Here is a 54376-nt window from a genome sequence, read left to right as displayed (position 1 = left end):
TATGTATGTACAGTAACTCATCACTTAAAGTCGTCCCGGTTAACATTGTTTCATTGTTATGTTGCTGATCAGTTAGAGAACATGCTCGTTTAAAGTTGTGCAATACTCCCTTCTAATGTCGTTTGGCAGCTGCCTGCTTTGTCCACTGCTTGCAGGAAGAGCAGCCCATTGTAGCTAGCTGGTGGGGACTTGGAACCATGGTGGACCAGCAGCCCCACATCAGCTCCCCCTATCAGCTCCCCGCTCCCCTAAGTTCCCTGTGCAGCAGCTGCCCAGCAGGCTAGCAATTGCAGCTGTCCCCTCCCCTCACTGCCATGTGCTGCTATTACCCTCTGCCTTGGAGCTGCTCCCCGAGACTCCTGCTTGCTGTGCTGGGAGGGCAGGGGGGAGAGAGGAAAACAGGCTAATGTCAGGGTGTCCCCCTCCCCCTCCTGCACCCCACTTACCCCATCTTCCATAGAGCAGGGGGGACACACGACAGGGCTCAGGACAGAGGGAGCTTGCTGGCAGCAGCTGCAGTCTCAGCAAGCTGATCTAATTAACAAGGCAGCGTGCTTAAAGGGGAAATGTGCATCTCTCTCTCACACACACAGGGTGTCTCTGTCCGTGATGTTGTCTTCTCTCCCTCCATTGCTGCTGTCTTGTAGAGTGTGAGAGTTAACCCTTAAGGGCTCAGCCAATTGCTACTTCATCATTTAGCAGTAAGGCATTCCCTGGGAAATATCCCACACTCTGACTTCTCCGCCTCAACCAAGCTTCACAATCATCATCACTGTGTACCAGTATTAAATTGTCTGTTTAAAACTTATACTCTTATACTCTGTGTGTGTGTGTGTGTGTATATATATATATATATTCTTTTGTCTGGTGAAAAAAAATTCCCTGGAACCTAACCCTGTCATTTACATTAATTCTTATGGGGAAATTGGATTCGCTTAACATCGTTTCGCTTTAAGTCGCATTTTTCAGGAACATGACTACAACGTTAAGTGAGGAGTTAATGTATCTGTATTTAAAATGTGCTTAATCTGAGTAACACCCACAGGTAGCCTTTCAGGTACAACAATGAAGATGCTGGACAGTGTTGATGGCCCATCAGCAAAGACAATGGGCTATGGAAGTGTTTAGCCTTCCTGTAAACAGTTCAGCCAGCCTGTAAGTAATGGCTGCTACGACTCAGCATGAGCATGTGACCAGACCACATAATACTGAACTCCATTTTGGGTACCTCTATTTTTTCACAAATTGGGCTGGGAACTGTTTTTGGAAAAGACGGTTACTCACCGTTGTAACTGTTGTTCTTCGAGATGTGTTGCTCATATCCATTCCATTAGGTGTGCGCGCGCCGCGTGCACGATCGTCGGAAGATTTTCTACCCTAGCAACACCGGCGGGTCGGCTGTGGAGCCCCCTAGAGTGGCGCCTTCATGGCGCTGAATATATACCCCAGCCGACCCGGCGCCCCCTCAGTTCCTTCTTGCCGGCTACTCCGACAGTGGGGACGGGGGGCGGGTTTGGAATGGATATGAGCAACACATCTCGAAGAACAACAGTTACAACGGTGAGTAACCGTCTTTTCTTCTTCGAGTGCTTGCTCATATCCATTCCATTAGGTGACTCCCAAGCCCAACTTAGGTGGTGGGGTCGGAGTGAGACATTGCTGTGTGCAAAACCGCTGATCCGAAAGCAGCATCGTCTCTGGACTGCTGCACTAGTGCATAGTGAGCTGCAAATGTGTGGACTGATGACCAAACCGCCGCTCTACAAATGTCCTGGATCGGAACATGTGCCAGGAAAGCAGTCGAGGAGGCTTGGGCCCTCGTGGAGTGAGCGGTGAGGTGCGGTGCTGAGACACCTGCCAGGTCATAGCAAGTCCGGATGCAAGACGTAATCCAGGAGGATAGGCGTTGTGAGGAGACCGGTGAGCCTTTCATTCGGTCGGCCACTGCGACGAAGAGTTGCGTCGTCTTTCTAAAGTGCTTTGTGCGGTCAATATAGAAGGCCAGGGCCCTGCGTACGTCCAGGGAATGCAAACGTTGGTCCTGGCGAGTGGCATGTGGTTTAGGATGAAAGACCGGGAGAAATATATCCTGGTTGATATGAAAAGGAGAAACCACCTTAGGGAGAAAGGCAGGGTGTGGACGAAGTTGCACTTTATCCTTGTGAAAAACTGTGTAAGGGGGCTCAGATGTAAGCGCCCTGAGTTCAGAAACACGCCTTGCTGAGGTGATGGCTACAAGGAAGGCTGTCTTCCAGGATAGGTACAAAAGTGAACAGGTGGCCAGTGGCTCGAATGGAGGACCTGTGAGCTTGGAGAGAACCAGGTTGAGGTCCCACGTCTGAACGGGCTGACGTTGTTGTGGGTACATCCGGTCTAAGCCCTTGAGGAATCTAACGACCATCGGGTTAGAGAATACCGAGGACGCGAGTTCCCCTGGGTGAAAGGCCGATATAGCGGCCAGGTGAACTCTAATTGAAGATATCGCCAACCCCTGCTGTTTTAGGGAGAGGAGATATTCCAAAATGAGAGGAATGGGTGCCTGCAACGGGGACATGGCTCGTTGTTCGCACCAACAGGAGAACCGCTTCCACTTGGCCAGGTACGTGGTGCGTGTTGAGGGCTTCCTACTGCTCAGCAGAATCTGTTGGACAGAGTGCGAGCATTGCTGCTCTGCCTGGGTGAACCATGGAGCAGCCACGCCGTGAGGTGGAGTGATTGCAGGTCGGGGTGACGCAGCCGGCCGTGGTCCTGAGAGATGAGATCCGGACACAACGGAAGCGGGATCGGTGTCTGAACCGAGAGTTCCAACAGTGTGGTGTACCAATGTTGTCTCGGCCACGCTGGAGCGACCAGAATTACCTGTGCCTGGTCTCTGCGCAATTTGAGCAGTACCTTGTGGACCAGAGGAAACGGAGGGAATGCATAAAACAGGTGGTCTTTCCAGGGAAGGAGAAACGCATCCGAGAGGGAGCCCTGAGCTCGACCCTGTAGGGAGCAGAACATATGGCACTTCCTGTTGTCTCGAGATGCAAACAGGTCTATCTGGGGAAACCCCCACCTCTGGAAGATGGAATGTATGATGTCCGGACGGATAGACCACTCGTGCGTCTGGAAGGACCTGCTGAGTCGGTCCGCTAGAGTGTTCTGGACTCCAGGGAGGAACGATGCCGTGAGATGGATTGAGTGGGCGATGCAGAAGTCCCACAGGCGAATGGCCTCTTGGCATAGAATTGACGAACGTGCTCCTCCTTGCTTGTTGATGTAAAACATGGCCGTGGTGTTGTCGATGAGAACTAACACACAGCGGCCACGTAGGAGATTGAGGAATGCCTGGCACGCCAGGCGCACCGCCATCAGTTCCCGAACATTGATGTGCAGGGCTAACTGGGGTGCAGTCCACAGGCCCTGGGTATGGTGTTCGTTGAGATGGGCGCCCCAACCCAGAGATGACGCGTCTGTGACCAGGTGCAGAGAGGGTTGTGGGGCGTGAAATGGCATCCCCTCGCAGACCACATTGCGATCTAGCCACCAGGTGAGGGAGGCCAGGACCGAGTTCGGGACCGTGACCACCATGTTCAGGCTGTCTCGATGTGGACGGTATATTGATGACACCCAGGTTTGAAGTGGGCGAAGCCGAAGTCTGGCATGCCTGGTTACGTACGTGCAGGAAGCCATGTGACCCAGCAGGGTGAGGCACGACCTCACCGTGGTAGTTGGGAAGGTCTTGAGCCCTTGAATGAGGTTCTTGATGGTGCCAAAGCGGTTGTCTGGCAGGATGGCTTGTGCACGTCTGGAGTCTAGAACTGCGCCGATGAATTCTATTCTCTGGGTAGGTTCTAGAGTGGATTTGTCCTTGTTGAGTAGGATGCCCAACTCGTTGAATATGTGCACTATTCTGTGGACGTGAGCTTGAACTTGCTCCCTGGTGCGACCGCGTACCAGCCAGTCGTCTAGGTACGGGAACACCTGTATCCCTTGCCGACGAAGGTACGCTGCCACGACAGCCATACATTTCGTGAACACTCTTGGGGCCGAAGATAGGCCGAAGGGAAGGACTGTAAATTGGTAGTGCACCGTGTTTACCACGAATCGCAGGAAGCGTCTGTGAGGTGGGTAAATTGCAATATGAAAGTATGCGTCTTTCATGTCGAGGGCGGCGAACCAGTCTCCAGGATCGAGGGAAGGGATAATGGCCCCCAAAGAGACCATGCGGAACTTCAACTTTACTACGAATTTGTTGAGTCCGCGCAAGTCCAAGATGGGCCGCAGACCTCCCTTGGACTTGGGAATCAGGAAGTAACGGGAATAAAATCCCCTGCCCCTTAACTCTATCGGAACCTCCTCTATGGCCCCCATGGCAAGGAGTGTAGAAACCTCCTGTGTAAGAAGTTGCTCGTGAGAAGGGTCCCTGAAGAGGGACGGGGAAGGGGGGTGGGAGGAGGGGATAGAAGAAAACTGGATAGCGTATCCCCTCTCCACCGTGCGGAGGACCCAACGGTCTGAAGTTATAATGGACCAAGCACGGTGGAAGTGGGAGAGGCGATCCCGAAAGGAGGGAGCTGGATCCTGGGGGATGACTGGGGCGCCGTCCTCGACCGCACCTTCAAAAGTTCTGTCTAGGACCTGAAGGTGGTCTTGGTGGCCCCTGGTTCTGACCGGGTTGAGGGCCAACCCATCTTCTCCTACCACCTCGCCCTCGCCTTCTGGCAGGGTCCTGTCTCTGACGAGGTGGAGGGGGGTAAAAACGTTGAGGCTGGGGTCTAAATGGTCTGTGCTGGGGACCCGCAACATGCATCCCCAAAGAGCTCATAATTGTCCTGGAGTCCTTGAGGCTCTGCAATCGAGAGTCCGTCTTCTCCGAGAACAACCCCTGTCCTTCAAAGGGCAAATCCTGTAGGGTCTGCTGTAATTCAGGGGGTAAACCCGAAACTTGGAGCCAGGAGGTCCTGCGCATAGCGATACCTGCGGCTAGGGTTCTCGCGGCCGAGTCCGCTATGTCCAGGGAGGCCTGTAAGGAGGTCCGAGCCACCTTCTTACCTTCCTCAACCAAGGCCCCAAACTCTTCCCTGGACTCTTGGGGAACCAATTCCTTGAACTTCCCCATAGAGTTCCAGGAATTAAAGTTATAGCGGCTCAGGAGCGCCTGCTGGTTAGCCGCTCTAAGTTGCAGCCCTCCAGCTGAATAAACTTTACGGCCAAACAAATCGAGACGCTTAGCCTCCTTTGATTTGGGCGCTGCAGCTTGTTGACCGTGTCGCTCCCTTGCATTCACTGATGACACCACCAGTGAACACGGTTGGGGATGGGTGTACAAGTACTCGTAGTCTTTGGAAGGGACAAAGTACTTTCTTTCCACCCCTCTCGCTGTAGGTGGGATAGAGGCAGGGGTCTGCCATATCGTAGTTGCGTTCGCCTGGATCGTGCGGATCAGAGGCAACGCCACTCTTGATGGGACATCCGCCGCGAGGATATTTACAATGGGGTCCTGCAACTCCACTATCTCCTCCGTCTGTAGGTCCATGTTACGGCCCATCCTACATAACAGGTCCTGATGAGCCCGAAGATCTATCGGGGGTGGACCTGTGCACGACGTGCCCGCCACTGCCTCATCCGGAGAGGAAGAGGAGGATGCCTCTGGTGGTAAGGGATCCAGGGGAGGATCCTGGTCTCCCTGTTCCTGGGTCGGAGCGTCACCTGTCCTTGGGTCCGGGACGTCAGGTGGTGCGGATACAGAGGCCTCCATGCCCCCTGGAGGAGGGCGAGAGATGGTGGACTCTGGTGCCCTTGTATCGGAGTGACCCGAGCGAGAGGTTGTTGGAGCCCCTTGCGCCTGGTGGTATGCCCACGGGGTCCAGAACGACCAGTGAGATGGGCCCTGGTCAGGGTCCTCTGCTCCCTCTTGCCAATGGCCTAAATCTTGTTCCCCGGCTTGCCCCTGAGGGGGGTATGCCGATCTTGGTAGGTCCTCAGAGAAGCGAGACACCGATCTCGATGGCCATGGCGGTGCCGACTGCGCCGAGACGAATCCCGTGGGATACGGTGTCGTCCGGTGCCGATCTAGAGATGTTCCATCTCTACGCGGTGCCGGCGATCGGTGCCGAGATCGCGATCGGTACCGATGGCCTCGCCGGTGCCGGGAGTCGGACCTGGATCGAGACGATGACCTAGAGTAGGCCCGGTGCCGGGAGCGGCCTCTTGAAATCGAACGTCGATCGTATCGGTGCCGAGAGCTACATCTCGACGTTGATCGGTGCCGACGATCATAACGGTGCCGAGATGTAGAGCGGTGCCGCGATGATCTTGGCCGCGAGTACGACCGGTGCCGAGGTGATATCCGGCGCCGGGACTGCGAGCGGCGAGGGGACCTGCTTCGGGACCTGGATCGGTGCCGCGGTTCCAGCCCTTGTGATGGAGGGCGCATCAAGGCAGGTTTTCCCCTAGATTGGACCGTGCAAGTCAACGGTGCCGACGGTGCCGGTGGTTGTGGCGGTGCCGGCTCCGTGAGAGCGATCAAGTCTCTCGCCGTCGCGAAAGTCTCCGGTGTCGACGGGAGGCACTGTATCACCGCCGGTCTCGGTGGTGACTCTGTCTGCACCGGACTCAACGGCCTTGGAGCCGGAGTCGACGGTGCTGGAGGCACCTGTTTCCGGTGCTCCACAGGTGGACGCGGCTCTACCCCCGGCACCGGGGGAGCCGGCGTCTTCGGCACTGAGGTCCCCGCCTTATGGGATTTTTTATGTCCCGGGGATGATGAACGGTGCCGAGGCACTTGTTGTGAGTGCGGTGCCGATGAGGTCCGGTGCCGTGGAGGCTTGTCTGCCGTGGTCGGCATGGTCGGTGCCGCTGGGGCACTGCGCACCGAGGTGCTAGGTGCCGGGGCCTGGCGCGCCGATGGAGCGTCCGGGCTAAGTGCTGCCTCCATAAGGATTTGCCGGAGTCGAAAGTCCCGCTCCTTCTTGGTCCTCGGTTTGAAGGCCTTACAGATCTTGCACTTATCTGTTTGATGGGACTCTCCCAGGCACTTCAGACACGAGTCGTGCGGGTCGCTCGTTGGCATATGCTTAGCGCAGGAGGCGCACTGCTTGAAGCCGGGAGCCTTGGGCATGAGCCCGACCACGCGGCCGGGGAAAAAAGGGGGGAGACAACCCCCTTAATCCCCCTTTTTTTAACTATATAACAACTATAACAAGTGAATAACCAACTATATAACTATAAACCACTAAAACTACAACTATAACTGTGAATAACTGGATAAGCTAGGGAGAGTGGAGAACAGCTACGCCGCGCTCCACAGTTCCAACGACCGTCAGGGGCGGTAAGAAGGAACTGAGGGGGCGCCGGGTCGGCTGGGGTATATATTCAGCGCCATGAAGGCGCCACTCTAGGGGGCTCCACAGCCGACCCGCCGGTGTTGCTAGGGTAGAAAATCTTCCGACGATCGTGCACGCGGCGCGCGCACACCTAATGGAATGGATATGAGCAAGCACTCGAAGAAGAATAAAGGGTTCCCGCCCTATGTTAAAACTATATAAGGTAGGGTGTGAAATCATCTAGGGCAGTGGTTCTCAAACTGTGGGTCAGGATACCAAAGGGGGATCAGGACCCTAAAGTGGGCTGACTTAGGCCTTGGCTACACTTGCAGATGTACAGCGCTGTGAGTTAAACCTGACTTCGTGCAGCTGAGTAGGGAAAGCGCTGCAGTCTGTCCACACTGACAGCTGCCCAGCGCACTGTCGTGGCCACATTTGCGGCAATTGCAGCGCTATTGGGAGCGGTGCATTATGGGCAGCTATCCCACAGAGCACCTTTTCCCATTCTGGCGCCATGGGTTGTGGGAAGGGGGCGTGGGTGTGGGGGATTCTGGGTCCTGTCCCAATGCCCCGTGATGCATCGCTTCGCATCCCAGAAATCCCTTTGTTTCCGTCCACCTTTGGCGCCATCTTTCAACGGTTTCTGTGCAGCGCGATCTGTCTGCGGGAAATGGAGTCCGAACTGCTGAGGCATATGCTGACGAGTCTCGCCAGCACGTCATGTTTGGCTGTCCAACTATTCCTTAAGATCCAAAGTGACAGTGAGAGTGAGGGTGAGGAGTCCGACGATGCTATCGAGCCGCGTAATGCGTACGACACGAAATTGCTTGTGGCATTCACGGACATGCTCAGCACCGTGGAACGCCACTTTTGGGCTTGGGAAACAAGCACCGAGTGGTGGGATCACATCGTCATGGATGTCTGGGATGATGAGCAGTGGCTGCAGAACTTTCGGATGAGAAAAGCCACTTTCATGGGACTGTGTGAGGAGCTCGCCCCCACCCTGCGGCACAAGGACACGAGATTGAGAGCTGCCCTGCCAGTGGAGAAGCGGGTGGCTATTGCAATCTGGAAGCTGGCAACTCCAGACAGCTACCAGTCGGTCGCAAACTAGTTTGGAGTGGGAACATCGACTGTTGGAATCGTGTTGATGCAAGTTTGCAAGGCCATTAATCGCATCCTACCCAGAATAATTGTGACTCTGGGTAACGTGCAGGAAATAGTGGATAGCTTTGCACAAATGGGGTTCCCTAACCGTGGAGGGGCAATAGATGGGACGCACATTCCTATTCTGGCACCACCCCACCTAGGATCTGAGTTTGTTAATTGGAAGGCGTATTTCTCTATGGTTCTCCAGGCGCTTGTGGATCACCGTGGGCGTTTCATTGACATTAACACAGGTTGGCCCAGAAAGGTGCATGACGCACGCATCTTTCGGAACACTTGGCTGTTCACGAAGATGCAGGCCGGGACTTTTTTCCCAGCGCGGAAGATCACGGTAGAGGAAGTTGAAATGCCCATTGTGATCCTTGGAGATCCCGCTTACCCGTTAATGCCGTGGCTCATGAAACCCTACACAGGGAGCCTTGACAGCAGCAAGGAACAGTTCAACTATAGGCTGAGCCGGTGCCGAATGACTGTGGAGTGTGCCTTTGGCCGTTTAAAGGGCCGCTGGCGATCTCTGTATGGGAAGCTGGACTTGGCTGAAAACAGCATCCCCGCGGTTATATCCGCGTGCTGTGCCCTCCATAATATTTGTGAAGGGAAGGGTGAAAGCTTCACTCAGGCATGGACCTCCAAGGTTCAACACCTGGAGGCTGAATTTGCACAGCCAGAGAGCAGAGCTATTACAGGGGCCCAGCGCGGGGCTGCAAGAATTAGGGATGCCTTGAGGGAGCAATTTGAGGCTGAAAACCAGCAGTGATATCTGGTGCCCTGCACAGGAGTGAAGTGCAGTAGTTCCAATCTTTAGGAATCAGTGTCTGCTTAGCAGACAAGCAGATTTGCAGTGCCTGTTTATTTTCTGGGCTAAGGAGTCTTTTACTTTATGCAATAATAAAGAATGTTTTCAAAGCCAAAGAATCCATTTATTGAAAAGAAACAATGGGGTGGAGTGAGGAACAGTACAATCACAGATTCGCGTATGTCCTGTCTGGTGTGCTGTGCAGTGAGTGCTGCACTTCAGGACAGCTATACTGCCTGGTGATGGGGGTTGAGTGCGGAGGGTAAGGGTCGTGGTTTTCAGGGCTCGGTGGTGAAGATACTGGTGTTGGAGGCAGTGGGTGGTGTGAAGAACACGGAAGTTGGGGAAAGTGGGTTGGAGGTGACAGTGGGGCACAACGGAAAGAGTTTTGGGACAAGGGTTGTAAGGGGGGGTGGCGTTTGCGGTACTGCTCCTCTTTCTGCATGGCTACCAGCTCCTGGATAGCATCTGCTTGGCGCTCCAGGATGCTGATGAGCCTATCAGTGCTTTGCTGCTGGTGCGCTGTGTTTTCCTGGCGAATCCTGCTTTCTCTCTCCCTCCAGTCCTGTGCTTTCTCATTCTCTTTAATAGATTGCCACATCACTTCTTGCAGCATGTCTTCTTTGCTTTTTCATGGTCTCTTCCTGAGTTTTTGCAGTCTCTGAGCCGGCGATAAGAGGGAGGGCTGAGGTCTCAAGGTTGATGCAGCTGTATAGGCAAAATGCAACAGTTAACAGAGGCAGCATTGTTTATACCAGACAAAGTAATGATTCCCCCCACAGTAGGAGTAGAAAACACACAGGGTCTACACAATAGCATAATTTTCCCATCCGAAACAGAGCACACACACCCCATGGGCGCCTCAAAATGGTGAGTAAGGGGGACTGATTGTTTCAGGGCTGCACTGTCCTCTGGGTTTCTGTGTCTTGGGGATAGCCAACAGCTTCAGGGGGCACCTACACTGAACACTGTCCCAACATTTTCCACAGGAGTTCATCCTGGACGATATCTCGCTGCTGAGGGTGACCTGGGAAGCAAGGGAGGGTCTTCTACTGCAATGCGGCTTCCGCCCTGGCCCATATGCAGCTTGCCTGTGTGCAGCAATGGTCCCCCCCCACCCCTCGTGGCACAGTGGCCCGGACATGTTAGCCTGGCTGGGACAAGGACCACAGTGGCTCTCCCGATAAACCTGCGCAAGCGCATTGCACACATTCTGGATGAGACATTTGAGGAGATTACCAAGGCCGATTACCGCGATGTGATAAATCACATCAATGTACTATTCCACATCTAAGCATGCATGCCTAACCCTCCTCTCCCAAAGAGCCTGCACCGAAAAAATTCCTTCCCGAAAAAAAAAAAAAAAAAAAAAAGCTTACTGGGAACCTGCTCTTCTGTTTGTCCTCCACCAAGTACCGGCCGCTGCGACTGGCTACCTTCCTCCTGGCTCGAGAAGAGCTCCTGGCTGCATGGCTCCAGGGATTCCGGGGTGTCTCCATCCGTCCCACCACCATCACTCCCATTTTCCTCTTCCTCCTCCCCCCCTGCCCCCACCGGCTCTGAAGTGTCCATGGTGGTGCTCGCAGTGGAGGTGGGGTTAACCCCAAGTATCGCATCCAGCTCTTTGTAGAATCGGCAGGTTGTGGGGGGAGCACCCGAGCGCCCGTTTGCGTCGCGGGCTTTGCGGTAGGCACTCCGCAGCTCCTTCACTTTAATCTTGCACTGCAGGGCGTCCCGGTCGTGGCCCCTTTCCATCATGTCCTTTGATACCTTCCCGAAGGTATTGTAATTCCTACGGCTGCAGCGCAGCTGGGACTGTACAGCTTCCTCCCCCCAAACACTGATGAGGTCCAGCAACTCGCCATTGCTCCATGCTGGGGCTCGCTTGGCGCGTGGAGGCATGGTCACCTGGAAAGATTCGCTGATAGCACTCCACACCACGCCTAGCTGAGCAAACAGGAAGGGGATTTTTAAAATTCCCGGGGAATGTAAAGGGTCGGTCACATGGTTAATTACCTGAGGCCGGGGCAGTAGAGTTTGAACAGATGACCAGAGTGACTAGAACAGGCATTGTGGGATACTGCCAAATAATTCTGGAGGCCATTCACAGCTCATTGGGCAGCCACACTGGCGCCGCAGTGCTGCAGCGGCAGCGCAATACTTGCTATTCCTCTCGGAGGGGTGGCATACATGCAGCGCTGCAACCACGGAGATACAGCGCTGCAAATGCCTTGCCAGTGTGGATGGGGAGTGAGTTACAGTGCTGGGGGAGCCTTTACAGTGCTGGAACTCACAAGTGTAGCCAAGGCCTTAGACTTGTTAGGGCACAGGGCTGACACCCAAGCTCCACTGCCTGAGGCTGAAGCAGAAGCCCAAGGGCTTCAACCTTGGGTGACGGGGCTCTAAACCAGTGTGCCTTTGTGTGAAGGGTCTGGGGGAAAACCTCAACTCTGTGAGCAAAGGCTGTTGCATATTCCTCTCCACATCAAGGGTGGGGTGAACTGAGTAATAAATTCATCTAGGTTGGGGTTTTGACCAGGGCAGGACGGTACAGCTTTGGGACCTTAGGCTGGGGAACTGGGTGTTATGTTGGCTGTAGCCTCTCTCTTGTTGGTTCATGCAGTGGCTGACCAGAGCCTGCATGCAAGTGCAGCTGGGTGTGTCCCTCAGAGTGTAAAACTGGGAGCGGTCTGCAGTTTGTCACAGCAACACAGTGTGAGAGGAAACCCATGCTGGTAAGTTGGAGAGCTCAGTGGTGTCCTAGTTCCAGGTGGAATCCTAGGAGGAACCCGTCACACATGTAAAAAGGGACTTTGTAAGACCGTAAATCTTAATCTTGTTCAAGAAAAAGAAAACAAAGTTTGCAGGGTGGTAAATTCCATGATCTGGGAACATATGGCTAGTCAGAAGCAGATAACCGTCTCTCGTTCACCTACAGAGGGGGCAGGACAGAGACCACCTTGAAATCTCAGAAATAGCAATTTAGGTTCATCAAACCAAAGACTGTAACCATCTACCCTGAATCAACTCTGGGTTCTTTGTTCCTCCCAGTAGCCACAATCCTCTGATGGAGGAAGGTGGGGTGAGAAGGTACACCTCTACCCCGACATCACACTGTCCTCATGAGCCAAAAAATCTTACCGCATTATAGGTGAAACTGTTATATCGAACTTGCTTTGATCCGCCGGAGTGCGCCCTCCACCCCCCCCGGAGCACTGCTTTTCCGCGTTATATCCGAATTTGTGTTTTATCGGGTCGCGTTATATCGTAGTAGAGGTGTAGTTTGCTAATTTTTTACCTGCTGCACTTTCTCAGTGATTTCTGAAGTAGTATGCTGTTTGTTAGTGGCCATATCTATTATACCTCAGGAGAGGCACTTTCAGTTTTATGTAACTCAAACACGCCATACAAGCGAGGGTTCTGCAGGGCATGTGTCACTTTCAATCTGTTTATACTAGGTTAGCTAGTTCAGTCAACAGAATTTAGGTTCTGTTTTTACTATACCATTTTATAATCTGTAAAAGTGCTACTAATTGATATATTTTCCTTTGCAATCTCCTAATTTTTAATAGAAAATATATAAATAGCTTTAGAAGGGCAACAATTTAATCATTACTTGTAATGCCATGATCGTGTGTCCCACCCTTCCCGACTGCAGCAGCTAATGTCATAGATTCTCCATTGCAATAAATCCTGTGTGTGTGATGCTTTAGCATTTGAAAGCTGGTTTAAATTTAAACAGGGAATATGTGTATAAGATTCTTGGCAATTATATAAAATAATAAATGAAGGCTTACTATTTGCTTTGATATGCTAGTAAATGACACAGCAGATTCACTTGTAAAGCTGAAATACTGGGCAAGTTACCTGGTCACGTAGCTTTGTTCCAGAGTATCTGTCTCCCTCTTTATTTTGAAATATTGGCTTCATATGCCGTTACTATATATTGGACAGGAATCAACAATGCGCCCTTCTTGCCAAGAAGGCTAACAGCTTTTGGGCTGTATAAGTAGGGGTATTGCCATCAGATTGAGGGACAGGCTCATTTCCCTTTATTCAACATTAGTGAAGCCTCATCTGGAGTACTGTGTCCAGTTTTGGGCCCCACACTACAAGGAGGATGTGGAAAAATTGGAAAGAGTCCAGCGGAGGGCAACAAAAATGATTAGGGGGCTGGAGCACATGATTTATGAGGAGAGGCTGAGGGAACTGGGATTGTTTAGTCTGCGGAAGAGAAGAATGAGGGAAGATTTGATAGCTGCTTTCAACTACCTGAAAGGGGGTTCCAAAGAGGATGGATCTAGACTGTTCTCAGTGGTACAGAACAAGGAGTAATGGTCTCAAGTTGCAGTGGGGGAGGTTTAGGTTCGATATTAGAAAAAACTTCTTCACTAGGAGGGCAGTGAAGCACTGGAATGGGTTACCTAGGGAGGTGGTGGAATCTCCTTCCTTAGAGGTTTTTACGGTCAGGCTTGACAAAGCCCTGACTCGGCTGATTTAGTTGGGGATTGGTCCTGTTTTGAGCAGGGGGTTGGACTAGATGACCTTCTGAGGTCCCTTCCAACCCTGATATTCTATGATTATTTATTTTAAAAGATTATTTTATGCCCATTCCAAAGAGGTTAAGAGCTGAGCACAATAAATAAGCAAGTATGGTGAAAACAATATGTTTTATGAAAGATTTAAGAAAATAGCTGGAAATAGGTATATTATTTAAATTTGATAGAAAGCCAATGTTAAAGTTTAATGAAAACCTGCATTGAAATATCAGTGTAGTCAAGAATTACAGTATACTTATGTTAGTACCTGTTAGTAAATATTAATACTTAGTTTTCTTTCTGTATTTGATTTTATATTTATATATAAAAATAAACAAACTATTCTTTAGAATCTTTATCCTCAACAAAGAGTATGTCTGAATTCTAGGGCCCAGACCACTGGTCCTTGACCGATAACTAACCCTATTCAGGAATTTATCTATATTTTAACAATGTTGAACACCTTCATGTCTATACAACTCCAGATACTCTTGGAAATCTTCTCCTTAACTTATATAAGCATTATGTATGTATGTAAGTAAGTATATATAGACTAATAAGGGATGATTGTTATAGCAGATGTTTCCTGTTGGGGAATCACCATGGAAGAATGATGGTGGGGTAAGAAGGACTCATTGAGAGATACTATATTGAATTGTTTGTTCTCCCAGCTGTTCTCTCATACCCTCACACATAAATCAGATAAACTGAGAATGTATAGAAATGACATCATAACGTGTTTCTGGGTGAATATTCTTGGCAACAAGATTTCCTTTGTCTGAAATCCTATATAATGATACTGATATGGGAACTTAGCTGAGGGCATGAAAACTGCACAGCCCTTCCAGATGCAGGAAAACACCTATCCAGCTCTTAGTCTGACAACAAAGGGTGGTAATGTATCTTACTTTCTGTATGATGCTGTACTAATCTGATTGATAATCTTAGATTAAATAATTCTAATTGAGTCTGTTATTTCAACAATCTTGAGTCATTAACTCAGATGCACAACACTTAATACATCACTAAACTTTAAGTATCAAATACAACAAAAACAGGAAGCGAGCACTGTGGCAAGTTGAAGACAGCTGAGCACTTGGGTCCATGAGATTTTCAAAACTTTTTAAAAATAGACTAAATTTTTGCTAATTTAGCCACAATTTCATATCCATCTATATTTTTAGTTGAAAGTCCAATATCCAATACTATACATGTATAACCTTTATTCTATAACTAACCTGGATCTATCTTTCTTAGTAACTGATACACATTTCTGGTATGATAGATTAACATTTCCCCTACATAGACTACATTGAGGATGTCAGGGTTTAGAATCCTATTCAACTGACAAGTGATGCTTCTGTACTGCTTTTTTTTTTTTTTATAAGAACCCAAAACTAAGTGTTTCATCAATCTCAAGCTGCAGGTTTTTTTTTTTTTTTTTTTTTTGCCATTACTAGAAATATAGTATACCTACTCACATTTTTACAGAAGTGGCATGATCACCCACTTCTGAAGTATCATCCACTGTCCAATTTACAGTAAGTTTAAGCCACATCTCTTCTCAAAGAAGGAATAGGCATATTGTCCAAGGAATTTTCCAAATGAACACTTTTTTTAGCTCAAGGAGACTCAGCAAGTCAATTTTTAAGGTAGAACTAATAGTTTTATCCCTGCCCCTCTTTACTTTTTCTTTTGTAACTGAATGACATCTCAACCATTTTTTTTGGATAATTAAGTACTCTAAAATTAGCTGACAGCTAACATTTGAAGGCTTAAAAAAAGAATTTCATGTCAGAGATCATCGTCAGGGATTAGCCTTGCCTTTGAATGTTACCCAAGGCAGTATTGCCTTTAGGAATAGAGAAGATTTTGGGTCTCATTCAATAGCTTTTTTAGATTTATCCTTAAATAGGAAGCTGAAAGACTGTTTTAAGCAGCAATTTAGTACTGAATGCTGGAAGGGGGTGTAACATCCATTACGTACCCAAGTAGTGCTTTAAGCACAGTATTTGCATTCAATACACTAGAGATCAGCACTTAGATATAAGTGTTGTAATTTGAGTATAGATTGCTTACACACACTTTTTTTTAAAGTTAAAAAATGTTTAAACACACATACTACTGTATTGTCACTGTTAGCCTCTACTGGGTATTTGAGTCCAAAAAGGCAGATTTGTCACATCCTAATGCTGAATGCTCCAAACAAAACAAAAAAAATTCCATACATTTTGAACTTTTTTTTTCTTTTCCTTTTTTCAGTTTGTCTCATCACAGCCTCCCTCCCTATGACTACCCGACTTTCCTTCATGTAATGTCTCACGATATAGTAATAATATGGTATTTACATCACTGAACAGTCAAAGAACGGAGCCAGCTGCTAGGATCACATACAACCTCTTACTTTGCAGTTTTCTATTATTTTTTTTAAGCGAAAATACTAATTGTAACTTTAAGGATGTTGAAAACTGTATTACGGAAAAAATGCCTGCCCTAAAGCAGAGAAGTGCCTGGAGAAAGCTGTGCCAATGCAGCAGGTTGAGGAAGACTGAAGTTCTTGTTTGCTAGTCAAAAACCAGGCAGATAAGCAATATAATTCTCATGGCATTTAAAAAAGTTCGTTTGTTTCATTTTCTTTCAGTTTCCTTCCTGGGAGTGTCAAGATGAAAAAGTTAAATTATACCTCAGAACTAAGGTGACAAATATATAAGTTGTTGCTGACTGACAGTTTTTCCCTTCCAAGTAGAGGGAAACAGCAAATCCTTTGTCTGATGGGGAGTGCAAATTATACTTAAAAAAAAAAAAATTTAAAAAAAAATCCCCCACATCCTTGAAGTGACTGCTGTTACACACTGTTAATGAAAGCTGGCTTTCTAAAGACTATTACCACACAACTGTTATCTGAAAGTATTTTTTCCAAAAACTGACTGTTTGAAGTTTATTTCACAATTATAATTATAGAAAAAAAGTTTTTTTTTTTTTTTTTTTTTTTTTTTTTTTTACACTTTCCCACTATAGAAATCATTTCAACAAAGCTCAAGGTTTATTACCATAAATAAATGAATAAACTAAATGACATCTTGATTTTTTATATTAAATAACATCCGCTCATATTCTTCAACATAAAGGAAAGCGAAGCGTTAAAATGATTGTTTATAAAATTTAAGATACCCAGGCCTTACACATATGGCTTCATTATCAACATCCTATACAGTACATTCTTAAAATTATATCCATTATGCATCAAGTAGCGCCTATATATAAAGATGCATTTTAACAGTTTAATGAAGTGCAATACACTTCATAGAGAGAACACATTTAACAACTCTAATATAGTAGTTACAGTATATAGTATTTTTCAGCAACCCACTGTGTTGTAAATTATATAAAAATACTTACAAGGTGGGAGGTAAAGACCAAATCTTCCAGCCCTCACTATGGCAATGTTCCCAGTGACACCAATAATTTTGCCTCAGTAACGGATGTAGGATTTGGCCAAAAATGCACAACCCAATTTGTTTTAGAGTAGCAGCCGTGTTAGTCTGTATCCGCAAAAAGAACAGGAGTACTTGTGGCACCTTAGAGACTAACAAATTTATTTGAGCATAAGCTTTCGTGGGCTACAGCCCACTTCTTCGGATGCATAGAATGGAACATACAGCAAGACAATATTTATACATACAGAGAACATGAAAAGGTGGAAGTAGCCATACCAACTGTAAGAGGCCAATCAATTGAGATGAGCTATCATCAGCAGGAGAAAAAAAACCACCACCACTTCAAAAGTTTTTTTTCTCCTGCTACTTCCACCTTTTCATGTTCTCTGTAGTCCACGAAAGCTTATGCTCAAATAAATTTGTTAGTATTTAAGGTGCCACAACCCAATTTGTGTTTATGAACAAACTGAATGTATTCAAATAGCAGGTCCAAGGCTTCCAACTGAACAAATCAAATTTTTTGGTTTGGACAAAAAAATTAGGCATGTGTTTGAAATTAATTTGTGTCTGGAAACTACATAACTAAAGTCACAGCAAAAATGTAGGTCTCTATTTCTTGGGGGTATAATGCAGACAAGAAAAAACAAATTTTGTTTTCAGTAGCTTAACAGTGTTTGTAGATGTCTTTCCTCTGTCTGGGTGAGAAAAATAAAATCTAAGTAAACAAAATGAATTCTAGGAACGTGCAGTACAGATTTCAAATGTGCAATCTTGATATTTACTATCCCATAGGTCTAACGTCTATCCCCTAGTAAAATAATGGAACAAATATTGAAAAAAATCACTTGTCTGGGCTCATATTCAACCTAGCACATATGCTAATCCTGGCAGGAATTCTCAGTAGCCATGTCTGCCAGTGAAGAGGCTCTGGCTGCAAAAGCATCCACACAATCCCTTCAATCTGAGAGGGTACAAAGGTCCGGCACAGCCCAAGAAGCATGTTGTACAAACTGGGGAGATGTGTTGATTCAAAGGTATCCTTGAAGTAATTTCAAGCATCAAGCTTCTATTGATCCCCATTGCAACTTAGCAGTCCTCCTTGGTGGAAAAACCTGAAGGAAGGTTCTCTTCCTGGAACACAGTGGGCCAGACTGATGCAAGGTATAGTAGTTCACATTTTTTTTGCACCAGTCTTGGTGAATCTAGCCCCTAAAGCAGTGGTCGCCAATCTTTTTATGCACAAGATCACTTTTTGAATTTAAGTGCAACCCAGGATCTACCCCGTCCCTTTCCCAAAGTCCCTCTCATTCCATCCCCCCTTCCCTCCGTTGCTTGCTCTCCTGCACCCTCACTTACTTTCACCAGGTTGGGGCAGGGGGTTGGGGAGGGGGTGTGGCTCTGGGCTGGGCCTGAGGGGTTCAGAGTGTAGGAGGGGGCTTTGGTCTGAGCCTGGGGCAGGGGGTTGGGGTACAGGAAGGGGTGAGGAGTGCAGGAGGGAATATGGGGTGCTGGCTCCGGGAGGGGGATCAGGGCTGGGGCAGGAGCTTTGGATGCAGGATGGGTATGGGGTGCTGACTCCAGAAGGTTGCTTAGGGCTGGGGTGTGGGCTCCTAACAGGCGGCACTTACCTCAGGCGGCTCCTGGTTGGTGGCGCAGTGGGGCTAAGGCAGGCTCCCTGTATGCCCCAGCCCCATACTGCTCCCGGAACATGCCCCTGCAGCCCCTGGGGAAGGGGAGGCACATGGCTCCATGCACTGCCCTTCTCTGCAGGCACCGCCCTTGCAGCTCCCATTGGCCGCAGTTCCCTGTTCCCGGACAATGGGAGCTACGGGAGCAGTGCTTACAGGCAGGAGCAGCGCACGGAGACCCCTGCCCTCCCCTCAACTGCGGGGGCAAGCTGGCTGCTTCTGGGAGCGGCATGGAGCCTGCCTTAGCGGCAGCCCCACTGGACTTTTAGTGGCCGGAGATCACGATCGACTGGGAGATTCTCCAGGATCGACCAGTTGATTGTGATCTATGGGTTGGTGACCACTGCTCTAAAGGGTAACAAGCAGCAGCATAGCATTACTGTATAAAGATAAATCTAGTAAGATATGACTTGATATTTGGACAAACTTAGCACACAATGCAGTAGATCCAGTATTAGTATTCATTTTTAGTAGAGCATTTGATAGTGACAATGTGTTTTAATGGAAAATTAATTCAAGCTGACTTGTGCAGGAACACTTGAGGACAACAAACTGGCTAACATTGTAAAAAAAAGTTAACAGTGGACTGTAATGTATAAAGTTGGGGAACACACTGTGGGATATAACAGGGAACAGAGCTAAAACTAGTCTAATTTTAATATCTTTGTTAATTAAGTTAACAGATACTAAACTGAAGGCACTGCAAGTGGTACAGGAAATAACAGGAAAGGATTTGGAGATTAGAAATGTGCACAGATAATTTTGGAAGTGACAAGTTTATATTGAGAAGAAATCATTCAACACACACGACAGAAAAAGAGCCAAGAAGCAGTAATAATGGAAGAACTAGGGATTTCCGCGGTAAGCAAGCTAAATATGAGTTTGCAAAGTGAAATGATTGTAAAAGGAGCCAATGCAGTTTTGGGATCATGTTTCTGAGCTAGGAAGTACAATACTTCTCAGTACAATTTTGGGGTGATCAAAACGGGAATATTGTACTCTTCTGGGCACCACACTACCAGAAAGATGAATTGGAGGCTGTCTAGAGAAGAATAGTCAGGGGCAGGAGGAGTGACTTATGAGTAAGCATTAAAGTTAAAATATGTATATATTGGCTAAGAAGGGGGCATGAGAGTCTCCAAATAGCTGAAGTATGCAAACATCAAATGGAGAAATATCCTATTTAGTTTGATATACTGAGATGTATGTAGTTACTGGGGTAATAGCCTGAATTTTCCTTTTAATTTCATCCCATCTGGAAATAATTTCCCAAAATAAGATGTACTAGGTATCCTGCAACATCAGACACTTAAAACTTGATTGAACAAAATACTATAAAGTAAGCTAGGAAGGAATCCTATATTGATCATCCATTTAATCTTTCTGCCAAACAGATCACTTTCATCTCTAGTTTTCTATTAGCAGGACACCATTTCAACACAGTTAATCTATTGCTGAACTTGTATCATCAGTTTCTATTATACCATGAATTCTCAAAATTGTAACTTCCATGAGATATAGAATTTCTTCTGTTTCAAAGGTTTGACAGGACCCATTTTCATATTCCTAGAATATTCTAGGGCATTGGATGAAAATGGAGCACACCTACGTGTGGAAAGTCATACATAGCTTTTGTCTAAAAAGAAAATATGACGACGTCCCATGGTGAACATGCAATCAAAGTAAAGAAAAAACAGCTGGCAGTTTCTCACTATAATGACTAAGTTATTACATTCATACTGCAGCACTTAGGAAATAAAAAGTAGTTAATACCAGTGTTGTAGATGAGTCTGTTCAACAATACCCATAATTTGTGTGCAACATTTGCATTGCTTTTCCAGTTGATTATTCTGGAGCAAAGCAAAAAAATAAAACAAGACACTTGAATTGCAAATGAAAAATACATTGTCAATACTTCTAAAAAATTTAGTAAGCTACACAAGACAAAACCCATGAGGGTTCCAGTGTGGGAAAAATATGCAACATGAAAACAAGAATCTTAAAATGGAAATGTTTTATGTATTTTTTTTAAACCTCAGTTTCATGAGTCAGCATCTGAGATCAATTAACACTAATAAATTTGGGCTATTGCCAAATTGTGATGAGTGGTAAACACATGTCTAGTGACAAACAGCTGAGTCCCCTTAGTTTCTGTGATGTCAACCCATTTTTGGGGGGAGAGGATGTATGAGATAGCAAGTATTTTCTTTCCTGACACTATTTTTAAGGTTAAAAAGTAGACTGGAATAAATGCTATAATTAGAATCACTGGTATGTATTCATTTGTAGGTAAGAGAACAGTTCTCTTCACATGCAGTAGCAATGTTTAAATCATTAATATTTGAAGCTTTATCCTCACTAATATTCATTCCACCATCACATGCCTCTTGTGTTTTACATGTTACATATTTTATATACAAGATATATATCAGGATATCTTAATATACTTTCAACGAGTATTAGGAATACATCATATCCCAAGCATACCAATCTAGTCATGTTTAAACAGCTCATTTAACCAAAATGAGTTTAATTAGCCATATGACTGCTTTAAAAATGGTGCAATCAAAAAATCAGAAACATCTTACAATTGTATTCTCAGTTACATTCTGACATGCTATCTAGCTGTCTCATTCCCTATAATCCCACCAATTTATGATTTACTTGAAAGATTACCATTTCTTGTGAAATATACTACTTAGTCCTTGTTCTTGGTATACATTTGCAACACAGCAGGTGTAGAAATAATGCTTTTGAATTGGACATGTGAAATTATTAACACATTCTACCAAAGTTGATGCTGGTGTTTTTATACAGAAGGCATCTCAAATCTTGTCAATCAACTGGTGGTAGGTGTTTGTCAACAAACTGCTTTACATCCATCATCTCCTGTTCAAGAATAAAATTATGCATTAGACCAGTGTTCAACTAAGATATTTTTCAGCAATTAGCTATCTCACTAAATTAGTATTTCAATACTGCAGTTACTACAAGCAACTGAGCTACAAATTGAGCTTATAATTAGATTCCTTATACCTCAATGTAATACTTATCCCTCTGCAGAATTCAACTAACTGAGACAGATTAGTTCATCAAGAGCATAATACTCTTTGAATTACTTTACTCAGAGGAGGTAAATAAAGAGTCAAGGACGAAAGAAAGCTCCTCTCTCCATAAAGTGCTGAGAGAATCTAGCTAACCAGTGTGGTTATAGAGAGCCATGTGATCTGAAGAATGCCACACACTGTTACTCATTAATCAATCTACCATAACAAAGAGGACCTCGATTAGTGAAAGTTTCCATCATCGAGAGCTGAAATAATTAATATTGCGCTCCCCACTGGCCTGTTGGGGAGCACATCACCACACTGGTACTCAATATGTCCCTGGAACAGGGTTAAGGCCATATTAATAACTGGCTGAGTAAGTTTCTGTTGCTGGGAAATGGGGCAGACTCTGACCTTGTGGCAGCTCTGCTTCTGCCACTGAATAAAAAGAATTAGTAGTAGCATGAGCAGAGCAGTGAAGCCTTTAGAAAGATTGCCTCTTTTCTGCTTTTTTCATTTTTGTTTTGTAGTTAACATCCTTTGATTTATTACTTTTTCCTTCTATCCCTCCCATGCCAACTCCCTGAATGGAGGCCAGCAAGGTTTTTTCTCCCAGAATAATTAATACATAGTGTTTACATTGTGAGAATTCAAATCCCCCTTCCAATTCACTTGAAACAATGTAAACAAATATTCTGAAATCATTCTGGGAAGAAAAATCCTGCTCACCTGCAGGAAAGGAGAAGGAGGTAGAAGAAAAAAAGGCTCATGAGGTTTTTAAAAAAAACTTGATTGTAGGGAATTTAACAACTCATTTTGTTTCCTGTAGTTTTCATTTTTTCCATTAAATGAAAAACAAGAGTATTTTAAAAATTCATTATAACAACTGACTAATGTGGACAATATTTTTGAAAGAAATTTATGTTAGCTAACGAACAATCCTGGCCTCTTGATTTGTTCAGCCCAGGGTAATTATTAATTGAAGCAGCATTCTCAAATAATTAGTCACTCAAAAACATTTGTTTTCCTTGAAGATTAACGTTGAGGTTCACCTTTTTTTCCTGCTTTGAGGGAACATTTAAAGGAAGAATTCTCTGAAAACAATTCCTGTTTTCATTTAGAAGATTACCTCAATACATGAGCTATGCATCATGCCCGAATAAGTCTTGAAGGTTACAGTGACTGGATTTATCAGACTCTTTAGCTTCTCAAAAGTGAGGGAACCAAACATCAGAGGAACCAAAGGGTCACAGTCCCCATGGCACTGAAGAATAGGAATATCTTTGTTTACACCACTGATAGCACCCTGTCCAAAAAAAAAAAAAGGGGGGGGGGGGGAGAGGTAATGAAATTACATAAGATTAGTTCATTCAAGGTAAAATTAGGCTATAGAACAAACAATATAATGATAGTGAGCAGAGTTTGGACAGAAAAAGAAACACAATGGTTTGCAAGTTCATGTTATTCTAGATTTTATATCTAATTATCTACTATGTAATAAAATAGAATAATTAGAAATGTGTTAGTACTATTTTTAAATAATCATTTAACTGATTACAGAATTAGAATTCTTTTAAAGCACAATTTCTGGGAAAGTAAATCATCTTTTACAACTCAAAGGCAGAAATTGTGTCCAGATTAAGGTAGGGGACTGCAGGAAGAGAACGGGTGGTAAGGCAGTTCATTTCCTAGAAGAACTAGGTTCTATCCTACAGGCTTGTCTTATGACACTGGGAAAGTCATTTAAAATCAGAATTTTTGTAGGTGGCCTAACTGTGCATTCCTTATTTCCCGAGTGCCCACTTAGAGACAACCAAGGACCAATTTTTAGAATTATAGAGTAGTTAACTGCCACTGAAATCGACAGCCACTGAGGATGCTCAGCAACTCTAGCAGCAATGTAGTATTGTCTGGAGGAATGAACACGGGAGTTGGGAGTCAGGAGGTCCTCAGTTGTGATTCTGAATCTGCTGATTAGCCACTTATGCAAGACCACACACAGTGAGTATCTTCCTGTCGCAGTTTCCCATCTGTAAAATGGGGATAATACAGTATCTCAAAGGAATTAAGATATATTTATGAGGCACTCCGATACTACCAGGAGATAATGGAAACTACTGAGTGCTCAGCTTCCCCCTATCCTATTGTTTAAGATGGGTATTGTATGCGCTCACACTGATAACACTATGATAACACTGAACTTCCCAGTATATCTTTGAATTAATGTAATTACAACAGGGATAATGTATTCCATTTACACACTGCTTCTTCCATGCCCCCAAAATATTCTGTACTAGAAGGAATTCAGACAAAATACATACCACTTGAAATGTTTGTACAAAACTATTTTAGGCTATAAATACTGTTATTTCAAATGTAAATTAAGTAACAACTTTAAAAAGAATATTTAGCAAAAATGTTTAACATAAGCAAAACTACATTGTTCTCAAATGCTGACATAGGGTAAGCATCTTCTGGATTGATACCAATATATCTAACGTGTTATTACTCATTACCAATGCAATTTTGGCTCTTGAAGCTTAAACTAGTAGCCACCTCATCTGGTAAAGGTTATTTAAACATACACATGCCATTCAATTTTTATAGACTAGAAGCATACTAAAGAGAATCTCTCCTCTCCTGCCTGCCCCCATTCCTCTATTCCAAGACTGCTACTGAGGTGACAGGAGGTGGTAGTGGTATTTTGAATCCCCGAAAGCTGCAAGAGTTAGGGGAGGTGACCAGATAAGTCAGCCATCAAACAGACAAAAAATTAAGGACGGAGTAAAGGAAAGGGCTGCTGCTAAACAAAAGGACCCCTGAGGAATCATGTTAAATTTAACCCTCTGCTGGAATGAATGTTGGGTTAGCATGTTTGATCTACCAACAACTTCAGGGAAATGGAATCTCCCATATATCGGCTCCACAGCCATCTGGAGGACTGGAGCAGACGAGCACTTGTTAGCTTCAATAACAGAGCAAAGGCACCAGCGCCTAACAATAGCTTTGACAAAGGACTGACTTCACATGATGCCTCAGTTGTCTGACAGCACCACTTTCTTTAGCTATGTCTATACAGTAACTCAGCATGGATTCACCAAGGGCAAGACATGCCTGACTAACCTAATTGCCTTCTATGATGAAATAACTGGCTCTGTGGAGGAGGGGAAAGCAGTGGATGTGTTATTCTTTGACTTTAGCAAAGCTTTTGATAAGGTCTCCCACAGTATTCTTGCCAGCAAGTTACAGAGTTATGGGCTGGATGAATGGACTATAAGGTGCATAGAAAGCTGGCTAGATCGCTGGGCTCAATGGGTAGTGATCAATGGCCCCATGTCTAGTTGGCAGCCGGTATCAAGCGGAGTGCCCCAAGGTTCAGTCCTGGAGCCGGTTTTGTTCAATATCTTTATTAAATGATCTGGAGGATGGTGTGGATTGCACCCTCAGCAAGTTTGCAGATGACACTAAACTGGGCGGAAGGGTAGATACGCTGGAGGGTAGGGATAGGATACAGAGGGACCTAGACAAATTAGAAGATTGGGCCAAAAGAAATCTGATGAGGTTCAACAAGTGCAGAGTCCTGAACTTAGGAAGGAAGAAAGAATCCCATGCACTACTACAGACTAGGGACCGAGTTCTGCAGTTCTGCAGAAAAGGACCTAGGGGTTATAGTGGATGAGAAGCTGGATATGAGTCAACAGTGTGCCCTTGTTGCCAAGAAGGCTAACGACATTTTGGGCTGTATAAGTAGGGGCATTGCCAGCAGATCGAGGGATGTGATCATTCCCCTCTATTCGGCATTGGTGAGGCCTCATCTGGAGTACTGTGTCCAGTTTTGGGCCCCACACTACAAGAGAGATGTGGAAAAATTGGAAAGAGTCCAGCAGAGGGCAATAAAAATGATTGGAGGCTGGAGCATATGACTTATGAGGAGAGGCTGAGGGAACTGGGATTGTTTAGTCTGCAGAAAAGAAGAATGAGGGGGGATTTGATAGCTGCTTTCAACTACCTGAAAGGGGGCTCCAAAGAGGACGGATCTAGACTGTTCTCAGTGGTACCAGATGGCAGAACAAGGAGTAATAGTCTCAAGTTGCAGTGGGGGAGGTTTAGGTTGGATATTAGGAAAAACTTTTTCACTAGGAGGGTGGTGAAGCACTGGAATGGGTTACCTAGGGAGGTGGTGGAATCTCCTTCCTTAGAGGTTTTTAAGGTCAGGCTTGACAAAGCCCTGGCTGGGATGATTGAGTTGGGGATTGGTCCTGCTTTGAGCAGGGGGTTGGACTAGATGACCTCCTGAGGTCCCTTCCAACCCTATGATTCCTCATTTAACCCTGTAGTTATGTTCCTGAAAAATGAAACTTTATGCAAAACGATGTTAAGCGAATCCAATTTCCTCATAAGAATTAATGTAAATGTGGGGGGGTTACGTTCCAGGGAAATTTTTTTTGCCCGACAAAAGACATTATATACATATAGAGTATAAGTTTTAAACAATTTTAAACAGTTTAATATTGTACACAGCAATTAATGATTGTGAAGCTTGGTTGAGGTGATGGAGTCAGAGGGTGGGATATTTCCCAGGGAATGCCTTGCTGCTAAATGATGAACTAGCACACGGCTGAGCCCTCGGGGGTTAATACGCTGTTAATGTAGCCTCACACTTGACAAGGCAGCATGGACTGAGGCAGGAGGGCGGAAACACAATAGATGCAGGGCAGTAGCTGCAAACACTTCCCTGAACATGATGATGAGCCCATGCTATCCAGCTGGAGTGCACCACTGCCTTCTCCTGACAGCACATGCAGGGCTGCACAGGTGCTGACTTTCCAAAGTGCTGGGGTGTGTGTGCATGAGCGAGCGAGAGACGTGCATTCCCCCAGTAAGTACGCTGACCCCACTTCAAGTACGTTGCCCTTTTAAGCAGATCAGCCAGTTCAGACGGGAAGCAACAGCTTCCAGCAAGCTCTTTCCTTTCTTTCCCTGAGCCCTGTCACCCTCCTCCGCTTTCTGGAGAGGGGTTAGGAGCAAGGGGGGGGGGGGGGGGAGTAGAGGGACATCCTGATATCAGCACCTCTCTCCCCTCCTCCCCCAGCAAGCAGGAAGCTCCAGGGAGCAGCTCCAGGGCAGAGGACAGGGGAGGAGCAGCATGGCAGTGGGGGAAGGGACAGCTGAACTGCTGCTGGGCAGCTGCTGAGCCACATACCTTACAGGGAATTTATGGGAGCTGAATGGGGGGGAGCTGTTGGTCCCCCCACCCCAGTTATAATCCCCACAAGGAGGGGCTGCTCTTCCAGAGAATCCTGAAAGCAGTGGACAAAGCAGGCAGCTGCCAAACGATATTATAAAGGGAGCATTGCACAACTTTAAACAAGCTTGTTCCCTAATAGATCAGCGACGTAACAACATTAACCGGGACGACTTTAAGTGAGGAGTTACTGTACTATAGACCTTACAGTGGCACAGCTGTACTGCTGCTGGTGCACCGCTGTAAGCAGCTGCTATATGCCGGCGGGAGAGCTCTCCCGCAGACATAGCATTGTCCACACTGGCACTTTTAGCTTTAAAACTTACATCAGTCAGGGGTGCGTTTTTTCACACCCCTGAGCGACAAAAGTTTTGCCAACTAAAGTGCTGGTGTAGACAAAGACTTAATTTATAGACATATTTAAAGAATTGTTTACCTAATTAACGTACGCAATTTCTATCTAGTGGGAGATGGGGGGGAGGTGTTAGTCTGTGGATACAGTGTAATGAAAGTGAAAAAAATATGTTCAAATGTTCAACTTCAATTAGCTCACTGAAGACTGAGTTATGTTTAAGAAAGTAGTACAAATACCTGTTGAAAAGAGGTCCGTAGTGGAAGCCAACTACTGAGTGCTATGACTCCTGCTAATTTCTGATGTGTTGTAAGAGCTGTATACAATGACAAGGCACCTCCCTAATCAAGAAATATAAAAACTATTACAATGGTGAAGTTAAACATTTAAATTAAACAGTTACCACCATTACTTCAGGATTTGTGGCCCCTTATATTTACAAACAATATTTTCCAATTTCAACTGATGGATCTGAAAAGTACTTCTAAAAATATCAGGTGACTCCATCCTTATTGTGTTTCAATTATTCTAGATCAAATTTGTTCAGTTTACAAGTAAAATGACAGCACTGTTCTAACTGATAATTGCAAACTAAATCTAAAATCTTGTATTCTTCCAGACTCGTGGTAACATCATTTTTGTTGTTGTTTTAAAAAGGAGACTACAGAACAAATTTGTTAATTCCCTTGATGATACGCAAGCCAAAAGAAAATTTCACTTCCCATAATGACAGTTCTCTCTTTCCTAGTCATTTGTCTGACCACAGCCACTTTAAAACCATATAATGCAATAAGGTACATGACAGTAGTTAACACTTTCATTCCTCTACTTGTTAGTATCTGATGGCAAATGAAAAGGAAAAGCAGGATAGTAGCTTTGTTCACATTAGTCTTTGTATATTCTTATTAACCAGTTTATCACAGGACAACAAAACGTCTACCGCAGACCTTTGACAACTCATTCAGGAAATAATAATTCCTTCCTTCTGAAGTTCAGATCTTCTATTAACTACATAAAATTCAGACTCAGATTATTTCTGCATTTTGGAATACAAAAAGCAGATGCCTTACAGAATCAAAATGACATGGAAATTTTTGAACTAACCCCTGAAGTTACTATTCATCTTAAACTTAAATTATTTTAATATTACTTTATAGCAGTTTTGTAGTATGTAAACTCATTTTTCACCAAGTCGATTTTTAGAGTTGGAAAAGAATTACTTTTGTGGCCTTTTGGAAGTAAGTCAAAAGTAAAGGCCTTATTTTCAGAAATGATTATCATCTGCTCGTTAACAGGATTTCCCAGTTCCAAGGAGATAACTTCAACTTCCCTCCAACAAAGAAACTGAAACTCCCTTCCTGACAAGTACCTTACCTGAGAAAAGCCTCCCAAAATTATTCTGTTAGAAGGAATTCCATTCTTCACTTCCTGATCTATCAGTACTTTAACTGCAAGTCAAATGAAGTCCAGTAGTTAATATGTAGCAGTTCCGAGGGGAGTTCAGAAGAGGACGTGGTATAGGTGGTAAAAGGCAGTATTAATCTCCCCTGTGTCAAGGGAAAGCTGGCAGATGGGAAGTTGATAGAGTATTGCCCAAGCAAAACACTCTGGACCAAAAGTTCTGAGACTAGGGTCAAGAATTCTGGTGCTATAGACACCAGCAGTTCATGCAAGGCCAGAAGTGCTGGTACCAAAATAGAAACTGTTGGGTCAGGGTCACACAAAAGTCCCAGTGCAGAATGGGTGGTGACTTTTGAGCATTTGGTGTCATAAGCATGCTTGTGTGGCTTCAGTGGCCTGTATTTTCTAGAAGGTTTCTAATTTAGTGGGTGATAGGAATGCATCTGACATGTGGGAATACAAAGACTGATCAATGAGCCACTAAATTCACCCACACAATTTAAGAAACTTAAAATCATTTAGTTAACAAACAGACAATATACTATCAGAGACTTCACCATTTTAAATCGTCATTTTAATGTCAGTTTCTAACTTGGCTAATGAGAAAACCGCTGAAAATGAAGGAGCCATTTCATATACACACGCATATTTTATACAGTATATATATTATCTGGGAAACACTCATTTACAAAAATTGGAAGATACATTAAAAATACTCATAAATGTACCATGCTCTGCTGCCTGCTTGATCCCAGCTTCATCTTCCTGTGCGTCTGGAGAGAGTCCAATAATATCAAACCTTAAAAGAAAAAACACAATTAGATAATGTTTATTCACTAGGGAACTAACACACCTTTGTACACTGACATAACCATACAAACAGTAATGAGAAGATTTACTAATGATCACTTTTTCCAAACTTTGATGTTTTATTATCTTACAGATTATTAAGAATAGGCTCAACCTTGTGTTAAGCTATAGGCTCAATCAGTTTACACCTTGTAAACAGTAGTTATGCAAGTACTCAGATATGAGAGCCCAGAAATGACTGATCTTAAGAGTTTAAGCATATTTAATTTTATTTCTTTTATTTAATCGAATGGTTTATGGTACAAGGAATTAGATGCTCAACTATATAATTTTTATTTCAGTTGCTGCACTATATAGTAGAGCTGCACCTGCCATTTATACTAAACACATTGAGAAATCTTTTAGTGGGAATTAAAAAAAAAAAAAAACGTCAACTTCTAAACCAACTATAATCTCTTAAGAATTTTGCCCTCTTCTACTTCGTCAAAATAAAACAGTTCACTATTTTGATATTTAAGAGGAAGGCAATATATTCTTTGTAATATTTTTGTCCAAATATTAGCAGGCATATGCTGAGAATTAAACAGTTCTTTCAGCTAATATAGAAAAGCTAAAAAAAATTTGAAGAAAAAAAATTGAGAGGGAAGATTTACATAACATTTCACAGCCTCACTTTAAAGTAAAAAAATATGGATTTCAACACAATTTTCTATTGGAGCTTCCATTCTAAAAGAAATCAGAGACCACTTTTTTGTAAAGTTTAAACAGTTAGTTGTCCACAAAACAATACCACCCATTACTAGTAGTAAATAATAATTCCAGGAATTTTTGTTCCTGTTTTCACAACAAATAATTAAAGGAAAATTACTTACTTTTAGTAACTGGAGTATGAGCTGTGGTGTTTACATGTGTTCCATTTCTGATGTGTATGCACTCCATGTGCTGGAGATTGGAACATTTTAATCAGCAAGGTCCATTGGCGGCATCTACTCCTTTGATAACTTCAAGCCCTGTCTCCTCCCCCCAGTACAGAAAGGGGGCAAACAACCAAACCTCACTTCCCATGCCACTCTCAAGCCCAGTCTATTAGACTCGGCAGTAGTGGGGAAAGGAAGGTGGATCATGGAACACATGTAAACATCTCTCAAAGAACTCCTGTTACTAAAGATAAGTAACTTTCCTTTCTAGTTTGACTGCTTGTTTGTGTGTGTTCTACTTCTGGTGACTCCCAAACAGTATATAATAAACAAACTCTAGTGCTCTCCTCTAATAAAATAAAGACTGCAACATAGCCCTCTCAAATGGGGCATCTGAACAAGGTACCTGAATGAAAAAGTAATCACTAGGGAATGTATGTATAATACTCCAAATAGAAGCTCTACATATATCAGCTACGGGTATTCTCCCTAAAAGAGGCTCCAGAAGTGGTCTGTGGTAGAATATGAGCTAACATGACCTGAGTTCTAAATTGACCACCCCATAAAGTAACTTTATGCAGTGTCACACCCAATTAGAGATTCTCTGAGTTGAGACTGCCTGATCCCTGGAGCTCTTGACAGACAGAGACTATGGGAGTGCCTTAATGGTCTTGTTGGAGTTAAGTATGAGGAGGAAGCATAGAGGACATCCAAAATCTGAAACACAGCCTTGCCCTTGGATGAATGAAGCTTTTTTTTTTTGGGGGGGGGGGGGGGGGGGGAGAAACACACTTAAATGAATGGACTTATTTAAATGAAAATTAAGGGATTACTCTGAGTAGTGATGTAGGGTGAGGCTAACGTGTAACTTTATCCCTGTGAAAAAAAGCCATATACTGCGGTCCTGGCATGACAGCTTGCAGTTCAGACCCTGAGAGTGTCAATGTGATTGCAAACAGGAATTCAGTCTTCAGACAAATGGAATAACGAGCACAAGACTAATGGTTCAAATGGATGTCCCCATCAGGCTGGTAAATAACACATTAAATTTCCAACATGGAGAGAACTGTTTTAATAAAAAGAAATCCCCTTAAACCTTTCACAAAAACTTTTAAACTGAAGGATGAACAAGCTGTATGAGTCCTGATGGTGGATGCTGTGCTGAGATAGCAGCCAAATGAACATGGAATGAGCTTAACAACTAACCAGAGTTTAAGTATAACAGATACTCAAAGAGATGAGGGATTGGAGACAGATTATACTGGTAAACCCACAATGAAAAACACTTCCATTTTGCAACACAAGTTATCCTCAGACTGCTTTCTGCTCTGAATCAATATGCTCTGTACATCAGCAGAACAATTATTCGACTCTGTTACCTGACAGTTTCCATTTTATGAAGCGTAGTGATGACACATCTGAATGAATAGCTGTCCCATTGTTCTGGGTAATTAAGTCTGGTAGAAGAGACAGAGTACTGAAGGTGTTACCAAGAGATTTCTTATTACCATGAACTAGCACTGCCTTTGCATTTCTTGTTCTGTTCAGTTGCAAACAGATCCATAAGGGGAGCACCCCATTGATGACAGAATCCTTTATGAACCATAAGTGATTATGAGAAAAATGTCTATTTAGATGTCTGTTGGCGTGTTGTGTAGGACTGGAAGATAAAAGGTGCAGATAGCTGTATATTTCGCCTTCAGATTCCATAGAAGGATTGCTCTCCTGCATGAGAGCATTGATCTGGTTCCTCCTTGTTTATGTAAGAACTGACAATAACACTATGTTCTTTTTGTAAACTCTGAACTTTGTTATGAAATAGAAAGGACATGCAGACAAGCTGTGTCAGTCTGAGTTGTAGGACACTTATATGAAGCCAACCCTCTCTGAGACCACGGACCCTGTACTGTCAAGTTGTCAGGATGGGCTCCTCAAACGAACAACAAAGCATCGGCCACTGTTGACTTTGTGGGAAGCGCTAGGGAGAACAGAATTCCTTTGCAGACCTGATGTGGATCTTTCAATAAGGGAGTTCAAAACTTCTTGAGGGATGCATACTCCTATATCTATTTTGTGAACAGCCAGGCAATAAGCTATCCATAACCACCCCTGAAGACAATAAGGATGCAGTCTGCTGAATGGAGTCAGAATACATGAAGCTGTGTGACCTAAAAGCCGAAGACATGTCCTTGCTGTGGTACATGGATTGTTTCCCACTTGACTTATCCTCTCTAGTATGGTGTCAAACTTGGTCTGCACCAGGTATGCGTAAACCATCATGGAATCGAGTAGCGCCCCAATAAAGTCTACCTTTTGTGTTGGATTAAATGAGACTTTCACGTTCACACTCAACTCCACTTTGCACAACAGACGTATGACATACTGAACGCTGTTTATCACCTGTCTGAAAACAATCCTTTCAAACAATCACTAAGATATGGGTAAAAACATTTCTCTTTCTGCAATGTGCTGCTACCAGGGCCAGACAATTTAGTGAAAGTTCTTGGGGCCATAAACAAACCAAAAGGCAGCATTTTGTACTGGTAATGTGTGTTGCCAACTACAAAGCACAGGTATTTCCTATGTGCTGTATGGAAATATGCATTTTGTAGGTCTAGAGCTGCAAACCAATCTAGAAGATCTGGGGAAGGAAGTGTGAAGGACAGTGTTACCATTAGGAATTTGAACTGGCAAACAAAGAAATGCAGATCTCAGATCCAATGTTGAACACCAATCTCCCAATTTGGGGGGAGGAAGGGGGACTAGAAAATATCACAAATAGAACCCTTTTCCCCCCAACTGTGGGTCGAAATCTCCTTTATATCACGAAGGGCCAAAAGAAACGGACCCTGTTGTTGAAGGAGACTCTCATGAGTGGAGTCCCTAAAAAGAGATGGGGAAGATGAGTTGGGGGTGGAAATGTCTTGGAATTGAATAATCTTTGGAATTATTTCCAGTACTCCACTTGTCGCTGGTGATACTGTTCCCTAAAATAATGCAAACGGTACCCAAAGAGGGTAGGGAAGGTATAGAGGGTAGGGAAGGTATAAAGATCCTCTCAGATTGGTTGGCAGCTCTCGATATACACATCAAAATGACTACTGAGCCAGCCTTCGCAGCATTTGAAGTCGATGAAGGTCTCCTCCTATGTATATATGGTTTCTTCTTAAAGAAATCTGATGTTCTCTGATAAAGATGATAGAGTAGTGACAGTGTTTCGCTTGAGTATGATATCAAGACTGCTTCTTGTAATGGGAAGCATAGCTGCCTAATGTGTGACATGCTACGAGACAGTCCTTCAATGTAACAACTTGTCAGTTTTAGAACAGAACAGATGATTCCCTTCAAAGGAGGGTCTTCCAGTGTAATATGAATCTTGTTTGGAAACCCAGAATGCTGGAGCCATGACACACTGCCTAATTGCTGCTGCCATGGACTTCGATGCTGCATTAGCAGCATGACTGGAGGCTTGTGAAGAGGGTTTTAACTATTAATTGACCCTCCATAGACAGATTTAAATTTCTCTCTGATGTCTAACAAAGGTTTATCAAAATCTTCAGCAACTTTGCTCTACATAAGGTAATTATAACATGATAGAAGGACCTGATAATTCACTATGAGAAGTTGAAGACTAGCTAACAAATAACTCTTCTTTACTAAGAGGTCCACTCTTTTCCTGTTCTCCTTTGGAGTAGTTCTAAAAGACTGATGTTTCAACTTCTCTTGAGCTGTGCCAAAGACCCTGAAACAAGATGTATTTAGAAATATTCAAACCCTATCAAAGGGACTTAACACCTTTTTTCAGCTATCTTACAGGTTGGTGATAGATGATAGTCTGCCACAATAGCTAGATTGGTTCTAACAAGCCTTCATTTAAAGGTAAGGCAAGTGTATATCCAGTAGAGAGATATGTAAAACGTCCAATAGATGTCCATTTTGTTGAAAGTCTGAGCTGGGATTGCCAAAGTTTCTGTCATTCTGTGGACCAATTCCCGAAATGACTTATCGAATGACGATGCCTCAAGAGGAGCCATATGTTCACGCTGTGAAGACGTGGATGGAATATGCTCTAGGATAGTTTCAGAAACTTGTTGCAGAAGTACATGTTCATTTAGAGTCTGATGTGGAGAAGAGTCTGGTTCAACAATATGTACAAGATCACTGTGATTGCTTTTGCATGACGGGTGGATCCTTGGGTAAAAGATATCTAACCCCTAGAAATTGAAGCTGAGGAAAGTTTTGATTTAGGATATGGCACCAGTGAAGTGAAGCAGTTGGTCCACATGGATGAAGTGAATGTGACAGGGCAGGGGGGTACTACCTAGAGGCTTTTGAACTAACATGCCTATATATTTATCCTATGTATGACCTGACTCTCAAACATATGAGTCATAAAAAGTTACTCCCAAAGGGTAAGAGGGTAAAACATCCCCATTATCAGAAAAGGAAGATAATGAAGAGGATGGGGTGCTGCTCATGAGGGATTTGGAGAAATACCCACTGATGGGGCTCACCACAATAACCCGCAGGTGACTTAGAAAGCATCCCGATTGACAAAACATTTACTAAGGGGCAGTCAGGCTCCGAATGAACAGGCACAGACAGCTGCTTCTCTCAGGCCACCTGAGGAAGTCAGCACTGCAAGGGGCTGTAACTGAATCAGTGCCAGAGCAGCATGCTCAGAACGAGCCCATGCCGCAGACAGCCAAGAGAGTTGTCCTGCACTGGAGAAACCTGCTCAGAATGGACTGGTGCTGAAGACAGATGAAAGAGCTGACTCAGCGTCCAGAGCAGATGGTACCAGCAGCAAACTGACAGCAGCCGGCAAAAAGCTCTGCTCCAGTGCTAACGGACACCGGTGAGGCTTTCTCAGCTGCCTCCTGTCAAACTGATGTATGACTAGCTGCTTTCAGCGATCCCTTCATCCCAGAGACAGCAGGGAGTGAGCCAAACCTCTTTCTCTGTGAAATCTTCCTCTGCACTCCTGAGAAGAGCGATACCTGTTACTGCTCGCAGCTGCCGACACAAAAGCAGCCAGACCCCTGGAGGTTAAGGCAGTTACCAGGACATTTTTCACTGAGAATTGTCCCAGACTGGGGGATTCTACATTCCACCTGCTTCAGAGACTGGCCTCATATTTTTCTCAAAAAGGAATAACTTCATCCTGTTGTCCTAGATGTAGCTGCCCTCTTGGCGAGAGTATTACAATCCTTATGTTTTTCTTTTACATATCCGGAACCTAAAAAGTAAAGACAACTTAAATGTGTGTCATACATGGGCGTACCAGCCCCACAGGATTCAAAATGTAAAGCCCGGGGTTTCTGTCCTGACAAAATATCAGACCCTCCCTTTAAAGGGCAGAAAATAAATCTAAACAAAGCTAAAATTACTAAAAACACTACACTAAATACCTAGTCTAAATAACTATTTACACAATCCTAATAAAATAGGTGACTGAAAAAGGGAGTGGGGACACTGCTATTTGGGTCCACCTCATAGCCAGGAGCAGCTGAAAGGAAATGAATGTCAGTTGGTTGTTCCATCCCCTTTCTACCCTCGGGGAGCAGGGCTCAAGGTCATCAAAGGAACAGGTATGACCAAAAGATATAGCTGACTAAAGCATTCCCAGCTACAGCTCATGAGGCACATGCACACCAGAAGTGGAACATAAGTAAACAAGCACACAAAGAATACAAACTTTCAAGCAGATTGAAGAGTTATGTATATTATACATTTGATGTTTTCAATTTTAAAAGTTGCTTTTTCCCTGTCTGATGAATTTTCTCTCAGAGCTAGTATTTCTTTTTTGCTTCTGATGAGACAGTTTGACACTATTAACGAGAAACCTTTGTTAGAACGTTTGTTCTGCATTTACAGTGGATTAAAACTAGCAATTCAAGCTCATCCTTGAGTTAAGTCCAATCAATATAAACACTTATGACTTTATATATGATTATTTCTAATTCAGAAAGTACTTACCAAGATGGCATGGCCATATTCATATTCAGAGAAACTGGCATAACTGGCCTAGAAATTGAGAAATAATATTGGTATAATTTAATACAAAGGTTTGTTGACATAACACCACACATCAGATAACTATTTCTGCATCGCTGCAAGATTTCAGGTTAAGTTGTAAAGCTAGATGTTTCCTATATTTTCATCCCATTTTTAAAGCATGACCAGTGTCAGCTCTCTCATTTTTAAAACTGAAGGTAAACATGAGTTAGACCAATTTTGGTCTTTTAGCAGAACTACAATAGGTTTTGAGGCAACAGATTAAAATAATTAGTTGATTTCCTTAAGAACAGAATGAAAACCCTGAGAGACTATGAAAAGCACAGACAATAGAAGCATACGAATGGTACAGAGAAGAAAAATTGGCTATATGCGCTGAAAAGAATGGCCACGTAGAGCAGATATTCAGAGGCAACAATGTCAAAGAACCACAATTACACCTCTACCTTGATATAACGCTGCCCTCAGGAGCCAAAAAATCTTACCGTGTTATAGGTGAAACTGCGTTATATCGTACTTGCTTTGATCCACCGGAGTACGCAGCCCCCCCGAGCACTGCTTTACCGTGTTATATCCGAATTCATGTTATATTGGGTCACGTTATATCGGGGTAGAGGTGTATTAGCACAAGTAACTATTCTTCAATTGGCCTCTGCTCATTCAGACTTATGGGAGTCTAGCAAACAGCAGAACCCCCAGAAAAGTGATTTAAGAGTTCTAATTAAATATATCCATAGAGCCTTGCAAATGCGGATATCCACGGATCATTTTTGCGGATTGGATGCGGATATACATTTTGTATCCGTGCAGGACTCTACAGATTCAGTCTCCCAAAGCAAACATCAGATCTGGATACCCATTTGAGAGCAGTGATGTATAAATGGATGTACAGAAATCCACATAGTAGCCCTGCTTGTAGTTTACGATGGAAACATTATGAAGGCACATCATTGATACTTCTGTCGTAACAAAGTTTTAAGACTCTGAGGCACTCTCACCCTAGCTGAGTCATAACAGGTCTTGTACAACCTGTTCCACTTTGCAACTCCTAAAGTAGAAATGGCATTTTCTTTATGCTACAAGAAGTCTTGCTGACTTCTTAAAGTCTTTGGTTCTAACTATATAAAAAAAAAACTCAAAACCCCCTGTAAATGGGGGTGTGGAACCTTGTTTCCTCCAGAAAATAATGAAGTTTTGGAAAGAACTATGAGATTGTCCGATTCACACAGAAATTTCAAATATATAGAAAAAATTGAGATGAATTTGTAAGAAGACTATATCTGAAGAATATGGTGAAAATAGGATAAATTATTAAAACCTGTGCAACTCTCTTCTCATAGAGGTAGTCATGCTGTCTTTTGTAAAAAGAAGAGTCCCATTTTAAGGGCTCAAACATGAGTCCATCAGCCCTGTTAATAACAAATTAAGATTCCATCAAGGTACTGGTTCTCTGACGCACAGGAAGAAGTTAGGATACCTGAAAGGTCTGGGCTGCAATAGTGCGGCACTTGAGAGACAAGCTGAGATGGCAGGTGGATTCACTCACTTGAACACAAACTGATGGCCCTCCTCCAAGCAAAAACTTCAGCAATAGCAAGGGAGCTGCTGCAAAAGTCTGTTCCAAGAATACAAACCTTTTTGGTGCCAAGAAATTCTGCAGCCTCAATAGGTCAATAGATGCTTGATTAGTACCAGGTTTTTTAGACACCTAGCAATCTCCAGCATAACTATTAATGAAATTCTAGCACCAAAAAGCTCAATTCTTGGACCCAATGAAATCTTGTTGCCTGTAAGAGTAAGCAAGCCACCAACTCCCATCTGGTACAGAATTCTCCATCTGACTTGCCTGGCAGCATACTCTCTTCCAGTGCAAGGGTAGATAACCAATCATAGGTCAGATCCAAGGATTGGATACTCAGGACTCATCAGCTAAGGCCCAGGGCCTCTGCTGCCAATTGGTGCAGGAATTATGTGTGAAGGTCCTACTTCCAAACAGTAGTATGAGGAGTGGGCTTGCCCAGCCTAAAAGAGAGCTGGTGTATATATCCACCTCCATTTACATGGAGAAGCACAATGCACAAAGTTTAAATCCCATTCTTTATCAACCCCCTGGAAGCCTGTTTGGCTAACAGCAAAGCACCCAGAAGAAAAAAACTAACTATAATACAACACTAACACTAGAAATGAAGAGAGTCTTGGATCTGAAACCCAAAAGTCACTCTGGGAATGGAAAATAATGTCCTCACATCTCAAACTGTCCAAATAAAGCAAGAAATTAGGTACACATGCTTTTACAAACTTGGGTCCAAAAGTTCAATTTCACATGAAGTACTTATGATGTACTGGTTTCCATAAAGTTTCCAAAGCTCGGAACCACAATAGGAGCATCCCATTGGCAATACGTAGAGGCCACCTCAAAAACAACCAGGGACACTGATGAAATTGAAAGGCATCAAATTTAAAACTGATGAGGATGATACTGGTCAGATATTTTTTTTTAAAACCACGCACTGCATAATTTAGCAGTGGACTTAATTGTCACAATGTGTCAAGGCCAAGTGCTGAATTAGGCATTTATATGCATGAGAAAATAGTTGTTTCAGACAGATTATATAAGTGTTTGCAAAGGACAGACACCTATGTTTCAGGAAATAAGCCAGCTGCTAACAATTTAAGAAGAAACTTCCAGTGTGCAGATTACATCTTAATTGTCCATTATGTGGTTTCTTCCACATTCCTCTGAATAATGTGGTAGTGGCAACTGTCAGACAGAGGAGGCTATTATAGATAGCCCAATGATCTGATAATAAAAAATGCCACGTGTTTTATTGTAATTTTGGGAAAATTGATTCCCCCTCATCCAATTTTGCTCTTCTGTGCCGCGCTGCACCTCACCCCACCACCTGCTAAAATTCTGAGAGCATGGGAAGATAAAGAGATAAGTACCTCCCATTCTTTCCCCTCCCCTGGGGGGGGTGTGGGGAGGGAAGGAGAGGGAGAAAGCTAGCCACTAAAGAATGGGAAAGGCAAAGAAGCATGGCTGAGACCACCATGTGGTCTATGACAGTGGCAAAAACACTTTGATCTTGCCTATGCTACAGCTTCCACTATTTCCAACACCACTGACAGTGAAACCATGATGAACTATGGGTTCTAAGTTTGTCACTGTAGGTGCAGATGTACCCTTAGGTGCCCCCCTGCCTCTGATCACTTCCATGCTATACTCTGCTTTGCCAGGTGAGAAACGGAAACATCTTTACTTCAATCCACAGGTTTCTCTCTCTACCGCACTGAAAGTAGGAGATGAACTGTTTGCAAGAGGTGCTGAATGTGGACCAGGAAACACAGCTATCACATTTTAAAATAAAAGAGCAAAGGGCCAGCAGGAAAGTGAGTCCAGAGAGTGCTGGGCTATCATTCAGATGGGTCTGCAGAGTAGTTCAACGGGTTGGCTTTATTATATAGAAACCAGATGCTGAACTCCACAACAGTGTTCACCCTTGCCCCATCAATCCTGCTACAGATCTCTCAAGACTGCTGCTGCTCATCACAACATGGGATACCTCTCTACTACTTTTGCCCTAATGAGACAAGATGCTCTTCTTCCCAGAAAGAACAGTTAAGTCATAGGATGGACAGACAATCTGAGTTTCTCTTAAAATAGACCAAGATTGGTCTTTTACTCACCCTGATTTTAAGTGTTAAAGAGATGCCAGCTATAGTTTAATGCCTTGTTTACTAGGTAGAGTCCTGTTACTCCTAAGCGAATTCTGTGCAAAATTCATATGACCTGCATTTTTTTTTCTGTGCCTCCCACAGAAAAACGCAAAAAAAAAAAAAAAAAAAAAATCTGCCAGGGGACACGCGCCTGTTCCCTGGCAGCATATCTGGACCAGTCTCAGAGATGGGGGAGGGAGGCTGGGCATGCGTGCGTGCCAACAAGGGACAGAGAAAGAGAGAGAGAATGTCTGTCCCTCGCTTGCCACTGCAGCTCACTGGCGTGGAAGGGTACGGCTTTTTATTATGCACGAGGCAGGCTAGAGGCAGAAATGTAGCAGCCTGCCTGTTAGTTAATTGATCTCATTCTCTGAAGCACAAATGTAGCAGCCTAACTGTGTAGTAACGTTGTTGATGTTCCTATTGTTAGTTAACTGTTCCCATCCTCAGTCAATTCCCCCACGAGCATAAAACCTGTGCAAGTTTTAAGGCCCCTACGTTGCCAGAGTGATGTAAAGGAGCCTTATTATAAATGACAGTGAGGGAATCCTCAGATAGGAATATCTATGTGCTTTCTCACTTTTTTCCTGTGCCAAAGTGGCACAATGGGGTTAGATTACAGCTCAGGATTTATTTTACTTACCTATTTAAAAAAAAAAAAAAAGATTTTAAAGGCAAATAAAACATTTACCAGCAGTCAATAAAATGTCTGGACAATCAGAACCAGGCACTTCCTAAAGTACCCAGCCAGGTCCAGGACAATGATTTGCGCATTCCTGTACTAACTTTTTGGTCCGAGGACCACATCTGGGTATGGAAATAGTATGGCAGGCCATGAATGCTCACAAAATTGGGGTTGGAGTGTGGGAGGGGGTAAGGGTCTGGCTGGGGGTGTGGGCTCTGGGGTGGGGCCAAAAATGAGGAGTTCAGGGTGTGGGAGAGGGCTCCAGGCTGGGGCAGAGGGCTCTGGCTGGAGGTGTGGGCTCGGGGTGGGACTGGGGATGAGGGGTCTGGGGTGCAGGAGGGTGCTCCTGGCTGGGACAGAGGGGTTTGGAGGGTGGGAGGGGGATCAGGGCTGGGGCAGGGGCGTGAGGAAGTGGCTCAGAGGTGCAGGCTCCGGTGGCGCTTACCTCAAGCGGCTCCCAGAAGCAGCGGCATATCCCCACTCCAGCTCCTATGCAGAGGCATGGCCAGGTGGCTCTGCTGCGCACTGCCCATCCACAGGCACTGCTCCTGGTGGTTCCCAGGCAATGGGAGCTGCGGGGGTGGCACTTGGGGAAGGGCAGTGTACGGAGCTCCCAGGCTGCCCCTACATGTAGGACCCAGAGGGGGGACATTACACTGCTTCTGGGAGACATGCAGAGCAGACCCCGACCCTGTTCCCCGGCTGGAGCGGGGCAAGCCCCAGAACCCACTCCCCAGCGGGCGTTTGAGGGCCGGATTAAAACGGCTGGCGGGCCTGTAGTTTGCCTATCCCTGGATTAACAAAACTGCATGACTTTCATGTGTGAAAGTCTGAGCAATTTAAAATGACATTCCATGGGTTTTTTTGGCTGTTTGGCTGTTCTGTAATGTAATTTAAATGAAAATCCAGGATTAGAACTGGAATGCAGGATATTAGTTACCAAGTGTTTGTAACTTAACTTGTGTGTGTTTAGGAAATGCTGAATAGTTATTGTGACTTTTTTCTGTACTGTAGTTTAAGTAAATTACCAAAACAATTGAAACTGGTTTGATTATAGTGCATTATTTTGACAAATAAAATATGCAGAATTTTGCAGGCTTCTTTGGTGCAGAATTTTGAATTTTTTGGCACAGAATCCCCCCCAGGAGTACCCGATGCTTGTTATCAAGTATTTTAGTTGTCTTTTAATGCAAGTTAGCTGCTGGAAATAAGCAGGAGGGTCAGCTTTGTATGACTGCCATCTCTCCAGACTCCCCAAAAAGGGTTTTGCAGAACACAGCAGTAGCCCACAGACCAAAGTTTGAGAACCTTTATACTAACTACATGAATAACCAACAGTGTGCATTTTGTATTACAAAGGAGTGCATACAATTCAGAGATAAGTAAATATCAATTCTTAAAATTAGCTTCTAATATTCATGTTGAGTAACACTTGGCCATTTGAAAGCTTGCAGAAAGCAGAGACTTACACAAATAGTCAAATTGAAGTTAGTTGTTGAATTTGAGCAATTTTCCAATTTTCTATTTATTCACTCTGATTAAGATATTTGCAACAAAGCAAAATATGAATCAAAACCTGGGGTGCTTAAGTAATTCATATCAATACTTAAAACTTTTTTTTAAATAAGCATATAGCTGCACTTTTTCAGTAAGCAGATAGCCAGTAGTCAACTGAAGTGATGAGTACCCATAAATCTCACCGACTTCATCTTCTCACATTTGTCTAATGGCCTTATAAAATATAATCTACATAGTAGCCTTGCATTAGAAAATAGTGAAAAACCTGAAACATAGGTATTTTCATGATGCTCACTTTATAATATGGTAACACTGTCTTAAACAGGAATATCTGATTAATATATATTAGTCCTGTATAATGTCTTGAAACAAAAGCCAACTGTTGTAATGATTGTTTTGTTTTTGATATTTACATGGCAAGGAACTGTAAATTTGTAAAACTTCCTAAATAAAAAGAGTGAAAAAGATGAAAAAAGAAGTTATATACTTACGCATGTGGACAAATATATTTTATATGTGGACTTCTGATACCTGCAAATGCTTCTGCCCAGCCATGTCTGTTGGAGAAAAGTATGTTAAATAGCATTTTCACATGCTAGTTTAATTCTGTTAACTTTAATAGTTAAGCACTGTTGCCATAATAATGCTAAAATAAGAGGGAATGTCATGTCATTACAGGTGACATTTCTAAAAGAATCTAAAACAAAATGCATTACCAATGTTAAAAGAGAAGTTCTTCCTTTATAACAAGTAGTAAACCCATCTAAAGAAAACTAGTTTCTTGTCCAACAGTAATTTCTCTAAGAAAGCATTTGCTATAAGCCTGTCGATGATACATTTACTGTGTCAATCTATTCAAAGACACATAGACAAGGCCACAAATTCAATTGTTTTCAAACTTTTTTGAATATCGCTAAAAAAAAAAATCTATGCTGCATAAAAACAACACTAAAAAACACTTATAACAACTGTGGTTCTTCAAGATGTTTTGTGCTTGCGGCTCTCACGCATGGTGTGGCTGAATCTCTTGCAAAAGAATTCCAAAACTTCTAAAGCAGCATCAAAGCAGGAGTCACGTATGTGCCCTTTATGTCCTTGCACCCCCTCTCCAAGGGCATAAAGGGCACCATGACTCCGGTCACCCCCAAAGGTCTTTCTCACCACCCAGAGTTTCACAAGGTGTCTGAGCTGCAGGAATGGAGGATGGATCAAGGGATTCACATACACAGAACATCTAGAAGAACCACAGTTTCTATTAGTTAAGTAACAATTCTTTCTTTGAGTTCCTATGCACGTGGCTTCCACTCATTATTAACAAGCAATTCAGTGATCAAGAGGGTGGGAGCTAGGAGCTCATCTGAATAGACTGTAGGACTCATCTTCCCCTTGTGTATCCGCTCTGGAAGCGGATATGAAGAAGTAATGACTAGCATACATATGCAAGTTGTTGTTCTGCAATTTTCCACAATTGGTATCCTACTAAAGCACATTTCTGAGGCAGGTTGTATGGAATGAAGACAGTTTGGACATGTCAAGCTTTCTCATTCCCCAGAATTCTGCACTATGAAGTAGTGTTGAAAGTATGCAGCTCTGATAAATCAATATCAGTGATGATGGTGGCAGATGTGAATACAAATATTCAAACTCTTTAGGAGAAACTTGATACTTTCGTTCAGCTCTTTGAGGTTGCTGACAGATTGTGGAGTAGTCCATAATTCCTTTGCAGGTTACAGAATTCCCTCATTAATAGGAAGGGCTATTCTGTCCTGAGTGTCAGGTTGCAAAATATCAAATAGTTTATCTGCCTTGTCTTGAACCATTTCCAATGGATTATTCCTGAGGGAATTTTACGCCAAAAAAATTAAAAATTCTGTGCACAATGTTTTAAAATTCTGTAAATTTTATTTGTCAATAAATAAACGTCTCTCCAGCATGGCAGTAAGGAGCACAGGTCACTGGTTGCATTGGGAGATCATTCTGAAGGCCCCACCTTCTCCAGTACAGGGACTCAACTGTGAGGCTGCACCTGACCCTGACACAGTGCAAGGGCTGGGAGTGACCCAGAAACACCTCAGGGCCCTGCCCTTCTATGCCAGGCACACCAGGTGTGGCTGGGCAAGCTCAATCCAGCAGGATCCAAGTGTGGAGGAGCTTACTGTCGGGGGGGGGTCCAGGTGTGGGGTGAGAGGTTTCTGTATGGGGCAATCTGGATACAGGCAGCTCAGTGGGAGATCTGGATACACAGGGGCTCATTGGGGGGTTCCGGGTGCAGGAGCAATGGGACTCTGCAGGGGATCCAGGTGATTGTGGTTGAGTTCAGCGGGGGGGGGGGGGGTCTGGGTGTGAAGAGATGGGGCTTAGAGGGTGTCTGGGGGCTCAGTGAGGGGGTCTGGGTGCTGGGGCTTGATGGGGTGGGGATCCAGGTGCAGCTGGTTGGGGCTCATTGGAGTGGGGGTCTGGTCAGAGGGGTCCAGGTGTAGGAGGGATGGGCCTCTCAGGGTGCTGGTTCAATAGGCCTGCTTAACAAGGGAACCCCAGCTGCTGCCGAGGGGGGAGCCTGAAATGTGGCGTTGCTTCCCCCTGCGATTCCTCTATCCCCTTTTCTTCTTCATCCCCCTCTCCTCCCCCTGCCCTATTCCATCCCCACCACGGGCACTCACTGTTCCACAGAAAATAGTAAGGCTCCCAACACACAAAAGGAGAACACAACTGGAACTAGGACCCAGGATGCTGCATTCAGCTGCAGAATCAGGGAAGCCTGAGACCTCTGAGTTGGGCAGCTCTGTGTTTGCAGAAATGGGGGAGGAGGGAGAGCCATGGCACGTAACCCTGTGTGCCCCTCCCCATGCCTCGCCTCTGTTTGGGGGGCAATCCCTCCCAAAAACTGCACACAAGGTCCACCCCCACCCCACCCCTGGCTTCCCTGCCATTTTCTGCAGGGAAAAGCAGGAAATCTGCAGGGGGGGGGGGGCTTTTTTTTCTGTGGGCACACAGTCTCGCAGAATCCCCCCAGGAATAGAATGTGTAGAAAGTTTGCCATTCTTTTGAAAAGTTCCTGATATGCTTTAAAAGTCATCCCTCGTTAAGGATGTGGAAGTTTCTTCTGGGGAAGGAGAAGAGAAAGCACTGGATGAAAGTTCATCTTACACCTCTTCATCCTCTCCCCCAGAGACGCTGTGTTGAGGTTCTGATATCAGGATGACTTTGTTACAGCCTGACAGGTCATCTGAGGAGTCAGAATGGAATCTCGGATGAAAGCAGAAAAATGGTTGGTCGGTTTTGAATGCTGAAACCAGAGGGGCCAATACATCCAAGCCTGAAATCCATAAGGATGGTGGTTGTCCTCAAGGAAAAAAAACTTAGGTCTTGAGATAAAGCCCTGAAAGTGACATCCATAGCATAGTCCTTTTTAGTGTGACTTTTGAATCAAGATGGAGTAGGCAAGAGTGACCAAAGGTCTGGTGACTGACCCCTTCTAGTTACCTGAGAAGATGATCCTGATGAGAATGAAGAATCCTCAGAAGGAATGACAGAGACTGACAGCTGTACTGACATTTGTGAAGCAGACTGCCCATCATGTTTTTGTATAGGGGAGCCCAGTGAAATGTTTATGACTGGCATCCTGGGTTGTTCTAATGGTGATTTAGATTTAGCTGAAAAAGGACAAGAGTGCAGTAAGGAGACTGAAGCGCAGGAGTTATCCTGATGTCTGCTGCTTTTCTTAAAAAGAGTGCTGGAGAGGTTCCCAGAGCCTCACTTGTAAGAGGGGAAGGCTTGCTCAGTACTGTAACTGCCCTCTGCCCCTTATAGAATCATAGAATATCAGGGTTGGAAGGCACCTCAGGAGGTCATCTAGTCCATCCCCCTGCTCAGAAGGAAGTGCTCTCAATGCCACCAAGACTGAGCTTGCTGATGCTGTCTGAAGACTGAGGAACCAGGCTGCTGGTGTTCTGGTGCAGGAGCATCTGACCATGCTGGGGTAGGTTTAGATTGCTTCCACATTACCATGGAAGCCCACATCAAAGAAGTTTTCAGTGACCCCTTAAGATTTTGGGCTGAAGGAGAGGCAGATCCTTTTGGTACCATGCTCTTCCTGTGAGAGGATTTTCTCCCTGCCACATTCAGCAGCTCCTTTGATGCATGGAATTCTCTCCTCCTCTTTTGTTGTACCAGGGAAGATGACATCTTCCTTGTGGGAGATCTTAGAGTTGTCTTTAACTCCATGAGCAGCAGGGATTACTCACTGCTCCAACAGACAAGCCTGAGTGCACTTAAAAGAGCAGTGCCTGCTAAGGGGTATGGAGATCAGTTACCTCCCTAGTTTGGGGTGTGTTTACAGGCTGGGTCTCAGATAGTGCACCCAAGGATCCCTGAAGCTGCTGCAGTCCAGAGTCAGACTGAGGTCTTATTGATTTCTCCATGAGGAACAGGCTCGGTCTATATTCCCTAGATTTATGAGTGTGTTTTTAAAAGTCCTATAAATAGCACACTTTGATGGAAAATGAACTTCTCCTAAGCAGAGGTCATGTATACCTGTGAGAAGAACAATTCTCTGACCCGCACTGACTTAAATCCTGGTAAATGGGGATCTGGCATAAGTCTGTACTGGAACCCTATCTAAAATGCTTTTTAAAAAAAACTAGCTAACAAATGAAACTGACTATCCTCAGTCAATTTAATCTGCCAGCCTCCTATCAGGAACAGACTAACAAATGAAATTGGCTGTCTAATGTAATTAGCTAAATTAGTAACAAACAAGGAAACTCAATTACCATATACTAAGAAACACAGTAACTAGCTAAAGCGAATGCTACTCTGTTTTGACTCTCTGCCAAAGGGCAGTTAGAAGGAGCTGAGGGGGAGCAGGGATATGCTGCCCTTTATGAAAGGGGCATGCACAACCTCTGCTGGACATTGCTATTGAAGTTCCTGAACTCCTGTGCAAAGGACACAATCACACCATATATAGAAGCCACATGAACAGTAACTTGAAGTAGCTAGGAGATTTGAAACTCCTACTGTTTCCCAACTCTTACTGTTGTCTCTACAGATGTATATGTCTACATACAGTGGATGATTCTACACACTTAAGGTTGCAGTAACTCAAAACAAAAACAAGTAGATTAAAGATTAATTTCCTTGCATTCAAGTAATCCAAATATCTTTCCCCTCAACACCTCCACACAATGAGGGTCAGTGAAAAATTAGAGTAATTCTACATTTAAAATTGGCATATAAAATACAAAATTCAGTTTTTGATGAGCTGCATGTTGTTCAGCATACTGAACACAGCACTGAGTTTCAGAGCTTTCTTATTCCTCCAGCTATCACAAACCCAGAGGATGGCATGGATGTTGTGGACTCATTTAGAAAACCCAGAGCTCATTAGCACAAGTCCTGCAATGTTAAATTTAATAAAACTAACCCCAAGGGAGGTGAAAATATAATCAGATAGAAGCTCAATGCCTGTGAAAGTAAAAATAATTAAACAATGGAAAGGTTTTGATAAGGGAAGAAAGTAAAGTCCCTCTATGAAGCAGTGTGGTTTATTTTGTAATTTGACAGATAAAACCTCTTATCAATCAAAATCAATCAATCAATCTCCATTGGTGACTTGGTCAGTCAGGAAACTGCAGAATGCTGGCCTGGCTGCTTGCAAAACTGAACGCAAGATTTAAGAGCGGAGTCTACAAAGATTTATTCATGCAAGTAGTAGTCTTAGTGAAGTCCGAATAACATGTCTGAGTATGGCTTTGCATGACTGGACTCTTGGTGGCAAAGGAGGCAAAAAGTAGTATTATTTACCCGTAACTAATTCTTTGAGGTGTACATACCACCTCAGCACTTAAGGCTGCCTTTGAACTAAGCTAGTCTAAAAAGGGCACCATCTTAAAATGCATCATCCCATATGCATCAAAACATGTATGTTCCACCACTATTATTTTCTGATTTGTTAACATTCACAGTAATTTACAAGGTAAAAATCAAGTAACATGGTGGTGGTGAAAAGGTTTTTTGAAGCAGAAAGTATATTTTTGTTGTTGCAGGTAGTAACCAAAGCTAGGAGTGCTGTTTATTAACACTTAAATTTCAAAGGTCAGTTTCAATTTAAAAAAAAAATCCCATCCAGCTTCAATGCGAAGATTTTTTTTCAAGGTTCCTATGACCTACACTAGGCACAGAAGTTAGAGAGAAATTTAATTGACTACAACCATTGCAAAGTTATTATCCAGTTACAAGAGATTTCTAATCAGTACATAAAAGTCTGTATAACAAAGATGAACAAATTCTGCTCAACTCTTAAGGCAATTTGTTTTCAAATGCCTAATTACTTTTTTTTTTTTTTTTTAAATGGAGCAATGTTTCAGAGCATGCTTAACATACGAATAAGTGACCCTGTTATATATAAAAGAAACCAGTCACTGCTGGAAGCAGCTTTTTCATGCATGAGCGAAATTGTAGAGCTATCATAGCTCAGTGGTTTGAGCATTGGCCTGCTAAACCCAGGGTTGTGAGTTCAATCCTTAAGGGGGCCACTTAGGGATCTGGGGCAAAATCAGTACTTGGTCCTGCTAGTGAAGGTAGGGGGCTGGACTCGATGACCTTTCAAAGTCCCTTCCAGTTCTAGGAAATAGCCTATCTCCATTAAATATGCTGCTCACACTATAATGTATATATTAAATCTATGAATACTAAAAAGATTTTTTTTTAAATCAACAATCAATTTTCCCTGAAAGATCTTAACTTTTAAGCAGATGAGTACAAGTTTGTTAAATTGGCTGGGATAGAAAAAATATTAAAAACACCATGATTACTTTTATTTTTAAAACAAGTAAAAAAATGAGTTATTAATGTAGGGCCTGATCAGAAGGCTACGTAAATTGATAGATTCCCACTGACTTCATCGGGCTTTGTATCAGGCCTATAGAATATAGGATGGTACTTCTAACTGGAAGAAAAAGCTTTATTGAAATGATCTAAATAAAAATTCATATTGGAAAAAAGGAGACTAAGGGGGGATCTGATAGAGGTATATAAAATCATGAGTGGTGTAGAGAAAGTGTGTAAGGAAAAGTTATTTACTTGTTCCCATAATATAAGAACTATGGGCCACCAAATGAAATTAATGGGCAGCAGGTTTAAAACAAATAAAAGGAAGTTCTTCACACAGTGCACAGTCAACCAGTGGAACTCCTTGCCTGAGGAGGTTGTGAAAGGTAGGACTATAACAGGGTTTAAAAGAGACCTAGATAAATTCATGGAGGTTAAGTCCATTAATGGCTATAAGCCAGGATGGGTAAGGAATGGTGTCCCTAGCCTCTGTTTGTCAGAGGGTGGAGATGGATGGCAGGAGAGAGATCGCTTGATCATTACCTGTTAGGTTCACTCCCTCTGGGGCTCCTGGCATTGGCTACTGTCGGTAGACAGGATACTGGGCTTGATGGACCTTTGGTCTGACCCAGTATAGCCGTTCTTATGTTCTGAAGTCTTAACCCTCTCAAAAGGCCTAATCCATTAAGACTGTGCACATGTTCCCTTGAGGAACTGAACATTTGATGGAAGATCACATAAATAAAAGCCTCAAGTCTCCTCTATTCCTTCCACCTAATCAGACTCCATACTATAGGCTCCAAAGTCTAAGTCTACTTAAGCCTGAATTAACATTTAGTTACTACTTTCTCCTTACTGTATTGAACCCCTTATTTTGGAAACTAGCAGTACTAACAAGTCAAAAAGAAACTGAGTCTGAGGAGAACTAATTAAGCAAGGATTTTGAGATTCTTTCCAACTGGGCATCAGAACTGCCAAGTTGAAAAAGAAACATTGCATAAATATACAGGTGTATACTGAAATCTTTATAGCAGCTGTATATATTTCTTTTGCTCCAATGATGACAAACAGGAACCTGACTACTCTGACTGCCTGTGACAAACACAACAAAAATAAAAGAGCTACAAGTCCCCAGAAAAACTCCAATCTGAAACCTATGAGACATTTTGGAAACAAGCGAGGATGTATTGAACATAGTCTAATGTAGCTTCAATACAGTCTGGAAATCATCAAAATACAACACCAAAACCAAATTTAAGATTGATCAGAGCTGCATACTTTCAACACTACTTTATAGTACATAATGCTGGGTAGAGCCCTGCACAGACACAAATTTATATCCGCGAATGCAGATATTCATGGATATAAATCGTGATCCGTGGAACCGCAGGGCTCTCCCAGGAACCGCAGTGGCAAAAGGAGCAGAACATGGGGCCACCATTCCCAGGAACCAGCGCCCCCCATCGGCAGCTCCTCTAGCGTGGTTGTACTGCCCAGAGCCCCACCCCCGTCTCTTCCACACAGCTGTCTGTTTCTCCTGTCTGGGGGCATGCATGCCTCTTGAACACAAGAGTGTGACCAGGGACAGCTGCCAGTGAGCTGGGTGCCTGCCCCAGTAGGCAGGGCTGGGGGCGGTATAGCCACGCCGGAGGAGCAGCCAGTGTGGAGTGCTGGCTCCAGGGAGCGGCAGCCCCATGTTCTGCTCCTTTCGCCGCTGTAGTTCCCAGGAGAGTCCTGCGGTTCTGCGGATACTGATTTGCATCCGCAGATATAAATTTATATCTGCACAGGGCTCTAATCCTGGGGAATGACAAAGTATGACATGTCCAAACTGTCTTCATTCCATACAACCTGCCTCAGAAAAATCCTCCGTATCTTTTGGCCCAGAACAAGCTCAAACCAAAACCTATTCATACAATGCAGCCAAGAAAATATGAGTACTATCATTATCAGGAGGCCTTGGAGATGGATTGGCCATGTGCTTTGGATGGAAACTGATTCCATCACCAGAATAGCACTAAGATGGACATGTGAAGGCAAGCGAAAATGAGGCCACTCGAAAACAATATGGTGAAGAGCTGTGGAAGCTGAAAAACCTTCCACAGCTGGGGGACCATTGAAAGACTTGCCAGAAACAGACAGGAGTGGAGGAGCTTCGTCACTGCCCTAAACGCCAGAGGCATAATGGGTACTAACTAACTAACTAAACATATCTTCACTTGATAACTAAAAGGTCTGTTTGAAAAGTATGATGTCTTTAGAAGAGTAACTCAATCTTTTTCTTCCCCAGGACCATAAAACCACCCAGTTTCTTTCAATGTCCCATTTCAAATCCTACTATCCTGCCTTAAATATTTAGTGTCAAGAAAAGGAGTGGAACCAGACAATTAACAGGTAACACTAACTATAACATTTACCATAAAACATTAACCATATGACCATACTCACTATAAACAGGGGTCTACTTAAATCAGAGAAATCACATTTTTTTGCAGGTTGGTCACAGCATATATAGCAAGTTTTGCAGATGTGTATTGTTACCCTTACTTCTGTGCTGCTGCTGGCAGTGACCCTGCCTTTAGAGCTGTGTGCCCCGCCAGCCACTGCAGCTCTCAACTATGTCTTCAGAGCTGGGTTACTAAGCATATGCTTAAATTTTTGCATGAATGAGGCTTATGAGTGACTATCAAGTTGAATTTAGAATACTTACAAATAGGCTTTCCTGCTTCTCCCACACAAAGTTTTAGGGAAGAATGGGGACAAGACAGCTAGTTCAACTCAATGATTACTCCCAGATGTAGGTAATATTTTTTAATAGGGTTTAACTGATTTAGTTTTTGTATTACATTAAAACCACTTAAATAAAGAGACAGAAAGGTATTTTGGCTTGTAGTTTTTGTGGGAGTTTTTAAAAACTAGCATGGCTACCTCTTCAGCATTTGTCATAAACTCTGCAAATAGTGGCAGTGTAATTAATTTGTGAGAAACAGCAACTAGTTACAACCACTCATGTCTTACAACCCAGAAATCTCAAACTGTAAGATAAGTTAGATACAGATCAGTAAACAATTATACCTACCCAGAATCTCCCAATCCATGAAGAAATATGACCTAAAATTAAAAAAAAAACAAGAGTTAAAAGTAGTTGTTTCATGCCTAATTCCCTTGTTTGTTTTTTCTTTAAGGAAAGAAACAGCTGTGACACATTCATAAATTCTAAGGCCAGAAGAGACCATTATGAGTCTGATCACCTGTACAGCACAGGCCACAGAACGTCCCCAAAATAATTCCTAGAGCATATTTGTTTAGAAAAACATCCAGTCTTGATTTTTAAATGGGCAGTGACACCATGACCGTTGGTAAATTATTACAAAACCATATACTATAAAATCTGTGCACTACCAAGCGCAAACATTATTTTGGGTAAAAGTTTCTCCAAGTCCTAATAAAATCCCTCACTGCATTTTTATCCCATATTTCCTTCCCTAAAAGCATCTCCCTGCAACTTAGTTTATTAGGTTACTGCCATAATAACCAAGTTAGACCAAAGAAATCATTTTGCTTCTGTTAGTCATCTCTCTCTCCTTTTGGAGGTAAGGTTTGCTACAGATCTTGTTTGCTTGCTCCTTCTTTTCACTAAAGGGGGTGACTCCAGATATTGTCTAGCAATTAGTTATATTTAATTTCTTGCAAAACATACAATTTATTAAGAGACGACAACTAGGGACACTTGTCAGTCAAATGACATCATCAACGACCTTCATCTCATCCAACATCTGAAGTTAATTCCACTAAATGAAACATTAAAAAAAAACCCAATATAACACCGCACAGCTCGCAAGGTAAGACAGAAGGCGGCAGGGAGAGAGCCCCTAATATCATTGCACGTGGGTAGAACTTCCCCGCACCCCGCCGCAGAAGACAAGCAGGACGAGGCAGCAGCAGGGCCGTGCGGACACATCACATCGGCCGCGGCCAGGACGGTGCAGTTTGCCAGCGGATCTCCGCCGCGCTCCCGGGGCAGAAGCGAGTCAGGGGCCCGGCCCGGCTTCCCAAGGCGGACAGGGAACCGGAGCACGAGGGGCGCGCACACGGGGCCCGGGCGGTTACAGCGGGGAACAGAGACCCGCCGCTCTGCGGGGCACGGCCCGCAGGCCAGAGCGTGCACCGCGCGCGCCTCGCCCCCAGGACGGAGCCGCTCAACCCCTGCTCCCCCGGGCCGCCAGGCCCGGACTCACCGCGGCGGTTGCTTTCCTGGCGGCCGGGACGATGGCGGGGAGCGGCGCGGACATGTTGTTGCCGCACATACACTGGGCTCCGGGGCGGCCAGCGGGACACACTGGCCGGGAGGAGGGGCAGGCACCGGGCCAAGGGGAGGGGAGAGGCGTAAGGGGCGGCAGCAGGGAGCAAAACGCTGCGAATAAGAGTCGGAGGGCGGGAGGGGGGGGGTTGGGCTTGTGTCACCAACCCCTTCCCCCCTAACCCCCATGCGCAGGCACGCGCATGGAGCGGCTAAACAGCGGCCGTTAGATTGCGCGGGGCAGGCAACAGTATTCCCTTCAAGACACGCCCATCACTGCTCTCCACCCCTATTGGCTCTAAGGCGCAGAGGATCCTCCATCTCCGATTGGACTCTACTCTTGTCATTTAGTTCCCTGACGGCGGGGCGGGGAGGGGGGGGTATAATGAGGTTCATGCCAAGACGCCTGCGCAAAGGAGTTGTTCTGGTGACAGGTGCGAACTGAGTGATTCAGGGGCCTGAGAGTGACCGTCGGGGTCACTGGAGCCCGCTCTCAAGCCCTGGTCTCTGTCTAGGGAGGGAGGGGGGAGAGATTCTGAGCCTAAACAATAAAAATTCTGCAAATTTTATTTGTCAAAATAATGCAATATAATCACTTG

At 44.1% G+C, this 54376-nt stretch overlaps 1 protein-coding gene across 1 annotated transcript; it reads right to left on the bottom strand.

Annotated features, from left to right (window-relative positions):
• Positions 1 to 16880: 16880 nt before the first annotated feature.
• Positions 16881 to 53989, bottom strand: LYPLA1 (lysophospholipase 1). Its single transcript, XM_054017335.1, has 9 exons — positions 53716 to 53989; positions 52557 to 52588; positions 43138 to 43203; positions 36688 to 36735; positions 29710 to 29780; positions 28955 to 29028; positions 27820 to 27921; positions 23113 to 23289; positions 16881 to 21825 (listed from the first exon to the last, which is right to left on the bottom strand). The coding sequence occupies exons 1-9, from the start codon at positions 53782 to 53784 to the stop codon at positions 21772 to 21774; spliced, it is 693 nt and encodes a 230-aa protein (XP_053873310.1). The 5' UTR covers positions 53785 to 53989; the 3' UTR covers positions 16881 to 21771.
• Between the last annotated feature and the right edge of the window lie 387 nt (positions 53990 to 54376).

Source organism: Malaclemys terrapin, chromosome 2 (genome assembly GCF_027887155.1).
Source record: "Malaclemys terrapin pileata isolate rMalTer1 chromosome 2, rMalTer1.hap1, whole genome shotgun sequence".
NCBI lineage: Eukaryota > Metazoa > Chordata > Testudines > Emydidae > Malaclemys > Malaclemys terrapin.
Note: the sequence above shows the minus strand (reverse complement) of the source record. Positions and strands in the feature narration are given on the sequence as shown.

Excerpts from the sequence above, each read along its gene's own strand:
- LYPLA1 (XM_054017335.1), bottom strand. The coding sequence starts at position 53,784 with ATGTGCGGCAACAACATGTCCGCGCCGCTCCCCGCCATCGTCCCGGCC. Across the intron at positions 29,781-36,687 it reads AATATGGCCATGCCATCTTG|GTTTGATATTATTGGACTCT; the intron begins GTAAGTACTTTC and ends TTTTCTTTTAAG. Across the intron at positions 27,922-28,954 it reads TTTTGGGAGGCTTTTCTCAG|GGAGGTGCCTTGTCATTGTA; the intron begins GTAAGGTACTTG and ends TTTCTTGATTAG.